The sequence below is a fragment of the Thamnophis sirtalis genome, unplaced genomic scaffold, assembly GCF_051295495.1.
Source record: "Thamnophis sirtalis isolate CommonGarterSnake01/CBP01778 unplaced genomic scaffold, rThaSir2_p1.2 scaffold_2, whole genome shotgun sequence".
In the NCBI taxonomy this organism is placed as follows: domain Eukaryota; kingdom Metazoa; phylum Chordata; class Lepidosauria; order Squamata; family Natricidae; genus Thamnophis; species Thamnophis sirtalis.
In genome coordinates, this window is record NW_028261382.1 from 95,138,280 (window position 1) to 95,210,368 (window position 72,089).

The window sequence follows — 72,089 nt, forward strand, 5'->3', positions numbered from 1 at the left end:
ATTCCTATTCCTATTCTACCCTATCCTACCCTACCCTACCCTATTCCTATTCTATTCTACCCTATCCTACCTTATTCCCATTCCCATTCCCATTCCCATTCCTATTCTACTCTACTCTACCCTACCCTACCCTACCCTACTCTATTCTATTCTACCCTATTCCTATTCCTATTCTATTCTACCCTATCCTACCTTATTCCTATTCCTATTCCTATTCTACCCTACCCTACCCTACCCTATTCTATTCTATCCTACCCTACCCTACCCTATTCCTATTCTACCCTATCCTACCTTATTCCTATTCCTATTCCCATTCCCATTCCCATTCTACCCTACCCTACTCTATTCTATTCTACCCCACCCTACCCTACTCTATTCCTATTCCTATTCTATTCTACCCTACCCTATTCCTATTCCACTCTACTCTACTCTACTCTACCCTACCCTACTCTACTCTAATGTAACCAACACGAGATAAACAATCTAGCCTTGAAATGGGATTAAATATGGTATAATTTAGTATTTTTAGTATTTTTTTAGTATTTTATTAGGATTTATAGGCCGCCATTTTCCCTGAGGGGGACTCAGGGCGGCTTACAATCATTAGGGAGGGGGTGCAATTCAAAATAAACAATATGTGAGCAAAATAAAATAATAAAAACACAACTTGCATTCAACATTCAACACTCGGGTGGCTTGCCAACATTAGGTGAACTACTTAGCTTTTGAAATAACTTGCCGAGTCTATTGGTGTCAACTCTTAATTCTTCATTCAATCTGTCAAAATATTCAAGGTGGTCCTATATTACCAAACATTGACTAAGACACTTTCCATAGCGTCTTGCTCGTCTCCTTATTTCTTTGAACTTATTTCAGATGTTTCTGCTTCTTCGTTATAGTGAAGGACCATAGTGAAGGACTCCTTCAACTTGGAATTGATTCCAGGAATAGCCAGGCAGTTCATCAAACCCAGGACAGGAAGACCAGAGTGTGTCATCACAACATTCATCTAGCCATGGATTGTTCCAACCAAAGAAGGAGGATTAACCGAAATAATCCATGCAAGTAATTGCCATGAATGTTGCTTTGCAGCTGACTTTCCCCCAGGAAAGTCCTCTTGGTATCTTGTCTTACCTCCTCTTTTGGGCGAGGCCAAGCACACCCCATTCCTTCAGCGCTTGCAATAATGTTTGTTGAGAAAAGAAAAGCAGAGCTTCTCAATGGGTTGGCTTGCTACACCCCCTTTCCCCTCCCCAGCCCAGAATGGCCCTATTTACAGTAGTGTCCAAAATTGTGGAAACCTTTTGGGAAAAGTATATTTTCTAAAACTAGCTATTAACTAACTATTTTTGAAGTAGTACCATAAGATTATATATCAATGGAAAGATAGTTTAATCAAGAATGTATTGCAATAACTTTTATGAAGGATTTGCTATTAGAATAGCAGTTATAAAAAAGAAAAGTCAAATGAGAAATGCAAAAATTACCACCATAGAAAAAATGAGAGATACAAAAATTATATCACCATGTCAGTTAATACTTAGTTGGGTAGCCTTTAGCATGAATTAAAACAATTACAATGTCTTCCCTTGGAGTGAACCAAGTCTTTTAGTTCTGCAGCTGTTATAATGTGAAACCAAGATGGAATGATTGCTTCTGTTAACTGGGTTTATTGCTGAAGTCGCTTCTGACTAACTAAGTTTCTTTAGTTGGCTCCATAGATTTTAAATTCGGTTAAAGTCTGGGCTATTCCCAGGCCATTCCAGCAGTGGAATATGATTATTTTGAAATTCCCCCCAAAAGTGGTGTTATTATCCCTCAAAGCTCAGAAATACACTTTCCCCAAAAGGTTTCCACAATTACTGTATAAAAGGTAAAGGTTCCCCTCGCACATATGTGCTAGCCGTTCCCGACTCTAGGGGCCGGTGCTCATCTCCGTTTGAAAGCTAAAGAGCCAGCGCCATCTGAAGACATCTCCGTGCTCATGTGGCCAGCATGACTAAATGCTAAAGGCGCATGGAACGCTGTTCCCTTCCCACCAAAGGTGGTTCCTATTTTTTTTACTTGTATTTTTACATGCTTTCCAACTGCTAGGTTGGCAGAAGCTGGGACAAGTAACAGGAGCTCATTCCATTACGCGGCGCTAGGGATTCGAACCGCCGAACTGCCGACCTTTCTGATAGACAAGTGCAGTGACTTAGCCACTGAGCCACCGCATCCCTAAAATGTAAATGTTCATAAATTCTGAAACGGGTATCATCCTCAATATTTTTCATGCATCCCTTTTTCTGTATTCTACGGTATACTGTAGAGTGATATATAGATGTAGATAGATAGATGGATATAGATTATAGAGATAGATAGATAGATAGATAGAGAGAGAGAGAGAGAGAGAGAGAGAGAGAGAGAGAGAGATAGATAAACAGACAGACAGACAGACAGACATACAGACAGACTGATTATAGATATAGATAGATATAGATATGGATAGATGGATATAGATTAGAGATATCAATATAGATATAGATAGATGATAGATAGATAGATAGATAGATAGATAGATAGATAGATAGATACATGCATACATACAGACTGATTATAGATATAGATAGATATAGATATGGATAGATGGATAGATATAGATTAGAGATATCAATATAGAGATAGATAGACAGACAGACAGATAGATAGATAGATAGATAGACAGACAGACAGACACATACATACATACATACATACATACATACATACATACATACAGACTGATTATAGATATAGATATGGATAGATGGATAGATATAGATTAGAGTTATCAATATAGAGATAGATAGACAGACAGACAGACAGATAGATACATACATACATATATACAGACTGATTATAGATATAGATAGATATAGATATAGATATGGATAGATGGATAGATATAGATTAGAGATATCAATATAGAGATAGATAGATAGACAGACAGACAGACAGACAGACAGACAGACACAGACCGATACATACATACATACATACATACATACATACATACATACATACTGATTATAGATATAGATATGGATAGATGGATAGATATAGATTAGAGATATCAATATAGAGATAGACAGATACATACATACATACATACATACATACATACATACATATTATAGATATAGGTAGATATAGATATGGATAGATGGATAGATATAGATTAGAGATATCAATATAGAGATAGATAGATAGACATACATACATACATACATATGTACATACATACATATGTACATACATACATACATACATGCATACTGATTATAGATATAGATAGATATAGATATGGATAGAGGGATAGATATAGATTAGAGATATCAATATAGAGATAGACAGATACATACATACATACATACATACCTACATATTATAGATATAGATAGATATAGATATGGATAGATGGATAGATATAGATTAGAGATATCAATATAGAGATAGATAGATAGACAGACAGACATACATACATATGTACATACATACATACATACATACATGCATACTGATTATAGATATAGATAGATATAGAGATGGATAGATGGATAGATATAGATTAGAGATACCAATATAGAGATAACTAGCTAGCTAGCTAGCTAGATATACACTGTCTACTGTATATATGACCAAAAAGTCTTCATATTTTGTCCGTTTTCATTAAGACCTATGCAATCCACTCCTTGGGAGCTGCATAACTCTTATGCTTAGGTGGGAAAACAAGTGTTGCAAATAAGAGCAGACTCGGAGGACGGGTGGGGAGACCAGGGGGAAGAAGAGGCCATAGATTATATTCATACATACATAGGGGAGGTAGCCCACACACTAACATCCCTTTTAATGAACTGATTTGCAGGTTGCAACTGGCCTGCTTTCCTTGACCTATGAGAGCTGGGTTGGTATTGGCGGTGGAGCTAGTCCCTTGGATCTGAGCTCTTCAACTCAGCTTCATTCTCAGCTTTGGAAGGAGCAGGAGGGCGGTAGGTTTCCCACAGCATGACAACGGAGAAGGGAAACGCTATTCATTGAGCGAGGCGGCTCTCGGCATGAGAGTTCAGGTCTGTGCTTGGCCCGAGCGCCAGCCTCCTTCCCGGCTGCGCTTCGTCAAGAGGCGACGTCTGAACTCAACCCCAGGACCCTGGATTTACTTTGCAAAGTTGGAAGGACCCACCTGGATCGGGTGTTCTCTGTTCTAGCGGGGCGAAGAAGCGGGAAGCTCCTCCGTCCAACTCTTTGGAGAGGCAGATTTTGCGCTGAGGAATGAGCCAACGCCGAAAGGAGAAAGGGAAGAGAATGGAGGCTGCCCAGGTCAGTAAAAATAAATGGTCATTCCATGGAGACCGACAGGTTTGAAATGGGATTGTGGTCAGCTTTAGATTTTTATGAATGTCCCGAGCGCTTTGCTGCTTTGATTCCCTGACTTGATTAAGAACGAGCTTTGTGTTCTGGACAAGTTGTTTTCCACTGCAGGTTTCCGTACTGTAAATCTAGGGGAAGGACACGTGATAGAAAAATGTTTCACTGACTTTCTTTAAACAACTGGAAATGAAAGGAGAGGGAGAGGGAGAGAGAAGGAGAAAGAGGGGAGAGAGAGAGAGAGAGAGAGAGAGAGAGAGAGGAGAAAGAGAGAGAGAAGGAGAGTAGAGGGGGGAGAGAAAGAGGAGAAGGAGAGAGAGAAGGAGAGTAGAGGGGGAGAGAAAGAGAGAGAGGAGAAAGAGAGAGAAGGAGAGTAGAGGGGGGAGAGAAAGAGAGAGAGGAGAACGAGAGAGAAGGAGAGTAGAGGGGGAGAGAAAGAGAGAGAGGAGAAAGAGAGAGAGAAGGAGAGTAGAGGGGGGAGAGAAAGAGAGAGAGGAGAAAGAGAGAGAGAAGGAGAGTAGAGGGGGGAGAGAAAGAGAGAGGAGAAAGAGAGAGAGAAGGAGAGTAGAGGGGGAGAGAAAGAGAGAGAGGAGAAAGAGAGAGAGAAGGAGAGTAGAGGGGGAGAGAGAGAGAGAGGAGAAAGAGAGAGAAGGAGAGTAGAGGGGGGAGAGAAAGAGAGAGAGAGGAGAAAGAGAGAGAGGGGGGGGAGAGAAGAACGAAGGGAGGGAGGGAGGTTGATTTAGAAGATTTATTTCAGTTGGCGGAGAAAAATTGTTAAGAAATGGATCCATTGATTCCCTCCCGGCACCGTGCAATTAATGCTCCTTCTTTAACCTTGATTGATCTAGTAAACTTCCGAAAAGTTGCTGAGAAACTTAATTTGCGCTGTGCCTGACCTGAATGCAGATGTTGGGGGGGAAGCTGCTATTCCTTTCCCGTGGCATATTGTCTCGCTAAGCAGAAAGTCGGTGCCAGTAATTCTTTTTCCCTATTAAAATGTTTGTGGTATCGCGCCAGAGAGTCGTTTTCATCTGCGTTCCAAGCCATGCCGTGAATTTCAAAGAGGCTGAAGTCATGGTGAGGGGTGGGAAGGAAAGATTACTTCTGGGGAAACGAAATCGCGCCTGAAAGAGACCCGTTAGGAATAGAAGGATAAACTTGATTTGTGGTCAAAGACCAGCTGGCAAGTTTACACATTTCCACGCAATCAGGCAGACAATTGAAAGGAAGTAAAGAGAGAATAACATTCTCAAAGCGTTAACCCCACACGAAATAATCTTAGAATAACTTCAACATGAGAAAGAGAGAGGAGAACCCCCTCGTAATCTCAAACAGTGAAGAGACCTGGCCTATTCTTGAGATTTCTGAAGGCCTTGTTTCTAAATGTCTATGGAGATTCTCCCTCATCCAGGTCATGGTTGTCCCAAAGCTTCCCCTTTTTCAAGAGGTAACTGGACTTCCTTGGTTCTTCTTTGAAGACTCTTCCCTCCTCATCCAAGAAGCTTCTTCAGCTCTGAAGGAAAACCAGAAAGTCCAGTTGCCTCTTGAAAAAAGCACCTTGGGGACCAGTTGGTCACAAGATTTGTGTTCTCTTTGTTTGGCCTGGCAAACAGGGACCCTTGAAGCTACGCAGAAAATATAGTCACATGTGTGTAATCCGTGGCACGACAAAACTGCGAAGCCCTTATCCGCGGAGACATAAGCGCGTCGCTAAAGCCGCGATGTTATCATCGCGCGTCATCACCGCCGCGACAACAGCGTGGCAACAGAAGGGCGCTTTAAAACGGCGCCGCAGCAGAAAGCCGATTTCCATTAACGTAAGGGTTAGGATTAGGTTTAGGGGGTTGTTTTAGGGTTTGTTTTAGGTTTAGGGTTAGGTTTAGAGTTAGGTTTAGGGTTAGGTTTAGGGTTAGGTTTAGGGTTAGGTTTAGAGTTAGGTTTAGGGTTAGGTTTAGGGTTAGGTTTAGGGTTAGGTTTAGAGTTAGGTTTAGGGTTAGGTTTAGAGTTAGGTTTAGGGTTAGGTTTGGGGTTAGATTTAGGGTTAGGTTTAGGGTTAGGTTTAGAGTTAGGTTTAGGGTTAGGTTTGGGGTTAGGTTTAGGGTTAGGTTTGGGGTTAGATTTAGGGTTAGGTTTAGGGTTAGGTTTAGAGTTAGGTTTAGGGTTAGGTTTGGGGTTAGATTTAGGGTTAGGTTTAGGGTTAGGTTTAGGGTTAGGGTTAGGGTTAGGTTTAGGGTACTGAGTGCTTGGGAATGCACGGATTTGCCCTCCATGATTATGTCATCGCGGTAGGGTCGTGTTTTTCCTTAGCGCTTTGAACGGCGTGAATTAGTCTTCGCGCTTATGTCTCCGTGGATAAGGGCTTCGCAGATTTGTGGTGGAACCGTGTAACCATCTCAGACTCAAATGGACACAAAGGTTTTTGCATGGGGATGCTTTTGTACCTCCCTTGGAGGACACAGCACAAAATCTGCCCTCCTCCCAAAAGGCTCTCCAGTACGCGCAAGAATTATGGTTCGAATTATGGTTGAAAGACCTTCCAGTTCATCCAGAGAGGCCACCACCAAAACAGGTAGAGTAGAGAAGTCTGTTTAGATATTTTTGTTGATCTGCATCCATCCAATACTTGTTTCCCCGGCTCCATTTTATTTCTCTCAAAGCCAAGTGAGATCAAATATTGAACGATGCGTAGACTTCAGTTCTCAGAATTTCTTAGCCTTAGATTTCTTAGATACATTTAACAGGGGATTGGATATATTCATGGAGAACGTGTCTAGCAAAAGTCTCTTGAGGTTAGAAGAAAGCCCCCAAATATAGTTGTAGCAAGACAACAAGAGTGTCAATCTGGAGCCCATCTTTTCTTTTGGATCTTCAGGGATGCCGGATTGTGAGCTGATATCTAGCCAAAACAACGTTCTTTTCTCTGGGAGTCAAGGACGTTCAGCCTGCAGCTGGATAGATGCGACTGGGGGATGTCTCCAGTAGGGAATGGTGGAGCGATTGGGTCCTGTGATGGACATGTGGGTCAGTGGTGGGTTTTAAAAATTGTTGGAACCTACTCTGTGGGTGTGGCCTCCTTTGTGGGAGTGGCTTGACACCCATGTGACCGGATGGGAGTGGCTTGCCGCCCATGTGACTGGATATGAAATTATGAATTAGTACTTAGGTCGGTCCAAGTAGCTATTCAGAAGTTAGTGGTTAGAAGCAATTATAAAGCAAGATATGGAATTAAAACCAGAAATATTTTGTTGGCTATTTGAAAGGGAGTATAATATATACTTAATTTTACACATGTTAGCAGCTGCTGGAATTGTGTTTGCACAACAGTGGAAAAACAGATATGTAAATGAATAAATATTACAATGTGCAGGAATAAATAAATTGACAATTAAAATCAAGAAGGCTTTGAATACTTTTTCACGTGGGATTGGTTTTAGCAATTGCCAACTAACGGAAACAGAAATTAGAAATCCAAAAGTGTGAAAGAAAACACCAATTATGTAAGGAAAGGTCCCTAAAATGTATAAGGAAATATTACTAGATCATTATTAATGCGTAGATAACTGCGGGGCATTACACACCCACTCACACCCACACCAGTGGTGGGTTTCAAAAATTTTTGGAACCTCTTCTGTAGGTGTGGCCTGCTTTCCGGGTCCACTGGTGGAATCTCTTCTAAACAGTTTGGTAGATTTGACGAACTGGTTCTACCGAATAGGTGCGAACTGGTAGGAACCCACCTCAGATGTGGGTGCAGGGGATGGAACTTTGACTTTCGTTTGGGGTGTGGGGGGGAATTAAAAGATTTCAGAGTTGGGTTTTCCCAGAGGTGCCAATATGACATCTTCAACACACTGGAACTTTGAGGAATTGCCTGCCGTGGAGTCTTCATTGGTTGGGGGTGTTACTTGGATCCCTGACAGAGAGAGGGATGATGTCTCCGCCTTCTACTTCCAGAGTGGCCTTTTCATTGGCCACCATGAGAAAATGCTGGAACAGGGTAGTCTTGAGGTGTCCAATGGCATACGGATAATATTTGCTTTATTTCATTGCTTTATTGAGAGGAAGAAGATGCGGTGAATACTTGTGTGGCTGCGAGACACAAAGAATCAAGACCATGCCTTAAGCTCCAGTTAAACTAAGTTATTGCTCATGCCTTTAGACAAGAATCTAGTCCAGTGTTTCTCAACCTTGGCAACTTGAAGATGTCCGGACTTCAACTCCCAGAATTGCCCAGCCAGCATTCGCTGGCTGGGGAATTCTGGGAGTTGAAGTCCGGACATCTTCAAGTTGCCAAGGTTGAGAAACACTGATCTAGTCAATTACTATATTTTTGGGGGGACTATAAGACGCTCTTTTTTGTCTCCCAAAAGGGGATGAAAATGTCTGTGTGTCTTATAGACCGAATATTTCTGAAGCTTCGTCCACCCACCACCATATTTGGGTCTCTGTACGTCCCGTTTTTGGGCCTTTTTACAACCTTTTTCAGGGCTTTTTTCGGCCCATTTTAAAGGCTTTTTTCGGCCTGTTTTTTCCAAAAACAGGAGAACGGCTACCAGTTCTCCAGAACTGGTCAGAACCTGCTGAATGCCACCTCTGATCCGCTCCCAAAATCAAATGTCCAGGAAGTCTATCTCTTATCCAGCCTTTTCTTTGAGGTTCTACTTATCTACCTGGAGAGCCTTGATTTTCTTTCGCTATAGAGATGTCCACCGTCACAGGAGTCCCGCCTAACATTCTCTTATCTGAAGTTGGAATAGCTCCCAACATTATTTTGCTATGCAAAATCGCACCACCAACATCTATCTTTTTAAAAAAAATATATTTTTATTCTTTTTAAACAAAACAACACATACAAAACAAAGCAAGAGAGGAAAGAAGAACAACTTTCCTCCATTTCATCAAGCACATCGTTTGGTTACAAGTTTTTGTGCATCAATTCTTAAACTTAGAACTAACATCACTGGTTTACATTAAACATAACTAAATGTTTCACTGTCATTGAGCATTATGTGTTCAGATTACCATTAATATTCTTTCATTTGTAACAATCATTTCCTTAAATTCATAATTATCTGTTCTGACCTCCCTCCTTCGCTCGTTCAAAGACGACAGGCAGACAGACTTAAAAGGAAATAACTTTATCAGTCCTTGGCTCAGACTGGCTGCGAGCCCAAAATAAACATAAATAAAGTCTCTGGCAAGAAGATAACAGAATGCAAAAACAAAGATCTCTTACGGCCAAACCAGGGGTACAGAAAGAAAGCAGATCACTTCTCCAAGTGTCTCCTTGAATCAGGGTTACAGAAAGCAAATCACTTATCCAAGTGCCTCTCACAAACAAACCACGACCGATGAACAATGAACCATGAACGAACGACGAACAATGAACGTTGACTTCTGCAACCAGGGCGTGGCACCATCAGTCCTTTTATCTCCAGAAGACCACACTAACGAGCCCCAGCTGCATTGTTATTCCCGCATCCCGACTCAACTCACAGCAAACTTCTGCTGAGTCACAACACTTATCTATCAAATAACAGTGAGTCTTTAAAGTATTATAGTGTCACCTATCTCTAAGGAGTAAAAGCGAAGATTGGAACAAAGAATTCCCATTGGTTTATAATACACATTCATATTTTCAATTGACCATAATGTCTTCAATCGTCCAGAATTCCAAGAATGGTTTCCCATTATTAATTATTAGTCCATACAGTGGTTAAGTATTTCAATTCATGTATATATCAATTATTCCTTACACCATCGTAAGGAATAATTGATATATACATGAATTGAAGAGCCGAGGTGCGCAGTGGTTAGGGTGCAGTACTGCAGGCCACTTCAGCTGACTGTTATCTGCAGTTCGGCGGTTCTAATCTCACCGGCTCAAGGTTGACTCAGCCTTCCATCCTTCCGAGGTGGGTGAAATGAGGACCCAGACTGTGGGGGCGATATGCTGACTCTGTAAACCGCTTAGAGAGGGCTGAAAGCCCTATGAAGCGGTATATAAGTCTAACTGCTATTGCTATTGCTATTGTTGATCTGTTTAATATACAAAGATCTTTCTAATATAAAATGGTCACTACATGCAATTATACCCAAGTATTCATATCATCCCACTCTTATACATTAAAAACATCATTGTCCTTTATATATCAAATAAGTAGTACTCTATATCGTAACAGAAAAAAAAAGACAAAAAAGGGGGGGAAAACTACTACAACATAAGTAAACAGTTTCATTCCCAGGTTTTTTTTTAATCTAACCATTAGTAAATACCAAGATCTATCTTTGTATCCCTCCGAGATTCCTCCTGCTTCAGCTGTCTTTGGGCATTTTCCCATCCATCCTGCTTGTAAAGGTTTACTTCCCTCCCGGTGTGACCTGAACCTCATGCTAATTTATTTCTGTCATGGTGCGATGGCTTGAAGGCAAGGGTGGCAGTGCAAAAGAAGAGGAGAGGTAATTAGTTCAAGATGTGTAGGGGGGGGGGCAAAACCCCCAGGAAGACCAACTAGACATTCCATCAGCCAACTCCCTCCTCTCTCCCCTCCTAAGTGTAGGATATATATATATATATATATTTAGCCAACGTTTTTTTTTTCTTTGCAGCTGAAGCTACAAAAAATGTCAGCCCAAAATGAGCTGGAATTAAAAATGATTTATTTTTATTTTTTTTTACAAAAAAATATAGCACCTGGGCTGCTCCAAAGTTTTCATTCAGCAAGACCTACAGCTGAGAAAAAATCTTGTACATAATGGATGGATTAGAGCAGTGTTTCTCAACCTTGGCAACTTGAAGATGTCTGGACTTCAACTCCCAGAATGGCTGGGGAATTCTGGGAGTTGAAGTCCAGACATCTTCAAGTTGCCAAGGTTGAGAAACACTGAAATAGAGGGTACAGGTAGCTCTCAACTTGCAACAGTTTGTTTTATGACCATTCAAAGCGACGAAAAACGTGACTTATGACCATTTTATTTCATAGCTGCGAAACAGACTAGGAGTGATTTATCTACAAAGCATACCGTTTCCCTCCAGAGGTTGTGAATGCTCCAACACTGGAAGTTTTAAGAAGAGATTGGACAACCGTTTTGTCCAGAATGGTGTAAGGTTTCCGGCCCGAGCAGGGGGTTGGACTAGAAGACCTCTAAAGTCCCTTCCAACTCTGCGATTCTGTTAATTTGCTCTCACAAAGTGGCCACATTTACAATGAAGGTTTAAAAATGGAATGCTTTCTCTGATACAGCTTGACTTCAATTCTTCATAGATGTCCATGTACTAATCAAAAGCATAATAATATCCGTTGCCTATCCCAGTGTGCCTTGATGGGTAAAAATGGAGGGGGGGTGGGTTGTTTGTGTTTGGCAAAAAGGGGGAAGTGGTTTGGCATGGCTTTATTCCCATTTTTTTTTTTAAAAAAAGTTGTTCCTATGTGTTTTGTTTTTTTTAAAATAAGAAACTTGCATTATGTATTCGAAAGAAACTCCATAAAGTATTATTAATATTACAGATTGGGGGGAATGACCCACACAGACTGCAACATATAATTTTTCATGGCAAATGTGATAAAATTCACAGTAAATTTCAAATTTCAGATTTTATTTATTTGTATGCCGCCCTTCTCCGGGAGGGACTCAGGGCGGCGAACAACTCAAAAGGGGAAAGGGGATACAAACACAATACATATAATTAAAATACACAAGAGTCATACGGCCATACAAGTCGAGAGGGGAGGGGAACTCATCAAGGTTTTAACGGCTTTCCGGAAAGCCTGGAGAGGGGTGAGGGTCCGAATCTCCGCGGGGAGTTCGTTCCAAAGGGCTGGAGCTGCAACAGAGAAGGCCCTCCCCCGGGTAGTAGCCAGATGGCATTGGCTGGTAGACGGAACCCGGAGGAGGCTGACCCTGTGTGATCTAACGGGTCTGTGGGAGGTAATTGGCAGAAGGTGGTCTCTCAAGAGGCCTAGACCTATCAGCTATACCAGGGGTTGGCAACCTTAAACACTCAACGATCCACAAAGGTCCTAACCGGAGGCTCCCTGTTCAATTCTGGAGCCAACCGGAAGTCCGGTTTCCCCACCATAGAGTCTCCTCCTAGCGCGTCATCCTTTTTCCTATTCCTGTCCTAACTGAAAGCCCTATCAATTGTGGAGCTGACTGGAACCCCATCCCCCCCTCTTGCCATAGAGGCTCTTCCCACTCTGCTTCCCCTCAAAAAAACTGGAAGTTCCTCTCAAAATTGTGGTGCCGACTGGCAATAGGGAGCTGCAGCAGAGGGATGAAAGAGCCACATGCGGCTCTAGAGCCACGAGTTGCTGACCTGTAAGCTATACCAAAAGGGAAAGGCTGGAACGCAGCGAATTCTTGTAATATTTAACTGATCTACTGGCAAAGTTCATACTTGAGGTCTCAGATCTTCCATGAAGAGAACAGAGCAGTCTCTTTCTTTCTCCTGGAATTCTAGCCACTTGTAAATTGGACACAAACCTAGTAAACAATTTACAAACATTTTTTTTTTATTTGCAGGTGAGATTTCAAATATATGCTACTGGCAAGCTACTTAAGGGTGGTGTCTCCATAAATGTTCTTCATTGCACTTAATTGTGACTCAGAATTATACACACAAAAAAAGAACACCTGTGTGTGTATATGTATGTATGTATGTATGTATGTAGGTAGATAGATATAGATATAGATATAGATATAGATATAGATATAGATATAGATATAGATATAGATATAGATTAGATTAGATTAGATTAGATTAGATATAGATGATATAGATATAGATTAGATTAGATTAGATATAGATGATATAGATATAGATTAGATTAGATTAGATTAGATTAGATTAGATATAGATGATATAGATATAGATATAGATATAGATATAGATATAGATATAGATATAGATATAGATATAGATTAGATTAGATATAGATGATATAGATATAGATATAGATATAGATTAGATTAGATATAGATGATATAGATATAGATTAGATTAGATTAGATTAGATATAGATGATATAGATATAGATATAGATATAGATATAGATATAGATATAGATATAGATATAAGATATAGATAGTCTTTATTTTTTCTTCAACTAGGATGCTGTATTGGAACAATGGTGTGGAATATTCTTTTCCCTACTTACTTGAAAGTAAGGCCCTCCTACTTTGCAATTCTACTTAAGATCGAACCCTCCAGGAAAGAAATCTCCTAAATTTTAAGAGCGTCCTAAATTCCTGTCCCATATTTTCAGCATCACCATCTTCGTTTTCACTCTTTAACGTTTCAGTCATTTTTCAAGTGCGGAATTTGGCGATTCTTTCTGAATCTTGGCAAGGAAACCACACTGTCCCTCTTACGCGCTTCCTCCCCCCCCCTTATTTTTTACCTTCAGTTTCCCAGAAGGTTTTCCTTCTGCTCCTTTTCAATTCTGGGTTTTATCATCGATTCTTATGCTAAGAAGGGTCAGGAGATGAGAAGTTTCTCACGTTATGCATTTAGTTCCTCATGAATAATGGGCCCATATCACCTCTATTGTCTGCTCCCAAGCAGAAGGCCGGGAGGAGAAATTTCAAAGTGCTGGTATGAACAAGAAGGATTTGGGGGAAATGTTAGTGGGTCCAGCCGAGGAGGTAAATAGAACTCGCAGCAGATGTAATTTCGGAGAAGGAAAGCGTGCCAGCTTCTGCCGAGGAGATTGCTGAGCAGCCGTAGAATGGAGCACAGTATTTTCTTCAAGGTTTTCTGAAATCTTTGGCAAAGGATTAAAAGTGTCCCAAGGGAGAATCTTTGGAGTCAAAAGAGGCTACAGGTTGTTATTCCCCCCTGTCATTTTTTCCCCCTTATTTTTCTTTCAAAGGAAATTCATTGAGTAAGATCACTTGGAGGCTTTTCCTGGAATTCTGATAACAGCGAGCAGCTCTACAAGGGGGACAATGACTTACACTGTTTCCCCGTCCTGGTACAGAGCCTGTGTACAGCTGTAGTAGATTGACTTGCCAAGTGTTGACTTTATTTTGGGTCAAACCGACCTTTTTCACTCATGTTTTCTCTCTCTCTCTCTCTCTGTCTCTGTCTCTGTGTGTTAATGAATGCAGAAAAAAAAACCTTATTGTCTCCACTTTTATGGTTTTGAGTTGGCTTGCTATATAAAGTCTTACTGGCAGTGATGTCATGCGGTCCCTTTAAGCAATTTGCGACTCCTAGTTGGTCAATTTTTCCCATTTCCGAGAAAAAGAGTCCAAATATAAATACTCCGATGCTGAATCTTTCTTTCTTTCTTTCTTTCTTTCTTTCTTTCTTTCTTTCTTTCTTTCTTTCTTTCTTTCTTTCTTTCTTTCTTTCTTTCTTTCTTTCTTTCCTTCCTTCCTTCCTTCCTTCCTTCCTTCCTTCCTTCCTACTTCTTTTCCTCTTTCTTTCTTTCTTTCTTTCTTTCTCTTCCTTCCTTTCTCTCTCTCTCTTTCTTTCCTTCCTTCCTTCCCTCCCTCCCTCTCTTTCTTTTCTTCCTTCCTCTCTTTTTCTTTCTTTTTTCTTTCCCTCCCTCCCTCTTTCCCTCTCTCTCTCTTTCCCTCCCTCTCTCCTTCCCTCCCTCCCTTCTTCCCTTCCTTCTGGAAAAAGAGAAAAAGAGTCCAAATATAAATACTCCGATGCTGAATCTTTCTTTCTTTCTTTCTTTCTTTCTTTCTTTCTTTCTTTCTTTCTTTCTTTCTTTCTTTCTTTCTTTCTTTCTTTCTTTCTTTCTTTCTTCCTTCCTTCCTTCCTTCCTTTCCTTCCTTCCTTCCTTCCTATTTCTTTTCCTCTTTCTTTCTTTCTCTTCCTTCCTTCCTTTCTCTCTCTCTTTCTTTCCTTCCTTCTCTCCCTCCCTCTCTTTCTTTTCTTCCTTCCTCTCTTTTTCTTTCTTTCTTTTTTCTTTCCCTCCCTCCCTCCTTCCCTCTCTCTCTCTCTTTCCCTCCCTCTCTCCTTCCCTCCCTCCCTTCTTCCCTTCCTTCTGGTAGTTGGGTATCTCATGGGAATACAATACAATACAATACAATACAATACAATACAATACAATACAATACAATACAATACAATGTGTACTTCAGTAGGTTTCTCCCGTATTCATTCACCTTCCTTGTAGGAAGTGATCTACTGCTCAACTTGTGAAATCAGACCTCTTTCAACCTCAAATCTTGCTGTATTAAGGATATCATGAATTTAAGATGCGACGTGTGTAAATGGTAGGAATAAGAAATCAACCCATTCATTGATTCATTCACTGATAAAAAGTTTTGTTTGTCTAGTCTAGGAACCGATATTCCATTCCTAAGATTTAAGTCAGGTGAAATGTCTGTGAAACTAAGAGGATAGCTATTGATGTCCCTCAGCCTGGAGAACCCCCAACTCTCCCGGGATCCCTGTGAACTTGTGGACTTGGACTGCTTCAGAATGAGCAGCGTCTTCCTCCTCTCCATCCCCAGGGCCACCAGATTGGAGAAGAAAATAGATTAGTCTCCCCCCCCAAGAACTTTGACATTTCTAATGAAAGATCTCGGCTTCTAGAGAGATAGAGACAATCTTAGCAATAGCAATAGCAGTTAGACTTATATACCGCTTCATAGGGCTTTCAGCCCTCTCTAAGCGGTTTACAGAATCAGCATATCGCCCCCACAATCTGGGTCCTCATTTCACCCACCTCGGAAGGATGGAAGGCTGAGTCAACCTTGAGCCGGTGAGATTTGAATCGCCGAACTGGAGATAGCAGTCAGCTGAAGTGGCAGTTTAAGTCCCACCAGCTCAAGGTTGACTCAGCCTTCCACCCTTCCGAGGTGGGTAAACTGAGGACCCAGATTGTTGGGGGCAAATATGCTGACTCTGTAAACCACTTAGGGAGGGTTGTAAAACACTGGGAAGTGGTATATAAGTCTAAGGGCTACTGCTAAGTGCTAAAGAAGGAAGGAAGGAGGGAAGGAAGGAAGGAAGGAAGGAGGGAGGGAGGGAGGAAGGGAGGGCCATGGTGATGCCATGGCTAGAATGCAGTATTGCACGCTCAAGGTTGATTCAGCCTTCCATCCATCCAAGGTGGATAAAATGAGGACCCAGATTGTTGGGAGCAAATAGGCTGACTCTGTAAACCACTTAAAGAGGGGTGTAAAAGCACTGTGAAGCGGTATATAAGTCTAAGCACGATTGCTATTGCAGGAAAACTCCTCACAGTTCGATCCTGACCAACTCAAGGTTGATTCAGCCTTCCATCCTTCCAAGGTGGATAAAATGAGGACCCAGATTGTTGGGGGCAAATAGGCTGACTCTGTATACCGCTTAGAGGGGGCTGTAAAAAGCACTGTGAAGCGGTATATAAGTCTAAGTGCTATTGCTATTGTCTGTTTTCTCTTCAAAGCAGTCCCTAGTTGCGGGCAGAGATGGCTTTAGGAGGGGGGGGGAGGGAGCCGCTTCAAAAGTCCCCTCCCCGTTTCCCAAAATGATAGGACTGATATCTGTGCTTATCTCTTTTCTGGTCCCATTTATCCACGGCAGAGCCTCGGCAAATTAATAGCTTCACAACTGCGAGGCTCTCTTCTTATTACACTCTTATCGATCCGATTGCAGGGCCTTTAATTGAAAGACACGCGAGAGGTGATGGATCGGGTGAAGCTAAGCCTTGCATTTTCATCCTGGGGGGCTCCTGCAGGAGGAGAGCCGCAGGACCCTGATTGAAATCCCCCTACCTCCGTTTTTTTTTAGTGTGCGTGTGTGTGCGGGGGGGGGGGGATTGCAAGGAATTATTTGTTCTTTGTCAGATCTTGTAACAGGCCTTCCAACAATGGGAGGTTTACAATAGGAGATCTTAGATGGCAATGGGTTCAAAATGCTGAGTGTGTGTGTGTGTGTGTGTGTGTGTGTGTGTGTGTGTGTGTACACACATGCTTTGGAATCCTGAAAAGAGCTTGGATAAAGTGTCCTTTTCTAAATTTGTTTCTAAATATTAAAATCGTTTTTTATTTTAAAATACTGGGTTTTAAGACCTGTCCTCTTTTCTTCCCTCACTCCCCATTGTTCCTTCCTTTCTCTTCCCTTCCTCATACTCTATTCTTCCTCCCTTCTTCCCTTCCTTCCTTCCTTCTTCCATTCCTCATACTCTATCCTTCCTTCCCTTCCTTCCTTCTTCCCTTCTTCCCTTCTTCTCCTTCCTTCCTTCTTCCCTTCCTTCTTTCTTTCCTTCCTTCCTTCCTTCTTTCCTTCCTCATACTCTGTCCTTCCTCCCTTCCTCCCTCCCTCCCTTCCTTCCTTCCTTTCTTCTTCCATTCCTTCCTCCTTTCCTTCCTTCCTTCTTTCATTCCTCATACTCTATCCTTCCTTCCCTTCCTTCCTTCTTCCCTCCTTCCCTTCTTCTCCTTGCTTCCTGGAACCTCTTTGTAGGAAGTTTGAAAAACAGGGTATCTGTTTTTAAGGAAAGCAGGATGATCTTGGGCAAATGCTTTAATTTTTCACTCTATTCCCCATGGCTGATGCTCGGTTAATTATTTAAGATATATTTAATCTCTTCTCTCCACCTTTAACCCCCACCACAGAAAAAAAAGAACTTAAGACATATATTTGAAATAACAAGGACTTATCTCTGGTTTTTTTTCCCCTGTCCGGCTGAGGAATTCCTCCTTTTTTTAAAAAAATCAAAAAACCATTCTTCCCAGCCACCTTTTTCCATCTGTATCAGATTGAGGTTTAAAATAGAATAATATTTTTTTTTTAAAAAAAGAATGCTTCGTATCCCAAAGCTGACGGCGAAAATGGTCTGATCCCATTATCGTGGCGAACCTGTTTATGGATGAAATAAGAACAAAAAGGAAGGAAGACAATCAAACCGAAACAATAGGATGTCGGAAGCAAAGTTACCAGACATGAGCCAGGTGTTAGAGCTTATTTGCATATTTCCCACCTTTTATAACACACACACACAAGCACAAGCACAAGCACACAGACACCTACTATGGCTGACTAATAGATAGTTGTAGCAATTGCTACAAGCTATCCTTTCCTTCCCAAGGTGTGCAGAGAGGCTATCTTGAGTCAAACGTTTAAGGAACATGCTCCCTCCCTTATTTACATGGTCAGAAAACCTCCCCCCCCCCTAAGAGGTGCACAATGTAGATCACAGCACATAAAACAGAAGGCGCGTTCTCACAGGCAAGCATGGACACACGGACACAGCATCACCCAGCCTATGTCCCCCCCACAACACACCCTAAACATTTCTAACGCCGCCAAAATCTTCCGAAATGTCCCCACGGATTCTTTTCATCGTTTCTTCCACTTGGGACGTCTCTATCCAGAATGTCTCGGGGGAAAAAAAATAATAATAATAGGAAAGGTGAGCGATCTGCCTTCTTTGGCTCTGAATTCATCCATTTCCCAATTTCCATCCTCACCCCCATCAACCCCCACCCCACCCCCCACCCCCGACCCTCCCGGTCATCTTGTACTCCTCATGCTGTTATCCATTCTTATGACGGTAGCAGCCTCTCTCGCTGTTGAATGAAACTGTCGCAGCGGGAGGGAAGGAAGGGGTTGGAGCATCATTGTCAACGCCATGGCTGTCTATTGTTTCCCCCTTCTTGCACGCTGTTGGTTCCCTGAACCTCATTTTTTACCGGTGACCCTGATCCAGGAGTAGAGGAGGAAGAAGAAATCAGCAAGAGGAGTCTTCTTTCTTCTTCTTCTTCTTCTTCTTCTTCTTCTTCTTCTTCTTCTTCTTCTTCTTCTTCTTCTTCTTCTTCTTCTTCTTCTTCTTCTTCTCCTTCTCCTTCTCCTTCTCCTTCTCCTTCTCCTTCTCATTCTCATTCTCATTCTCATTCTTCCTCTCTTCCTCTTCCTCCACTTCCTCCTCTTCCTCCTCTCTTCTTCCTCTTCTTCCTATATCTCCTCCTCCTCCTCCTCCTCTTCCTCCTCCTCTCCTTTCTTTCTTTCTTTCTTTCCTTCCTTCCTTCCTTCCTTCCTTCCTTCCTTCCTTCCCCTCCTTCACATCCTTATGATAAACTGCTCCGTCTTACCTCCTGCAAAATTCGGAGCTATAATGAGTGGGCGGTGGGCTGGATCCTTTGTTGCTTCTCAGTGTTTTTGTGACACACCGGCCATATGTCAAAATGCCGGGTTTTCTTTCCGGAGATTTGTGTGGAAGGGGCTGATTGGGAAGGCGAGGGAGATGGTTGGGATTCGCTTTTTCCATCGAGCAGTAAGAAATAATTGTAAGTTGCAACCTCCAAAGGTAGCTCGGACGGATCCGGTGGGATGATGAATGCATTTGTTTGGAATTTGGTGTTTCCAAGACTTACATTTTGGAGACCTATATAGCTTATCGTTTGGAAGGATCCCTATTGTCATCTACCTGTCCCCTTTCCCCGTCTGTCTTTTCTAGAACTAGACACCGGTGGTTTTTAAAGAGGCCGGAAACAGCGTAAAATTCATGTTTAGCTTGGATAGTGGCCAGGTAGAAAGCTGAGCTTTAGCATTTTTCAGCATGCGACTTTGCAACTGGCAAATGAAAAGGAATGTGTGTGCATGTCTCTCTTACATAAGATATTTGGATTGTTGGAAGTCCTACAAGTAAAATCCATTTTGTTAGATTTCCTTTGATGGCCTGAAAACATTGTTGCCTTCTTATGCCTGAGCTTCAGATTTCCACATCTTATTCAGAAGCGAGGATGTTTAAGAGACTATACAGTCTCCGGATCTGTCATATTTAAACTCCAATTCTTAGAAAATCCTGTGTAACCACCTCTTTAAAAGACACATTTTTTTTAAAAAAAATCTTCTATGTTATACGACTGGTGAGCTTCATTATTCTGATTTTAAAAATTCATATTGGTGGAAGCATAAGAAATGGAAAGAAAACCATCTCAGTTCTGCTTCCAACAAAGGCATTTAGATGGTTCTCACTATAGAATGAATAGTGAGTTGGAGTCCTAGTGGACAACCATTTAAATAGGAGCCAGCCGTGTGCAGCAGCTGCCAAAAAAAGCCAACACAGTTCTAGGCTGCATCAACAGAGGGAGAGAATCAAGATCAGGTGAAGGGTTAATACCACTTTATAAGGCCTTGGTAAGGCCACACTTGGAATACTGCAGCCAGTTTTGGTCACCACGATATATAAAAGATGTGGAGACTCTAGAAAGAGTGCAGAGAAGAGCAACAAAGATGATTGGGGGACTGGAGGCTGAAACATATGAAGAACGGTTGCTGGAACTGGGTATTTCTAGTTTAATGAAAAGAAGGACTAGGGGAGACATGACAGCAGTCTTCCGATATCTCAAGGGTTGCCACAAAGAATAGGGAGTCAAGCTCTTCTCCAAAGCATCTGAGGGTAGAACACGAAGCAATGGGTGGAAACTAATCAAGGAGAGAAGCAACTTAGAACTGAGGAGAAACTTCCTGACATGTTAGAACAATGAACCAATGGAACAACTTGCCTCCAGAAGTTGTGAATGCTCCAACACTGGAAGTCTTTAAGAAGATGTTGGATATCCATTTGTCTTAAGTGGTGTAGGGTTTCCTGCCTAAGCAGGGGGTTGGACTAGAAGACCTCCAAGGTCCCTTCCAACTCTGTTATTCTATAGAGTCTATAAATATATCTTAGATTCAAAATATAGGCTTTCCGAGTTCCTATTTTTAGCCGTTTTGCTCATTATACTGCCATCAAGGAAAGTATTTTGATCTCGGTAATTATGTGGAGAAACATTTCAAAATCACTCCAGCATGTTTACTCCTTACACCTTGAAATGTCTCAGTGATTATGAAGGTCTGCTATCATTTTCAACCTGTCTAATTTTAGTCGTTTAATGCTCCCCTTGCCTCAAACAGGGCTCAAACTTCCCCTGAGTAATTCCTGTCTGTTCCCAGCCATTTGGAATGGACCCCCTTGCTTGCCATGAGATGCTGGCATTTTATTTGATTGGAGTGGAAAGAAAACTGAGAACTTCGAAAGTAACGTATACAGCAATGATCATGTATATTCTGTTAAGCAACAAATTCTTATTGCACTGTCAAACTATCCAAAAAGGCAGTATTGACATTATTATTCTCATCTTCCCTATTAACTATCTCCTTATCTTCTTACGACTATAACTTTGTTGCTTATCACTACTGTTGTATGTACATTGAGATCTTAGGCACGGGAAACAAATTCCTTGTGTTCACATTTGGCCAATAAAGAATTCTATTCTATTCTATTCTATTCTATTCTATTCTATTCTATTATTCCATTCCATTCCATTCTATTCTTTCTCATTCTATTCTATTCTATTCTATTATTCCATTCCATTCTTTCTTATTCTATTCTATTCCTATTCCTATTCCTATTCCTATTCCTATTCCTATTCCTATTCCTATTCCTATTCCTATTCCTATTCCTATTCCTATTCCTATTCCTATTCCTATTCCTATTCTACTATTCCATTCCATTCCATTCTTTCTCATTCTATGCTTGCGCATGTGCAGGATGGAAAATGCCGGCCTATAAATTCAATAAATGGAAATGGAAATGGAAATGGAATTCTATTCTATTCCATTCCATTCTTTCTCATTCTATTCTGTTCTATTCTATTCATTTCAATATTTATTCTATTCTATTCTACTCTATTCTATGAATGGAAGAACAATGATAGAATAACAGAGTTGGAAGGGACCTTGGAAATCTTCTAATCCAACCCCTTGCGCAAGCAGGAAACCCTATACCATTCCAGACAAATTGTTGTCCAATCTCTTCTTAAAAACCTCCAGTGTTGGAGCACCCACAACTTCTGTTCCTCTGCCTCACTGCTGTCTAGCTCCGTAGGCAGCTGGTCACTGCCAAGACGGCTTCAGCCCCATCTCTACCTCTGATGCAGAGCCCTTGTCTGAGCCTCCCCCAGCCTCCAGGACTGGCCTATGCTCCCCCCCAACCTCCTCACTGTCTGACTCTGCTGCCAGCTCTGCTGGTGGGCCACAACACTTCCTTCCTTCCTTCCTTCCTTCCTTCCTTCCTTCCTTCCTTCCTTCCTTCCTTCCTTCCTTCCTTCCTTCCTTCCTTCCCCTGTCCCCTCTGCCTTGGAAGTGAGATAGTGCTATAATCCCTTTTGTAGATGGGATGGGTTCGATAGCTCCCTGACAAATGCTTCAACCAGGAAAAACATCTTGGCATGTTTTTCCTGAAAACTAGGCATGCAGCGGGGAAAGAAATCCATTCTTACATTTCGGATTCGCTTCAGCTGATCTGTGCATAAAAAGTGAATTGTTGCATAAGCTTCCAGGACGTTTGGAGAGATGACATGAGCTTTGAGTTACACACTTTTACACTAAAGCACTTTCTAAAAAAAATATATCAAAAACCCCGATTTTCTGTGTGTGTTTTTCCCTGCCTGGTTCATTTGTAATGGGGACACTATATGCGTCCAACTGTTGCACTGAAGTTCTGGAAACCATCCTTGCTTGACAGTTGTGCCCCTGGTCTTGCTGCTGTAACGGGGAGAGTCAGGTGACTTCCCTGTTTCCATGGATAAGCAGTTTGAAAGGATGGGTGTGTTTTGTTTGGTCGATCATAGCTAGGGAACAATTCTTTTGGGATATCAAAACAAGGGTGAGGTTTTTATGGGTTCTTAATCTAGGTCTGATTTTGCTGTTATTAAACCCTATGGGACTTTTTCTGTTGACTTGAGATTCAGTCAACAGGCAGATATGTTTGATTTCACCCCAAGAGTGTATATAGCTAGGAACACAGCCAGAGTTTTGCCTTGGACTAAATATTTTAAGTATATCTTTTTCCCCCCTCTTATTTTGGGGAAGAAAAATGTTTTGTTGTTAGCTGTGAAGTTGTGTCTGACCCATCGTGACCCCATGGACAACGTTTCTCCAGGCCTTCCTGTCCTCTCCCATCCTCTGGAGTCCATTGAAGCTCACGCCGACTGCTTCGGTGACTCTATCCAGCCACCTCCTCCTCTGTCATCCCCTTCTTGTTTTGCCCTCCATCGTTCCCAGCATGAGGCTCTTCTCCAGGGAGTCCTTCCTTCTCATTAGGTGGCCAAAGGATTTGAGTTTCCTCTTCAGGATCTGGCCTTCTAAAAAGCAGTCAGGGTTGATCTCCTCTAGGACTGACCGGTTGGATGGCCTTGCAGTCCAAGGGACTCGGAGGAGTCTTCTCCAGCACCAGAGTTCAAAGGCCTCCATTCTTTGGCTTCCTTCTCATTAGGTGACCAAAGAATTGGAGTTTCCTCTTCAGGATCTGGCCTTCTAAAGAGCAGTCAGGGTTGATCTCCTCTAGGACTGGCCGGTTGGATGGCCTTGCAGTCCAAGGGACTCGCAGGAGTCTTCTCCAGCACCAGAGTTCAGAGGCCTCCATTCTTTGGCGTTCAGCCTTTCGTATGGTCCAACTTTCGCAGCCATACATTGGGACTGAAAATGTAAAGAAAAGTGTAGGGGGACCTGATTAAAAACTCGTAAACAAGACTGTCAATTTGAGTGAATGCAAACAGTCCTTGACTTCATTTATTTAGTGACCGGCCACTCGAAGTTACAACGGTGCCGGAAAAAGTGACATGATCTTTTTTTCACACTCCTCCCCACGAGCATGTGATTAAAATTCAGTCACTTGGCAACTGACTCATATTTATGTTGGTAACAGTGTCATGCACTCACCTTTTGAATTCACTGTACATGTCACGGTTCCAAGGAACACCCCCAATGAAAGAAGACTCCGAGCCTTGATTTTCCTCAAAGTTCCATTTTATTCGAGATGTCATATTGGCACATCTGGGAAAACCCAAATCTGAAAGTTTCCAGGTTTTCCTCACCCAAATTAAAGTCCAGGTCCCTGCCCATCCCATGGCCCAATCAGGCACTGTCCAAAACTGGAGATGCTTCCCAGTCACACCATCACAGCTGCAGGGCAAGGTGTCCTTGACTCTCTGAGAAAGGAATGTTCTTTTGAGTATATATCTCCCATACGCCTCATAATCCCCCTCCCATATTCCCTCAGTAGAAAATGTGGCGGGCCTGAAAGCCCAAATTTAAAAGATGGCTTCCAAATCTAACAACATCACATGATCCAATCAGGCACCATCCCAGCTGGAGATGCCTCCCAGTCACACCCCTCCAGGTGAAGGGCCAAGATGTCCTTGACTCTCTGAGAAAGGAACGTTATTTAGACTGTATATGTCCCCTCCATATAATCCCCTCTCCCGTTTTCCCACAGCAGGAAAATGTGGCGGGCCTGAAGGCCCCAATGCAAAAGATGGCTTCCAGGCCTTGACACCACAACTGCCTGGGCAACCCAAATTTGGGCCCAGTTGTGGTTGCAACAGGGGTGGGTTTCGACCGGTTCGTACCGGTCCCTGCGATCCGGTTGGTTGCCGAACCCGGAAGTAAGTAACTTCCGGGAACGGCGAAGCCCCCCCCCCCCGCGCCCGCGCGCGCCCGCACACCCGCGCCCGCTCCTTACCCGGTTTTTACGAATTCTGCGCTTCTACGCATGCGCAGAACGCATACAGCGCCTGCGCGATCCTCCAGGAGCAGCTGGAGCATCGCGCAGACGCTAGTATGCATGCGTACAGTGCGTGCATGCACACGCGTGCCACGTGTGTGCGCGAGGACGCCGCATGCGTGCGCGAGGACGCCGCCGGCCTCGTTCCAACTGAACCGGTTGGAACGGGGCGAGACCCACCCCTGGGTTGCAAGTTGAGTCAGGTCTCCCTGTAATAACATCCTATTATTGACATGACTGAAGGGATATTAGAGTTCAGGAGGAGGGAGGTATACCATAGGTGGTATTCAGTCAGTTCAGACCAGTTCACCTGAACCGGTAGCGGAAATCGCGGGTGGTTTATCAAAGAGTGAATAAGAATAGTTGAATGAATAGGTGGCGCAGTGGTTAGGGTGGAGTACTGCAGCCACTTCAGCTGACTGCTAGTTCTGCAGTACGGCGGTTCAAATCTCACCGGCTCAGGGTTGACTCAGCCTTCCATCCTTCCGAGGTGGGTGAAATGAGGACCCAGACTGTGGGGACGATATGCTGACTCTGTAAACCGCTTAGAGAGGGCGGAAAGCCCTATGAAGCGGTATATAAGTCTAACTGCTATTGCTATTGCTATTGCTAAAGGCTGGGTCTTGCTCATCCATTCCACTTCATTCTCAACTCAAATCTATTTGCATGGGGGGAAATCAGTGGTGGGATTCAGCCGGTTCGCACCTATTTGGGAGAACCGGTTGTCAACTTTCTAAGCAGTTTGGAGAACCGGTTGTTGGAAGAAATCTCCTTTTGTTTTTTTCCCCACTTTGCAGGGCTAATCCTGTAAGGAAGGCAGGAAGGAAACATTCTGGTGTTGTTTCTAGCCTCATCTTTATTGCCCTCCTTACAGAAACTGCCTCTCCGGTTAACCCTTATTCCATTGTATCAGCTAAGACAAAGCACCCATTGATGTGAGTGACATTGAGTTGGCCACGCCCACACGGTTACATAACCAATAAGCCCCGCCTACCCATCTGGTCATTAGGACAGAGAACCGGTTGTTAAATTATTTGAATCCCACCACTGGGGGAAATAGACAAAAACTGGAGTGCTTGACACATTAGACCAGTGTTTCCCAACCTTGGCAACTTGAAGATGTCCGGACTTCAATTCCCAGAATTCCCCAGCCAGCATTCGCTGGCTGGGGAATTCTGGGAATTGAAGTCCGGACATCTTCAAGTTGCCAAAGGTTGGAAAACACTGCATTAGACAGCAAATAGCCAAGAAGGATGAGAATCTACCATGGAAAACGACAGCCCATAACCTTCTTGGAGACAATTGGGGAGAAAAATCTTGTGTTTGCCGTAGAATTCTATTTCCAGTTTGGGGGGGTGAAGGGAGGCAGTAGAATGTTGGTTTCCTTTTCAATAGCTCCATTGTGGTTTTGCAGGAAGAATGAGTGTTGAGTCAAATGAGAAAATTGCGGTTGAAGAAAGTGAGTCACGAATTCTTCGGTGACACAATTTGACTCACTTTCTTTCCCCGAAAGGACTGAGAAATGATGCGATGAGTCAAACAGGGAAGTGGTTCAGATTGCAACGGTGGAGACATTTAGATATCAATAGGCAACCTGTGACCCATTGGGTCATCATTTCAGAAAAATGCCCTTACTTAAAGCCATAAACAGAATGACCACGAGTGGGCACAAAAGCAGTAAGAACAGGAGTGACTTCTGACTTCCCACAGGCTTCCCCATTGACTTTCCTCAAAAAAAAGGAAAAGAAAGAAAGCAGACAGCAGAGAGATTTGTAGATTTGTAGATTTATTTATTTATAGGCCGCCCTTTTCCCTGAGGGGACTCAGGGCGGCTTACAATCAAAAAAGGAAGGGGAGTGTAGGACAATACCAAAAAGAAATGTGCACAAAGTAAATTAGACAATAAAACTCAACATTCACTCAGCATTCGGGAGGGGCGAAAATAAGATTATCCCCAGGCCTGACGGGCTAGCCAGTTCTTGAGGGCTGTGCGGAAGGCCTGGACGGTGGTGAGGGTACGAATCTCCACGGGGAGATTGTTCCATAGTGTCTGAGCCGCAACAGAGAAGGCTCTCCTCCGAGTAGTCGCCAGTCGGCACTGACTGGCGGATGGAATACGGAGGAGGCCAACTCTATGCGATCTGATGGGACGCTCAGGGTTGGAATTGACAATCATGTGACTGTGGCTGACCACAGTAGCGTGGTGGCAGCACAGAAAGGCCCACAGCTTTGCCAAATTTCAATACCCATGGGTTCTGACACATGCTTCAAGTAGACAATAGGCAATTCTGGAAGCCGAAGTCCACAGTTGAAGTTGCCACGGTTGAAAATCACTGGTCTACAGGATCCCCAAGGAGGCTTAGGAACGAATATGTCAGGCATAAAAGATCAGGTTCGTATGTGACGGTCCAATTAAACTGATTTATTAGTAATCATCCCTCTGAATAGGAGTCTTCTCAACTCATGGTGACCACCTGCTTGGATTCAGATAATGGTCAATGGAGTTGAAGGAGAGTCGGACTTAGTTCACTTGTGGCTATCTAGCCGAGGTGGCGCAGTGGGTAGAGTGCTGTACTGCAGGCCACTTCAGCTGTCTGTTATCTGCAGTTCAACGGTTCAAATCTCACCGGCTCAAGGTTGACTCAGCCTTCCATCCTTCCGAGGTGGGTGAAATGAGGACCCGGATTGTTGTTGGGGGCGATATGCTGACTCTGTAAACCTCTTAGAGAGGGCTGAAAGCCCTATGAAGCGGTATATAAGTCTAACTGCTATTGCTATTGCTATAAGTCGAACTGCTATTGCTATTGCTATTGCTATCTAGGGATTCTAGCAAAGGTGATATGCTTCCAGTTCGCATTGGTTCGGGCGAACCGATATCGGCGGTGGCGCGAGGCTCTGCCCACCCACCCTGACGTCACCAAGAACCTTTGCTCATGTGCTCCTGCTCCCAAACCCGTAGTGAAGAAAATAGAATACCATCTCTGGATTCTCGGCTGATCCCTCTTTTCACGGTTCTACCACAAAATCGCGGAGGACAAAATCGCGCTCGACGAAAGCGCGCATTTGACGTCATCACAGCGCGACGAAAACATCGTGCTGTGATCGAAAAATGTAAAAATAAAGCGAAAACCTTACCCTAACCCCCCCAAACCTAACCCTAACCCTAAACCTAACCCTTAACCTAACCCTAAATCTAACCCTAAACCTAACCGTTAACGTAATGCTAAACCTAACGCTAACCCTTAACCTAACGCTAAACGTAACCCTAACGCTCTAAACCTAACCCTAACCCTTAACCTAACCCTAACCCTAAACCTAAACCTAACCCTTACCTTTATGTGAATCGGCTTGCTTTAATTTTAATTTTATTTCAATTTTTAATTTTTTTCGTCGCGCTGTGATAACGTCACATGCACGCTTTCGTCGAGCGCGATTTTGTCCTCCGCGGTTTTGACGGGTCATGCTTTTCACCCCCACCTCTGGGTTCTGCCCCTTCTCCTCCTACAGCTTGCTATCTAAACCAATAAAGCAAACCAGGATTGAAAATTAAACTAGATGGAATGAGAATCTGACTTGATCTTATGCAGTCTCTTTGACTCCCCCTCCCTCCAAAATAAGTCTAGCTGAGTCCAAGAAGGTTTAACTCCCTGGACGTATCTCTGTTCCTGCAATTTCAATGCTTCGCTTTGGGAAAAACCTCCCCAGGCTGAAAGTAAAACACTGGTTTTCTTTGTTCAGCATTTCATCGTTTCTGTTCCGACCGAGGCTTCCCCAGAAGCACGAAGCCGAGTCCTCGTCCCAATAAAACCCTTTTGTTTCATTGACAGTGAATTCTTCTCCAGCAAAGTCTCTCCTCTCCCACAGTCTTTCAAAATAATTCATAATTACCAATCTTTATCAGGCTTGGAGAGTTGCCAGGCTGATACCTTTCGATGCCGCAATACTTGGCAAGGATGCAGGAATGAACTAAGTGTTTCCTGCAAACTCCACTCCCCTTTGGCTCCTCTTTTATGTCCGCTGGGAGGGGCCATTCACCCTCCAACTGCGGCCTTACTCCCAAGTTGACCCCTGTTCTTTAGCCGTTCCCTTCATCTGGCCACTCTGTGCATGCACACACTGGGAACAGGCTCCAGCTGTTCATCTGCCTCACTGAGGTCTGACTCTGAAGGCAGCTGATAACTGTCAGAGGGCCCTGGCCCCATTTCTGCCTCCAACACAGAGCCCTCATCAGAGCCTTCCCCAGACTCCAGGACTGGCCCATCTTCCTCCCCAACCTCCTCACTGTCCGAATCTTCTGCCAGCTCCACTGGCGGGCCACAACGATTACCTCTGAAAATTATTCCGAATCCTTTCACTAGGCTGTTAAAAGGGGAAGAGGAAAAATGGAGACCCCCCCTCCCACGGACCTGGATTCGTAATACGGAAGGAAATCGGACTTATTAGAAATCTTATTTACATGAGAGAGGTGCAGCGCCTCCTTAAATATCTCGTGGAGCTCCATTTTACAGCAACAGAATCCTGGGAAATGTGGGAATTGCTTGTGTTCGTTGGGTAGCTTCCTCGGCTTTACCTCCTTTGAGATTTATTAGTTGCAGAACAAGGGAGGTGGTTTTTAACTTCATTTGCACCGATTTGCTTCTTGGAGAGAAGCGGGGGGTGGGTGGGTGGGTTGTTTAACATTATTGATTCTTCTTGACTTATCTGTCTCCGTTGGTGCTGTTGACCCTGGCATGATGTTGCCGCAGCCGTTTCCCCCCCGCAATGCCCTTGCATTAAGTCCCATTTACATTCGCCTCTTCCCTCCAGAGAAATCTTTTGTTCTTCCAGAAATTGCTCGTCCATTGCCCTGGAGAATTGAGTGGCTGCTCCTTCTTGGTCCTGTGGTCTTCGTTATGACCTCTTCTCAGGACACTGATTGGTTCCCTGTCCCGCACAAGCTTGAAGTTGACAGAGGACGGACCTTTGGCCTCTCTCTCTGTCCCTTTTTGTTGTCTTGTGTTTTGCATCGCAGTGGTTAAAAAAAAAGAAAAAAGGACAGGCTGGGGAACAGGAGACCAGCCGCAGAGGGTGCCAAGGGACAGCCATGTTTCTCTTTTTTTCTGGCTCACGATGCTCAGGATTGGGCGAGGAGCCGCAATCGCCGCGCGGAAAGAAAGATGGCTTCCCCCACAAGGGCAATAGGCCAAGAGCCATGTTGTCAGAAAGGAACGATTAATCAAGCAAGGCCCTTTGTCTGTGGCTGGAGAGTAAGGAAAAAGAGGAGAGGTGCAAGAATATGGCAATAGGAAGCTTTTGCCTAACAAAGGGCAACGGATTTTGCAGGAATTCCTCGGCGAAATGTGACTTTGCAAACCTTTTGAAACAGACAAAATCTCAAGCTTGCTCTGCCTTGTGAAAAGGTCGAGTGAAAGTGGGTCCAATAAGAACACCAAGAACTTCCATCTTCCTTTTTGCCTAGGCAGACTTGCCCTGGGGCACAGTATTGCGCTTACAGGCTAATTCTGCCAATAGCCAGCAGTTCGATTCTCGCCAAGGTTGACTCAGCCTTCCATCCTTCCAAGATTGGTAAAATGAGGACCCAAATTGTTGGGGGCAAGAGGCTGACTCTGTAAACCGCTTAGAGAGGGCTGTGAAGCACTGTGAAGTGGTATATAAGTCGAAGTGCTATTGCTATTTCCTTCCTTCCTTCCTTCCTTCCTTCCTTCCTTCCTTCCTTCCTTCCTTCCTTCCTTCCTTCCTTCCTTCCTTCCTTCTTCCCTCCCTCCCTTTCTTCCTTTCACAGTGGTTAGAATGCAGTATTGCAGGCTAATTCTGCCAACCGCCAGCAGTTTGACTCTCAATGGCTAAAGGTTGACAGCCTTCCATCCTTCAGAGGTCCGTAAAATGAGGACCCAGATTGTTGGGGGCAAGAGGCCGACTCTATAAACAGCTTAGAGAGGCCAGTAAAGCACTGTGAAGTGATATATAAGTCTAAGTCCTATTGCTAAGTTTGAAAGTAGGTAGATAGGTAGGTGAGGGAGGGAGGGAGAGAGGAAGGGCCGTGGTGGCACAATGGTTAGGTAGGTAGGTAGATAGGCTAGGGAAGGGAGGGAGAAAGGAAGGAAAGGAGGGAGGGAGGGAAGGCCATGGTGGCACTGTGGTTAGAAAGCAGTATGGATACAGTATTGTAGGTTAACTCTGCTAACTGCCAACAATTCGATCATGACTGACTCAAGGTTGACTCAGCCTTCCATCCTTCCGAGGTGGGTAAAATGAGGTCCCAGATTGTTGGGGGCAAGAGGCTGACTTAGAGAGGGCTGTAAAGGCTTTGTGAAGCGGCATATAAATCTAAATGGTATTGCTTCTCTTCCTTCCTTCCTTCCTTCCTTCCTTCCTTCCTTCCTTCCTTCCTTCCTTCCTTCCTTCTTCTTAAAGGTTGATTGAGCCTTCCATCATTCCAAGGTCAGTAAAATGAGGACCCAGATTGATATGCCACTTCACAGTGTTTTGAAGCCCTCTCTAAGCGGTTTACAGAGTCAGCCTATTGCCGAGGTGGCACAGTGGTTAAATGCAGCACTGCAGGCTACTTCAGCTGACTGCAGTTCTGCAGTTCGGCTGTTCAAATCTCACCGGCTCAAGGTTGACTCAGCCTTCCATCCTTCCGAGGTGGGTAAAATGAGGACCCGGATTGTTCTTGGGGGCGATATGCTGACTCTGTAAACCGCTTAGAGAGGGCTGAAAGCCCTATGAAGCGGTATATAAGTCTAAGTATTGCTATTGCTATTGCCCCAATAGGCTGACTCTGTAAACTGCTTAGAGAGGGCTTCAAAACACTGTGAAGTGGTATATACTGTAAGTCTAAGTACTATTGTTATCACATGTCATTTCTCACTCTGTCTTTCTTCGTTTGGAATTTTAAGTTCCTGCCAACTGCTCCTCGCCATAAAAATAAAAATAAACCCTGCTAGCATTTCCTGTTTCATATAATGCAGGTCACTCTTATTGACTTAAAACGAGATGAAAAGAAATGGTGTGACTGAACATCGGCACCAACAGGGCAAAGCAAGAAAAGAGACGAAAAGTACAATCAGCTTCGTCTCTAGTGGAGTCAAAGGAAACTGGAAATTCAAATCTGAGCATGATGTCATGTGCCTACCCAGAGCAGAGCATCAAAATTAGTGAAAAAAATTGGTGTCTAGGTGTGCTACTGCCCTCTGCTGGGCAGAAAGGGTGTTGGGGGATGAAATGGAATTTTCATCGATGAACGAACGTGTTTGGACATTTTTGGAAAAGAAACCCAGAATTTTATTCTATTCAGTTTGGGACTAAAAAAAAAGACCAATGTCTCCAAACTTTATACATTTTCACCATTTAAAACATGCTTTTTAAAATCGCCACTTGCAATAGAGACACAAATCATTTTGCATTGAGAAAACCAAATCCATGTATGGATTCAGCAATATTTGGGTGGCGCTATTGAAGGTACGTGGTGACTCAGTGTTTAAAGCGCTGAGCTTGTCAATGAGAAAGGTTGGCAGTTTGGTGGTTCGAATCCCTAGCGCTGCGTAACGGAGTGAGCTCCCATTACTTGCCCCAGCTTCTGCCAATCTAGCAGTTCAAAAAGACGTAAAAATGCAAGGAGAAAAACAGGAACCACCTTTGGTGGGAAGGGAATGGTGTTCCGTGCGCCTTCGGCATTGAGTCATACCGGCCACATGACCACGGAGACGTCTTCAGATTACGCTGGCTCTTCGGCTTTGAAGCAGAGATGAGCATCCTGGCAGCCTGGTTTTCCACCAATAAATCAATAAACAGACACAATGACATCGACACAATCTACCAACCCCTTAGAACAAAAGAACAACATCAGCCAAAATTCCAAAGACAGCTGTTAGGATTCCAAGTAATACACCCATAGCAAACAATAGCAATAGCAATAGCAGTTAGACTTATATACCGCTTCATAGGGCTTTCAGCCCTCTCTAAGCGGTTTACAGAGTCAGCATATCACCCCCACGGTCTGGGTCCTCATTTCACCCACCTCGGAAGGATGGAAGGCTGAGTCAACCTTGAGCCGGTGAGATCAGAACCGCTGAACTGCAGATAACAGTCAGCTGAAGTGGCCTGCAGTACTGCACCCTAACCACTGCACCACCTCGGCTCATAACACTGAGACCGGTAGATTCCTCAAATAATAGTTTTATTGGATGTATCATATCGGCACAGGCTGGTGAAAACCGACTCTGAATGTTCCCACGGTTTTCACCTAATCAAAAGTAAGAGTTTTTTTCCCCTTTCCCCAAACAGTCACATGGTCCAATCAAGGTTCCATCCAGTTGCCTAGTGATATCGCTCCTCCTCTCTCCGACCATCTGGAGGAATGACCTTGGTTCCCAGGAGAAAGTATTTTGTTTTGGCTACAAAATCCCAGTTATTTCTATTCCTCCCCCACTATCCCTCAGCTCCAGTGTGGCAACACTGAAGCCTCAAAATGTCTTCGGTCAGGTCAGCTTCAGGGTTGACAGCAGCATTTAAAGACCAAAGATGCTGCAAACAAAATTATAACTCAACAGATCACAAGAAATCGGATCCTATCACATGCAGCAGATCAAATCAACCTGAAACCGGACCATGACATTATTAGAAGACATCTGAACAGCAACACCAGCACTAATTTACATTCATACAGGCGGTACTTAAAACCAAGGATTATGTCTCGGCAACTACAGCCAGCCACTCTCATAACCCGAAATCAGACCAGGATTCAGAAAGGTATTTAAAGGCCAGACAAGCACAATGCAAAGCAGACTGACAATGTCTTCTCGAATGGTGACAAAACATTTGCAATCAAATCTCCAAGCTTGGAACTCAAACCAACCACATAACCCCTCCCACCAGGCTAGTGTTTTTCAACCTGGATAACTTTAACATGTGTAGACTTCAACCTCCCAGAATTATTGTGCCCGCTTCTGTGTTCTGGCCCATTCAAAGTCCTCCTAAGGAATGTGAATTTTGTTGGCCACCATGAACAGTGAATCAACACAAGCGCTTTTCTTGTGCACCATTCCGAAATTGTGGCATGGCGGAGAAGTATGTTTTGAACACAAGTATGCTCCCCTTATTCCCATTATTCAGTTATGACTTTTTCCTTCTCTTTCACTCAATGGTTTAATTAGCTCTCATTTACTAAGCGGTGCATTAAAAAAAAAAAGATCGGAGAAACAAACACTCCAAGGGATAATTAGACCACACCGTTCTGATGCTGTCTCAACAACTTAAGATCCCTGCAACTATGGGGGGAAATCCCATTTGCCGTAACTTTAAGTGCCATTGGGTTATCTGTTTTAATCTCTAATCTATTCTAACATGGGTAGAATGGGATGGGAGGGGATGGAATAGAGATTGACAAGTGCTAGGCCAGTGTTTCTCAACCTTGGCAGCTTTAAGATGTCTGGACTCCAACTCCCAGAATTCCCCAGCCATCATTCATTCATTCATTCATTCATTCATTCATTCATTCATTCATTCATTCATTCATTCATTCATTCATTCATTCATTCATTCATTCATTCATTCATGCTGAAGTCCAGATGTCTTAAAGTTGCTAAGGTTGAGAAACTTCTTCCCATTCCTAAGACATCGGTATATCCCCTGTTGTTTAGCATCTTACATACTTTCCATTCGTTTTTCATTTGCAATTTCCTCTTTACGTTTATAATCCCTGTAACCTAATATTTACCTCTATTAATATTTATCATATATGAGAGGAAGAGTGGGAAAGGAGAGAAGATAGGAAGAGAGGGATAGGAGAGAGGGTAAGGGGGGAAGATGAGGAGGATAAGGAGGAGTGGAATGAAGAGAGAGGAGAAGGAGAAAGGAAGGCGAAGTAGAGTAGAAAAGGATGATGGAGGGAAGAAAGGAGGTAGGAGAGAGGTAGAAGAAAGAGGTGTATGGAGAGCAGAAGAGCTAATAATGGGTTTTTATCTTTCTGGCCGTTGTTGGCAAGAGGAACTGATGTAATTACTACTTAATACAATAGGATATTGGCTATGTAATAGTATACATGTGATTTATATGTTATGAAAATGGAAAATAAAAAGGTATATTTTTTAAAAAAAATATTTATCATATATTTTCCCCCACTCTTTTTAAAACATTTTTTTCCCTGCCGGTTTGGGTGAATAGGCAGGGGGAAAAATGCTTTTAAAAGTTTTTAAAAGCTGGCCACGCCCACCCAGTCACATGACCCCTCCACCAAGCCCCGCTCACAGAACCGGTGGCAAAAAAAATACATTTCACCATTGCTCCCCCCACCATCGATTCTGTCCACCCAGCATTTCTGCAGAGTTTGAAATGATTCTATCCTCCCGTCGCCCACAACATTCTGCCCTTCGGAGGAGGCCAGATAGAGCCATGATTGTTTTAGCATGGCACCACAGCTGGGTCCATGGCTTATTTTGGTTTTGGGAGTTATAAAAAGCAAATGTTTTGTCAATCTATCATCCTGAAGGAACCAGTCTGGAGACGTGTTAGCTCGGCTTATTTTTGTTTGGTTTCGTATTAAGAGCACACATTCATCAAGGCTCGGGCATCTCCGCCAGACTTATAAAGTCATTGTACCCCAGTTTATTTAGATATGTCTGGCCTGTTATTTTGGGAAGGGGAAGAAAAAAGCTGGCCCTCGCTTAGGAGAGGATGTTGATCCACGGAACGAGAGATGCAAGTTTGAAAAAATAAAATAAAACTTGGGGAAGCAAATAAGTGGACAGGAAGAAGAAGAAAAAACCCACAGGGGGGGCTGAGCAGGTAACTGTGGGCCTGCTCTAAATAGCAGCTGTTTGATTGAAGTCTGCGAGAAGCCAGAGGCATGCTGAGCTGACCAGATTTAAGATTAGACTAACATTAATCATATTTGAAGCCAGTCATGTGTTTTAAGCATGTTGAATGCATCTGTAAGAAGAAGGGAGGAGGAGGAGGAGGAGGAGGAAGAAGAAGAAGAAGAAGAAAAGGAAAATTTATAGAACTGGCTAAAAGCCTATGTACTGTATTTTTCAGAGTATAAGACACACCAAGGTTTTGAAGAAGCAAAAACCTTTTTTTTAAAGGAAAGTTTTTGCACTCTGCAAACCTCTCCAAAATGCCCCCTTTTTTGTGAAAATGGGCCCATTTTCCCTCCAAAAAGAGCATAATAGCCTTTAGGAGGCTTGAAGAATGCTCCCACGGGGTGGGGGCCACCAAAAATGAGCAAAAAACTGGCCATTTTTCGCAAAAATGGCTCTGTTTTTGTCAAATAAAGGGCATGCATAGCCCTTAGGAGGCTTGTAGAGTGCTCCTGGGGATGGGGCAAATTTGAGCAAAAAATGGCCCGTTTTTCACTCACTTCTGCCCTCCCCAGCCCCCGGGAGCACTCTACAAAACTCCTAAAGGCTATGCACGGCCGTTTTTGCGAAGGGGGCGGCGTTTCAGGAAGCGAAAAAGGCTGTATTCAGTGTATAAGATGCACCCAGATTTTCAGCCTCTTTTTTGGGGGGGGAAGGTGCATCTTATACTCTGAAAAATACGGCAATCCATCTTTTGCATTCCATGGAGTCCATTTGAACACATCCTAATACAGTGATGGCTAACCTTTTTTGCCATCGCGTGCCAAAAGCAGGGGGAAGGGGGACATTGTGCATGTGTGTGCCAACCCCCATAATTTTATGCACCCTCCCCCCTGTGCATGTGCATGCGACACCCTCCCCATGCGACTCCCGCTTTTGGCACGCGATGGCATGGTGCCCCGTTTTTTGCTCTTCCCAGGCTCCAGATCCTTTCTAGGCATTCTCCCCCCCCCCCAGGGGCCGTCCGGAGGCCAAAAACGGCCCATTTGCTGACTTCCGGATGGACCGGAAGGTCCATTTCTCTCTCTCTCCCAGGCTCCAGAGCCTTTCTAGCAGCCTAGGGAGGGTGAAAATGGTCTTCCCCACACCCCCGGAGGCCCTCCGGAGGCTGAAAACAGCCTGTTTCCTGACTTCTGGTGGGCCCAGAAGGCCTAAAAATCAGCTGAGCTCACGTGCCCGCCGATATGGATCCACGTGCCACCTGTGTCCACCCTGGCTTTGGGGTTGAATGGAGATCTGAACCTGGACTTTCCCATCCAGATGAAACATTTAATCTCTATCTTTACAGTAACTTTGTTTGAAGCTGAAAGATAATTTTTGTTGTTTCATAAGGCCACTCAACTCTATAATGACTCTGAGCTATAGATAAGGTCCCCATGTTTTAAGAAAGATGCTTTTCATGGAAGATTGGATATAATGAAGCTTCTAGAACAGGAGTCCAACATCTCCTGTCACTGCACTCTAAATCTTTATTAAACAGGTGTAGGAGATAGATTTAGAGGTTCTTCTTAGGTCAGGGGTCAGCAACTTGCAGCTCTGGAGCCGCATGTGGCTCTTTCATCCCTCTGCTGTGGCTCCTTGTTGCCGGTTGGAGCCACAATTTTGAGATGCACTTCCTGTTTGGGAGGTGGGGAGCACGGCGTGCTGGGAGGAGACCAGTGGTGAAATTCAATTTTTTTACTACCGGTTCTGTGGGTGTGGCTTGGTGGGCATGGCAGGGGAAGGATATTGCAAAATCCCCATTCCCTCCCCACTCTGGGGCCAGCCAGAAGTGGTATTTGCCAGTTTTCCGAACTAGTCAATTTTTCCGCTACTGGTTCTCCAGAACCTGTCAGAACCTGCTGAATTTCACCCCTGGATGAGATTCTATGGCAAGGGGTGTGTTTTTCGGTTGGCTGCACAATTGATAGGGCTTTCACTTAGGATAGGCAGAGGATAGGCTAGGAGGAGACTCTATGGTGGGGGGAACCAGACTTCCAGTTGGCAGAGGAAAAAAGACACTGCGCTAGGAGGAGACTCTATGGTGGGGGGAACCAGACTTCCAGTTCGCAGAGAAAAAAGGATACCGTGCTAGGAGGAGACTCTATGGTGAGGGGAACCAGACTTCCAGTTCGCAGACAAAAAAGGATACCGTGCTAGGAGGAGACTCTATGGTGGGGGGAACCAGACTTCTAATTGGCAGAGGAAAAAGAACACCGTGCTAGGAGGAGACTCTATGGTGGGGGGAACCAGACTTCCAATTGGCAGAGGAAAAAGAACACCGCGCTAGGAGGAGACTCTATGGTGGGGGGAACCAGACTTCCAGTTCGCAGAGGAAAAAGGACACCGTCCTAGGAGGAGACTCTATGGTGGGGGAATCAGACTTCCGGTCATCTCCTGAATTCAATGGGGGCCCTCCGTTAAGGACCTTTGGGGCCCTTTGACTGTTTAAGGTTGCCGACCCCTGTTTTAGTTTTACACATCAGGGAGTGGTGAGGGACCCAGAAGAGTTCCTAGGAGACCAGCAGTCACAAATGGCTCCTGCCAAATGACTCTCTAGGAGAGGGTGCTCTCCGTGCATTGTTGGCCTTCCTTCCTCCACAACCGGAATGGAATCAGCCAGGTGCTCCATCATGTCACAAGCTCCTTTTGATTCTTATCTCAAAGCCAGACAACCAGACAGCCAGTGGTGTGATGCTAATGTAGCCTCTGGCAGCCTTTGCCAAGTATTGATTAAGCATCCGATTTGCTTCCCTCGATAATAGGCCATCAGACTAAGCCAATAAGTGAGAAGAACACAGACCTGTCACAATCATTCGATGTGACAGTGGAACCAATGGAGAGAAGAAGGGCCGGGATTGGATGATAACGGAAGCGGCCGGGGGGGGGGGCATGAGAGCCGGGGAGGAAGGAAATCTGTCTTAGCAACAGCAGAAAATACCTTCTCTGTGTCCCCCCACAAACACCCCATTATCCTTCCCTTCCTGCGCCCTCAGCTCGGTGACACTGGAGATGCCTGAATAGCTTTCTCAATATTTTGAGCCAGAATGTGCCGTTTCCACCCAGTTAGGAAATTAATCATGAGCGATGAAGATGAGCTTAGCTGGTTTCCTCCCATCAACTTTTAGAACAAGGTTGAGCGTAAGAGGAGAAAGGATTCGCCGTTCGATCTTTAGATGGTAGAAATGGCTCCTCTCTTAATCCTTCCTTTGGGCCACTCTAATTGCGAGAGTCAGCCTTGGGCACAGTAATGGTGGAAGGATCAGGCTAGAAAACGGGAGACTGGGAGTTCTAGTCCTGCCTCAGGAATGACATCTTCTTGGGCCAGTCACTCTTTCTCAGCTCTAGAATGGAGGCAATGGCAAACAGATGGACAAACAGACAGACTCTTCTCACCGTTGTCCATAGGTAATCAAAATAGAGCTGAAAGGGACCTTGGAGGTCTTCTAACCTGACTCCCTACTCAAGCAGGAAACCCTAGACCATTCCAGACAGGTGGCCGTCCAGTATTTTCTTTAAAAACCTCCAGCGATGAAGCCCCTACAACTTCTGGAGGCAAGCTGTCCCACTGGTTAATGGTTCTTACTGTTAGGAAGTCTCTCCTTAGTTCCAGGTTGCTCCTCTCCTTGATGAGTTTCCATCCATTGCTTCTTGTTGACCTAGAACTAAGGAGGAATTTCTTGACAGTGAGAACAATTAATCAGTGGGACAACTTGCCTCCAGAAGTTGTAAATGCCCCAACACTGGACGTTTTAAAGAAGAGATTGGATAACCATTTGTCTGAAGTGGTGTAGGGTTTCCTACCTAAGCAGGGAGTTGGACTAGAAGACCTCCAAGGTCCCTTCCAACTCTCTTATTCTATATTCTATGCAGGGTGTATTCTATATTCTATGCCTTTTCCCTCCCCAAGCATTCTCTCCTTTTCATAATGCATATAGACTTAGGTTGTTCTGTGTTCTCGTATAATCTCCAATCCAAACACTGGTCACATGGATATTCGTTCCTTCAGACCAAGGAACTTTTATCCCAGGAGTGGTATTCTACCGGTTCGGACTGGATCATCTGAACCGGTAGCAGAAATTGTGGGTGGCCCCACCCACTCCACATCCCATTTAGGCCCTTTTTTCCACCAAAAGCACATGCTTTGTCTGTGCGCATGCACGGAGATGGTAGGGTTGTAAACTGGTAGGGAAGGTAAGTGAATCCCATCCCTGATTTACACGCACATCCAAAGCTTATGTATTTGTATGTATTAGCTTGTCAAACATGTGCAAGATAGCAGGGATTAATATAAGCATGGACATGAACGAACGAAATGAGTACAAATCAATGGGGACATTAGGACAGGGACAGTAGGCACAGTAGGATCTCTTAGGAATGGGGTGAGGTAGACAGTTTAAGGTTGAAGCTGTGGGGGGTTTGAGGATGTAACCACGGAGTTGGGTAGAGCATTCCAGGCGTTGACCACTCTGTTGCTGAAGTCGTAATTTTTGCAATTGAGTTTGGACTGGTTTACCTTGTGTTCTGACTCCCCTCGTCCCACACCAACACACTCTGAGCCAAAGATAAGTTACGGCATTTAATTAACAGACAGACAGGTCCTTGGCAGCAAACCGGCACAGACAAGCTTGGGCAGCAATCCAGCACAGATAAGCCGTGGCAGCAATCCAGCCTGCCAAGCTCACAATAATGTTCTCCAACATTAGTTCCTGCATTGACTTCTGCAAGAGGGGCTTGTACACAAGTAGTCCTTTTATAGTCTGGAGAGGAGCCTAATTACCACCAGCTGAGTGCAATTACCTCCTGTACTTGCACAACTGTTCCTGACGCCTATTAGCTTCTCGGTGCCGGGCATCCAGGAACAACTCATTGTCAGGGTCACACTCCCTTGTCTCCTCCCCACTGGTCCAAGGCTCAGGCGCCTCCTGGTGGTCAACCAGCCTCTCTGCGCCCTGCTCGGAGTTGGAACCCTGTCCAGGGTCCTCCACATCCTCCAAAGCCGACTCATAGGGCCCCTCGCTGTCGGAGTCTGGTGGCAGCTCCAACGGCTCCTGCTGGGCCACAACACCTTGAGTTTGTATTGATCGCTTGCCTGTGTATTGTTGAGGTAGGGTCTCTCTTCCAACTCAGACTACAGCAAGCTTAATGCATTGACCGTGGGGAATATCTTGAAAAAGAGCACCGTGAACATTTGCTTTCCTTTGTTGTAATTATTCTGAAGCTTCGATGATTACTGTTACGTGCTCAGTCCCAGATGAGAGTAGATTCCCAGGCGGAATTCCCTTGGAAGATTAACTAAAATTGGTGAAATGGCAACAAACGAGATGTGTTATTTTCCATTCAATCATGAGGCCATTTTTATACCCAGCGTGCCTGATAGAAAGTTCCTTTTCTGGAACGTATAAAACTATCAGGGTCTCCAGTAAAGTTAGTCTCCAATTACAACTTTTGGTGTAGTAGAGGAATATTTACTTCTTTTAGGGGGGCAGAATTCATAAAGGGTCTGTTGTTGTTGGTTGTGAAGTCGTGTCTGACCCATCGCGACCCCATGGACAACCTTCCTCCAGGGCTTCCTGTCCTCTACCCTCCTCTGGAGTCCATTTAAGCTCACGCCGACTGCTTCGGTGACTCCATCCAGCCACCTCCTTCTCTGTCATCCCCTTCTTCTTTTGCCCTCCATCGTTCCCAGCATGAGGCTCTTCTCCAGGGAGTCCTTCTTCCTTCTCCTTAGGTGGCCAAAGTCTTTGAGTTTCCTCTTCAGGATCCGGCCTTCTAAAGAGCAGTCAGGGTTGATCTCCTCTAGGACTGACCGGTTGGATGGCCTTGTAGTACAAGGGACTTAGGTGATAGATAGGCAGGCAGGCAGATAAACAGATAGGTAGGTAGGTAGATAGAAGTCCCCTTCTCCTTCTTCTTCTTCTTCTTCTTCTTCTTCTTCTTCTTCTTCTTCTTCTTCTTCTTCTTCTTCTTCTTCTTCTTCTTCTTCTTCTTCTTCTTCTTCCCTCCATTGTTCCCAGCATGAGGCTCTTCTCCAGGGAGTCCTTCCTTCTCCTTAGGTGGCCAAAGTCTTTGAGTTTCCTCTTTAGGATCTGGCCTTCTAAAGAGCAGTCAGGGTTGATCTCCTCTAGGACTGACCAGTTGGATGGCCTTGCAGTCCAAGGGACTCAATGCAAGAGTCTTCTTCTCCAGCACCAGAGTTCAAAGGCCTCCATTCTTTGGCTTCCTTCCTTCTCATTAGGTGGCCAAAGTCTTTGAGTTCCCTCTTCAGGATCTGGCCTTCTAAAGAGCAGTCAGGGTTGATCTCCTCTAGGACTGACCGGTTGGATGGCCTTGCAGTCCAAGGGACTCATGGGAGTCTTCTCCTGCACCAGAGTTCAAAGGCCTCCATTCTTTGGTGCTCAGCCTTTCTTAAGTCTTAGCCACTGAGTCACCTTTTCTATTTTGCAGACAATAAACCTGTTAATCCTTTACAGGCTGCATAATCCTTTACTGTTTGGCTGGAGATTATAACACACCTGTCCTTCTGTTCCATTGTTAGATGTTTCGCAACAGACCTGAGATGGAGTGATGCAACAAGATGTCCCTACTTTCCTTGGGCTCCAATCAAGACGTTAATTCCCTCCCAACTGGTTTCCAGCACGTGTAAGTAATCTAGAGATATCATTATATCAATAGCAGTTAGACTTATATACCGCTTCATAGGGCTTTCAGCCCTCTCTAAGCGGTTTACAGAGTCAGCATATCGCATACCCACAGTCTGGGTCCTCATTTCACCCACCTCGGAAGGATGGAAGGCTGAGTCAACCTTGAGCCGGTGAGATTAGAACCGCTGAACTGCAGATAGCAGTCAGCTGAAGTGGCCTGCAGTACTGCACCCTAACCACTGCGCCACCTCGGCTCTTGAAGGATTTGCCACAACTTGGCATAGATTTCTCATCCAACCGGGCATGGGTTGCTGCTGGCATTAATGTCAGTTCGGTTCACAGGCAATTTTGCGTGCGCTCACCACACGTGCATGCAGTTACCCATAAATAGATCTGTGCATGTACAGAACATTAAAAATGGGGGGGGGGAAACCATGCCACCCTGACCGGGGAACCAGTTTGGAAGCATGGCAGGCCTGGGTAGCTGCCAGTTCCGATGATACAGGCCAGCAAACCACTTCCGGTTCAGCCGAACTGGTCCGAACCGTTAAGAACCCACCTCTGCGTCCAACCATATGAAATCAGGTGCCAAAGTAAGGTTGACTTATCTTTCCATCCTTCTGAGGTGGGTAAATTGAGGACCCAGATTGTTGGGGGGGGGCAAGAGGCTGACAAGAGAGGACTGGAAAGTGGTATATAAGTCTAGGTGCTATTGCTGTTGCTATTTCTCCTTCCTTCCTTCCTTCCTTCCTTCCTTCCTTCCTTCCTTCCTTCCTTCCTTCCTTCCTACCTACCTACCTACCTACCTACCTACCTACCTACCTACCTACCTACCTGTTAGAATGCACATTGCAGGCAAACTCTGCCCACTGCCAGCAGTTCGATCCTGACTGGCTCAAGGTTGACTCAGCCTTCCATCTTTACAAGATGGGTAAAATGAGGACCCAGATTGTTCGGGGGCAAGAGGCTGTTAACCATTTAGAGGGGGCTATGAAGCACTATGCAGCGGTATAGAAGTCTAAGTGCTCGTCTATTGCTATTCATCTTGACATGAATGAGGTCCACTGAAGTGCTCTCTCTGAAGGATGCAAGGTGCAATACGTGGATCCAACTTGAAACAAAGTCATCCATCCCTTCACTTCACTGGAAATGAACTTCTGGTCACACACATCGTAGCTCATCTTCTCGGGCAAAGGATGTGGATGCTTTGTTCCGTTTTCTAGCCTCACAGTTTATGCACAACGCTTTGGGAAGTTGATTCAAAGTCATGCTTTGTAGACCTCTTTGTCAAGATTGGGCATCTAGAAAGCATCCAGTGGTGGGTTTCAAAAATTGTTGGAACCTACTCTGTGGGTGTGGCCTCCTTTGTGGGAGTGGCTTACTACCCATGTGACCGGATATGAAATTATGAATTAGTACTTAGGTCGGTCCAAGTAAATATTCAGAAACTCTGGCATTGAAGCATGCAAGTCTTAAAGCTGTCAAGTTACAAGATCCTTGCACCCCTAACCCTTTAGGAAAAAAAATTAGGGGTCTTCAAATCTGACAGCTTTAAGACTTGTGGACTTCAACTCCCAGAATTCCTCCTCCAGTCACGTTGGCTCAGGAACTCTGGCATTGAAGCATGCAAGTCTTAAAGCTGTCAAGTTACAAGATCCTTGCACCCCTAACCCTTTAGCAGTGGTGGGTTTCAAAAAACTTTGGAACCTCTTCTGTAGGTGTGGCCTGCTTTCCGGGTCCACTGGTGGAACCTCTTCTAACCGGTTCGGTAGATTTGACGAACCGGTTCTACCGAATAGGTGCGAACTGGTAGGAACCCACCTCTGAAAGCATCGCATAACTCCAGGGCCTCTTGTGCAGGTTGTCTTGAGTCAACAACAGCATACAGGAGTAGATTGGAAAATACAGAAGCAGATGGTTTTCACATACACACTTTTGTAGGTTAAAGCAGCAGTCACCAACTTGTGGTTCATGGACCACTGGTGATCCACGAGAAAATTTTGATGGTCCACAGAACAATTATTTGCATTTTTTATATTGCACTAAATCAGAGGTCCTCAAAATACGACTCCTGGGCTGGATACGTGCAATGAACGCTTGTGTTGCTGCAGAGAGTCTCCCCCTTCAGGGTTTTTTTTTTGTGTGGGTCAGAAATTCCAACATGGGGTCTGCTTCAGCCTCCTGGTGTGGGGCTTTGGGTGAAGGTTGGAGGGAAGCACCGCTGGTGGTGAAGAGCCGGAGGGCCTCGTTCCAGTGGGACTGCATCATGGCCTGGAGCTGGCTGACCATCTCAGCCCACTGCAGAAGCAGCTGAGCTAGGCAGCAGCAGCAGCCAGTATCACTGAAGTAGCCACAACTTTCCCAAATATTCCCTCGCACGTCTAAGATTTTGGATGCTTTCTGTAATTTAACCTATTTGAGGGACCTTGATTCAAAAACGGTTGCCCCATTGTATTTTGGCTCCAGGAGTCGTCTATCGAAACATTTGGAAGACATTAAGCTGGGGGGAATCGGTAATGAGTGTATATACAACCTCCATCCAGTAGATGGCAGTGTTCAATGTCCCTGTGGTTTAGCTCCTCTCCTCTCCCTTTTTTCCTTGCGGAAATTTCTAAAAAAAGTGCTATGTATGAATCTTTTTTTTATTGTGGGGCGGGAGAACAGGGACTACGTGAAAATAGCGCTTTCATAAGATAGACAAATGTCCAAATAGGTTTTGTTTCTATTTTCTAGGGAAAAAAATTGATTTAAAAAATAAAATAAAATAGAAGATAGTGTTGATGATGTGGGTGTCAAAGGTACAATCCTGGAGTGGGAATGAAATGCTCAATTGCAATCAACACGAGGAATCATCAAAGCAGGAACAAGCAAGGACCAAAACAAAGGGATTAATGGGTTTAGATCAGGCTTGTGTCAGCACTTTTCAAATTTGGCTTCTTTAGGACAGTGGGGAAATTCAATTTTTTTTACTACCGGTTCTGTGGGCGTGGTGCGGCGGGGGTGGGTGTGGCAGGGAAAGGATACTGCAAAATACCCATTCCCTCCATACTCCAGGAGAAGGATAATGCCACATCCCCATTCCCTCCCCACTCGAGGAGAAGGATACTGCAAAATCCCCATTCCCTCCTCACTCCAGGAGGATACTGTAAAATCCCCATTCTCTCCCCACTCGAGGAGAAGGATACTGCAAAATCCCCATTCCCTCCCCACTCCAGGGGAAGGATAGTGTAAAATCTCCATTCCCTCCCCACTCGAGGAGAAGGATGCTGCAACATCCCCATTCCCTCCCCACTGCAGGAGAAGGATACTGTAAATCCCCATTCCCTCCTCACTCCAGGGGAAGGATACTGCAAAATCCCCATTCCCTCCCCACTCCAGGGGAAGGATACTGCAAAATCTCCATTCCCTTCCCACTCCAGGGGAAGGATACTGCAAAATCTTCATTCCCTCCCCACTCCAGGGGAAGGATAGTGTAAAATCTCCATTTCCTCCCTACTCCAGGGAAGGATACTGTAATATCCCCATTCCCTCCCACTCCAGGGGAAGGGTACTGTAAGATCCTCATTCCCTCCCACTCCAGGGTAAGGATACTGCAAAATCCCCATTTTCTCCCACTCCAGAGGAAGGATACTGTAAAATCCCCATTCCCTCCCCACTCCAGGGGAAGGATACTGCAAAATCTCCATTCCCTTCCCACTCCAGGGGAAGGATACTGCAAAATCTTCATTCCCTCCCCACTCCAGGGGAAGGATACTGCAAAATCTCCATTCCCTCCCCACGCTGGGGCCAGCCAGAGGTGGCATCTGCTAGTTCTCCAAACTACTCAAAATTTCCACTCCCGGTTCTCCAGAACCGGTCAGAGCCTGCTGGATTTCACCCCTGCTTTAGGGTGTATGGACTTTAACTCCCAGAATTCCATCCTGGCTGGGGAATTCTGGGAGTTGAAGTCCACCTATTGGCCTAGACCAAGAGTAAAGATATCTACAACCATCTTGCGATCTAAGGAAGTGAGACATAGACACTGACTTTTGTAGGAAGTTAGCACCCATCCCTCCCTCTCCTAGAAGAATGAAATATTTTAGGAAATATTAAAAAGGCAGAATATTATATTTCCCTGTGTGAGAAAAGGAGAAACGTGTTTTAAAAACAAAGGAACTCCCTGAAGCTCCCTATCCCCCCACTTTGTCAATGGGCCATTAAGGCCTGAGCCAGCCTATGCTACATAACAAAGATCTACCCGCCCTTCAGGCAGAGCCATTTCATTGTCCTTCATTGCACCATCTACCAAGTTTCGACCAAACTTAGCACACAGACAATCTACAAAGTTGCTATGACCTCTGACAGCAACCAATCAGGGTACTCTTCCTGTGCCCCAGGAAGTTCAAAGTCCAGAGAGGGCATAAAACCCTCAGCATCTCTTCCCTTTTCACCCAGGAGCTCCAAGGCGTGTGATCCTGTCCACCATTAAACCATCTTTTCAAATAGCCTCCATGAATCCTTTTTCCCCACTTGGAACTGAACCCAGATGGACATTTTCTTCCAACACTTTCTTCCAAGCTTAAAGTTGATGTTCTACCAGGCTTCCTCTGAATTTGAAACATGGACTCCGTTACTCTCCTGAAATATTTCTCTCTGTATCTACTGCAGTGGTGGGTTTCAAAAATTGTTCAAACCTACTCTGTGGGTGTGGCCTCCTTTGTGGGAGTGGCTTGCCACCCATGTGACCGGATGGGAGTGGCTTGCCGCCCATGTGACCGGATATGAAGATGCCGACGACACTTGTCAGAACCACCTTAAATTACCTCACACACAGCACTGGCATGCATAAGAATAGGATGTAAACTTGTTTTTTAAAAGGCATCTTCGGTTTGCACTAAAACAACTTCAATACACGCAATGTTCTTGTCAGATCCTCTCCATTAGATAATAAGGAAAGAAGACCACGAGACTCCATGAGTAGAAATCAAGTGTACTTTTACTAAGTATAAATGATTAAAGGCATAGCGAAGCGAAGTCTGATTATTTAGGCGCGAAAGCAATTGATATATAGAATAGCCCATTCCCCACCCCTTGGCATCACAGTTACAGTCCAATCATAATTCTCTCAAGTGTCAGGTGTGAGATAACTTCAAAAGGCATCACGAAGTTCTGCTTGCACCACAAACGCAGTAGTCATCCTTACCTTTCACAGAGGCCCTGAGTTTTATAAATAGGAGCATGATAGTGTAGAATAATCATATCCAAGGACCAGTGGTGTGGCCTGCTTTCCGGGTCCACTGGTGGAACCTCTTGTAACCGGTTCAGTAGATTTGACGAACCGGTTCTACCGAATAGGTGCGAACTGGTAGGAACCCACCTCTGATCTACTGCCTAAAATACCCATTCTTTCACACCTGCACACACAGAAGAACATACAAGCAGTCCTAAGAGTGCTTGTAGGGTGTGTTTCAAGAGTCTTTGTTGTCAGATCAAGGCAAAGGATCCTTCCAGCGTCCTTTCTACATTTTTTTTTTAAAAAAATGGAACAAAAGAATAAGTGGGATCCTTGTCTCCAACCCATGGCAGATTTTTTCCCCCTTTCCCCTTCCCCGTCCCTCTCCCTTTCTCGCTTTCACAGAGAATGAGCTGCAGGTGTTTTACTACAACACAAAAGTTAACAAGGCTAGAGGTGTTGGCCAACAGCCAGGAGAAGAAAATTGCCCTAGAAGAGCAAGATGAGAAAATGACAAGAATTGTCCCATGCTGAGTTTTTGTACCTTTTTGTGACTTCCCCCCCAAACGAAATGCATCGGTCAGTAATCAAAGGTTTTACAAAGTCCTTTTGGCTTCTTGGCCTCTGAATCAAAATGCGAAGACCATCTGCCGGGATTTTATTGTCTTTTGAGAGCTATCAACCATATCCTGATCTCAGTTACGCCACTGTAAGCCCGTAACTTTGTCCCGGAGGAAAATCAAAAGGAGTTACTCTTTTTTGGGCCACGCATCAGGGCAACCGACTGATGAAAATCTAAATTTGTACCCCACCACCCATTTCCTGCGAGCATACGGTTCCCTCTCTCTCTCTCACCAGAGTAATATCGGTGGCCCGTTTCCCCCTTTTCAGCCATGTTGTCATGGTGATTTCCTTCCCTTCTCTGGAGCTGGTATGAAATCTCTGGATTATTGTCTCCACGTTTATCTGCCCACCTCAATCAAAGTCGGAGTTCAATGAGAGTGCAAGACACAAAGAGAAGGCGGCGTAGCTACTGATCTCGGCCCTCTGCTCCCATTCTCTGTGGAGGCCAAAGTCTTCCTTGCCAAGTCCATCCTCAGATGTCCCAATAAAAAAACACAACATGCTTTGTCTAGCACTTCCAATATTGACGACAAGGGAGTGGGGGGAAAGGGGTGGGCTGCCTCTCTTGATTGCTTTGAAAACAAGGCCGGCTTATTGGGTGTGTGTGTCTGTGAAACTGTGCATTATTGAACAATTAAAACAAGAGATTTTGCAAGAGAAGCAGGCAATCCGCTTTTGAGGATACCGAGGAAGGAAGGAAGGAAGTCGTTTTGAACAAACAAAGAGGGACTTCTGCACTCAGGTGACAGGTCCAACTGTAACAGAGTGGGAATTAAAATTAGGAGAAGCCTGCTCAGATAGGCCATGCTGGATTAAAGAGATATCCAGACAGAGAATCCAAGTAAAAATGAGTCTAGGGAAAGAAGTCATGGCTTTCCGCTCTGGATTGCTTAGAAGTATGGCAGTGTGGCTCAGCAGTGGCTCAGTGGCTAAAACACTGAGCTTGTCGATCAGAAAGGCCAGCAGTTCGGCGGTTCGAATCCCTAGCGCCGCGTAATGGAGTGAGCTCCCGTTACTTGTCCCAGCTTCTGCCAACCTAGCAGTTTGAAAGCACGTAAAAATGCAAGTAGAAAAATAGGAACTGCCTTTGGTGGGAATAGCAATAGCAATAGCAGTAGACTTATATACCGCTTCATAGGGCTTTCAGCCCTCTCTAAGCGGTTTACAGAGAGTCAGCATATTGCCCCCAACAATCTGGGTCCTCATTTTACCCACCTCGGAAGGATGGAAGGCTGAGTCAACCCTGAGCCGGTGAGATTTGAACCGCTGAACTGCTGATCTAGGGAAGGGAACAGTGTTCCGTGAACCTTGGCTGTTTAGTCATGTCGGCCACATGACCATGGAGACATCTTTGGACAGCACTAGATGTTCGGCTTTGAAACAGAGATGAGCACCGCTCCCTAGAATCGGGACCGACTAACATGAGTTGCTGCCGGCATTGGTGCCGGTTCGCTTCATGTGAGCTTTGCATGGGCTGCATGCACGTGTGCAGTTGACTATAAATTGTTCTGCGCATGTGCAGTACATGAAAAAAATACTAAAAAATACTAAAAAAACACTGGGGAACCAATTGGGGGCATGGCCAGCCTGGGTCGCTGCGATCCAGGCCAAAATACCACTACCGGTTCATGCGAACTGATGCGAACCGGTAGCAACCCATCTCTGGATTAGCGCATATGTGCGAGGGGAACCATAAAGCCATAAAGACAGTCTACTCAAGAGGAATCTGCTTCAGCACAAGTAAAAACCTGGCTGTTATTGTCTATTAAACGTTCATCCTTGGTTCCTTAAAATTTTGGTAGTCTCTAGCCACCAAGTCCAGCTGAAGGGCAAAATATCAATTTATTTGGTGATCCAAGAAGCATAGCTCAAAGGAAAAAACTGTAGTAGAGTAGTAAGCCCTTTCTTCTTAGACTGAAAGTCTTTGGTTCAACCTGAAGGATACTTTGATTGACCGACTGGTTTAAAAATATTTATATGGCCGTCCAACTTTTAGACAACTGTGGGCAGCTGGTGGCAGCAGAAAGATTCCTGGTTGAAACTCTGATGGTACAGCTTTGGGAAATTATTGAAGTCCAATAAATGGAGGAGGCTAGGTTTGGTAAGATAAGCGCAAGCTTAAGTCCCAAGCAAAGTGGAACATTGATTTAACTCAATGTAAGAACAGCAATAGGGAAGCAGTGGCTCAGTGGCTACGACACTGAGCTTGTTGATCAGAAAGGTCAGCAGTCTGGTGGTTCGAATCCCTAGCACTGCATAACAGAGGGAGCTCCCGTTACTTGTCCCAGCTTCTGCCAACCAACGAGTTCAAAAGCACGTAAAAATGCAAGTAAAATAGGAACCACCTTTGGTGGGAAGAGAACAGCGTTCTGTGCGCCTTCGCCATTGAGTCATGCCGGCCACATGACCACATCTTCGGACAGCGCTGGCTCTTCGGCTTTGAAACGGAGATGACAACCGCCTCCTAGAGTCAGGAACGAATAGCACATATGTGTGAGGGAAACCTTTACCTTTAGTCTAGTGAAAAGCAGAATCCGGGGTGATATGATAGCCACGTTCCAATAATTGAGGGGCTGCAATGTTTCATATGTTCATATGTTTCAGCCTCCAGCCCTTTAATCCTCTTAACTGCTGTACTACCATGTTTCCTTGAAAATAAGACAGGGTCTTATTTTCTTTTGACCCCCGAAATAAGCGCTTGGCCTTATTTTTGGGTAGGTCTTATTATTTTTGTGGTGTAGGAGGCAGCGATCGTGGTCACCTCATGGCTGCTGCCGTGTTGCGATATTTTCGGGGAGGGCTTATTTTAGCGCATGCGCTCCAAAGGCCGATTGGGCTTATTATCTGGGGGGATCTTATTTTGGGGGGAAACAGGGTAGTGATTGCAGGCTTTAACATCTGAAGGTTCAAAGTTGTGAAGGGGTGTTTTATTTTTGAGGGGTGGGAGGGGATTTTTTAATGTCATAATCCCGATGGCTTCTCAAAAGCCAGCGAAGTCCGCTTTCCCTTCTGTATGCGTGCCCCAGAGAAAGGGGCCTCACATTTCCTTCCGACAAGGGAATGTAAGCCGATCTTGGCCACAGAAATCTTTGCTCAGCAATTTCGGGCTTGTTTTCATTGGCCGGCCCTGAAAGCAGTTTGGGATGCTGTACCTTTGCCAAGGGAAAGGCTCCGTTGAGGTTGCTTAAAAGCCAATTCTGCAGGAGAGGAGGCGGGGCACGGGTGGAAGTGGGGACATCTAATTGGGCCTGAGGAAAGCCAGGCTCCGATATTGTTCAAATAGTTTGCAGGCTGAGGAAAGGGAGCGTTCAGGGATGGGCAGTTCCCTTTCCCAAAGGGCCATACGAGAAACTGGGATGGCCACGGAAAGTTGAACCGACCGGGTTGCGAAGGTGCAGAGCAGAGGTGGGTTCCTACCAGTTCGCACCTATTCGGTAGAACCGGTTCGTCAAATCTACCGAACTGGTTAGAAGAGGTTCCACCAGTGGACCCAGAAAGCAGGCCACACTTACAGAAGGCGTTCCAAAATTGTTTGAAACCCACCACTAAGTCCTTGGATATGATTATTCTACACTATCATGCTCATATTTATAAAACTCAGTGCCTCTGTGAAAGGTAAGGATGACTACTGCGTTTGTGGTGCAATCAGAACATTGCAGGTATTGAAGTTGTTTTAACACAAACCAAAGATGCCTTTTAAAAAACAAGTTTACATCCTATTCTTATGCACGCCAGTGCTGTGTGTGAGGTAATTTAAGGTGGTTCTGACAAGTGTCGGCGGCATCTTCATATCCGGTCACATGGGTGGCAAGCCACTCCCATCCGGTCACATGGGCGGCAAGCCACTCCCACAAAGGAGGCCACACCCACAGAGTAGGTTCGAACAATTTTTGAAACCCACCACTGGTGCAGAGAGAGACACATATGGGTGCAAACTGAAAAACAAGGTAGTTGCTGTCAGGCCTCGAAGCCATCTTTTGCATTGGATCTTCAGGCCTGCCACATTTATTGCTGTGGGAAACGGTGGTGTGTGTGTTTGTGTGCGATTATATGGAGTGGGGTAGATTGAGTCAAAATTGTCAGAGTTTGTTGCAGAAATCACATCCAGAAAGCATGCACAGATAACTTGATTCAGCAGGATTTATTAACTTCTTTATATACATACCCTTTTTCCCTGGATTATATGCCCAATTGGGCTTTTGAGCGCATGTGCTAAAATAAGCCCTCCCCTGAAAATAAGCCCTTCCCAAAAATATTTCAACGCAGCAGCAGCCATGAGGTGACCACGCTGGCCACCTCCTGCACCTCAAAAATAATAAGACCTCCCCAAAAATAAGGCCAAGTCATCGAAAGAAAATAAGACCCTGCTTATCGGGGAAACACGACAATAAAGCATGAGTAAATGTACAATAGGGCATGTGGTGGCTCAGTGGCTAAGACTCTGAGCTTGTCGATCAGATTCCCTAGTGCCGTGTAAAGGAGTGAGCTCCCGTGACTTATCCCGGCTTCTGCCCACCTAGCAGTTCGAAAGCACGTAGAAAATGCAAGTAGAAAAATAGGAACCACCTTTGGTGGGAAGGTAACAGTGTTCCGTGCGCCTTCGGCGTTGAGTCATGCCGGCCACATGACCACGGAGACGTCTTCGGACAGCGCTGGCTCTTCAGCTTTGAAACGGAGATGAGCACTGCCCCCTAGAGTCGGGAACGACTAGCATATATGTGCAAGGGGAACCTTTGCCTTTACCTTTAATCTCTTTATGCAAATCTATGGTGTGGCTTTTTGGGAAGTACTTCTTTACGCATATAAAACTGCCTAATATGTGAAAACAGCCCAAGTTTTAATCCCAGTAAGGGTATGTCTAGCTGATGAGACCTAAATAGCTTTAAATAGATCTATACTAGTCTCCCTTTATTTATTTATCAGCTAAAAATAATATACTGTATACCAGTGACGTGCGGTCAGCTTTAGGGCTGGTGAGGCACTTTTTAGACTTGTGGACGTCAACTCCCAGAATTCCACAGCCAGGCATGCTCAGTTCCGATTTAAAGCGACAGCATTTTTCCCCCTTGCAAAATAAGTTTTCCCATTTTTTTCTTCTCCCTCCCCCTCCTTCCTCCCTCTCTCCCTCCCCCCCTCTCTCAAACAGACACAGACACAGAGAGAAATTGGATCCCTCCCTCCCTCTCAAACAAACACAGAAGTTGGATATATTTTCCAAAGGCTTGAAAGCAGCTCCTTTGCCATACCCCCCTTCCCCTGCTGCCTTCCGATCAAACTTTTTGAATTCCTCCCCCCTCCCCACACATGCACCTTTTTCCAGCTGTTTCAGAGATGATTTCAACTCTGCTTCTGCCTGCCCTCCCCTCCCCTCATAAAAGGCCAGAGCTCTGTCAGACTGAGCTAGTTGCTCCCAGAGAACTCTAAAAAGCCTCTAAAAATGCCCTCTACAGGAGGCGAGAGAATACGTGCCTCATTTGCATACAGAATTCTTTGCATTTTAACCCTTGGTTATCTCTTAAAAGGCGAAAAATTCCTTATGCACAGGAGGCCCCTATTTCTCTGGCCTCCTCCTATGGTTAACACAAAGCACTGTTCCAAGTCACTGTGAATCTGGTAGCAACTACCTTGGCTTTAATTATTTTTAAAAAATTCTTTAAAATTCTTTCCTTTTCCTCATGGCTGGTGAGGCCACGCCTCCCCTGCCTCTAGTGACTGCACGTCCCTGCTGTATACATACATACATACATACATACATACATACATACATACATAGGTATGCATATGCAATAATATTACAATTATTTTGTTACCCTTTTTGGTGACTCAAGCCACCCTCCTAAGTTGTAGATTATTTATTTAAGATGTGCAACTGAAAATCATTTAAAAAGAAAGCCATCCAAAGTAAGTAATAATTTTGGCACAGATGAGAAATAAACTGCCCCACCCCCATTCTGCTGATTTTCCATTTAAAAAACGAAATTAAACCCTCTTTGTTGAATTGTAGCCCACCTTCCGTTATTAATGAATCAGCTTATCGATTAAACCTCAGTAAAGCCCGAACTGTAAAATTGTCATGAAATCCCAATAAGCTTTGGGGGAGTTTTGTGCCGTCAGATTTTCCTGGAGCGTTTAAAATAAGATTTATGCATATTTCTCCCCCACCCCTCGGTTCAGCGTAATGATCTCTTATCACTCCTTTGAGGCAATTAAAATAGGAACTTTGACATTTAAGATATTATTCTCCCCCTTCATTAAACAATTATAAATAATAGCAATAATTAGCAAATTTGTGCTATTCATTCTCCTGCGAAGTAAACCTTTCAGGTTAATAATCGGAGCTGTTAAGGCTCACCTTTTAATCAAAGGATTGACTGCTGCAAAGAAAACTGGTTTGCTTAGAGATGATGGATAATTACGAAAGTCTCGGCCAATCTAAACACCGATGGACAGATGAGAAGACTTAGCAGTTGGGCTAAAGCAGGGGTATCAAGCACAAAACCTGGGGGATGGATCTGGCCCACGGGTTACTCAGGTCTGCCCCGTGGAGCCTCCCTGGGAACAGCGAAGGACCAGCCTGCAGTGCTTCTGCCAGCAAAAACAGGATCCCGAGCTCCGTTTTTGGCTGCCGCAACCTCCTGCAACCCTCTGCTGGTGAAAATGGATTTTCACTGACAGAGGCTTGCAGGAGGCCGCAGCAGCCGAAAACAGAGCTCAGGAGCCCCTTTTTGCTGGCAGAATGCTCGGGCCACCACAGGCGCCCCGACAGAAATGACGTTGAGCTAGCCACGTCCATGCCCACCTCGGCCCCTGAAGGTTAAATACAACCCTGATGTGGCCCTCCATGAAATTAAGCTTGACACCCGTGGGTTAAAGGAAGATTTCCCCATAACGTGGTCTGTTTTTCTTCTGCCTATCTACAGGCAGAGATTTTTCCAAATTCAGTGTAATCTGCCATGGAAGAATGTGCATTTCTGAACTCCACGTTAGGCCGTTTCTCCGAGAAATTTGATCATTCCAGAGGGCCCTTCCAACCTGTCCAATTTAAGTGACTTCTAATTCATTTGATCTATTGATTTGGGCCGGACGGGTTTTCTCCCCCTTCCAGGCCCCACGGGGTTAAATAATAACAATTAATTGGATTGTCCATGTGGTACTGAATGGCTTTTACTTCCCTGAAAATGCAGCATGTTTCTCAGCCGTTGGGGTAAAGCTGCGCTGTAGGATTTTTTTTAAAAAATGGTTTTTTATTCAGCATTTTCCAAACATTAAAAATCACAATTACACTTTTACAGCTTGCCGTTATCGGTATTTCTTTCTTTTTGCTAATTTTGAGTTTTCCATTTTACAACTTGTTGTCTTAGACATATTCCTCTTTGTTTCCACTTTCTCGTTTTTACAATATATACGTCTATATACAATATTTCCATCTCTGTTGTTTTCTAAGTATATACCGTCTCCTTTTACTGTGTTTTCTATGCATTCCTTATGCACTGATTTTACCTCTCTTTTCAAGCCAGTTATGCCACCTATTCCATATCTTGTAGGACTCTGCTTCCTCTCTATCTCTTAGTTCCATTGTTGGCCTGGAAGTTTTTAATACACCTAGTCCTTGATTTACTACAGTTCTTTAGTGACTGTTTGAAGTTACAATGGCATTGGAAAAAAAAGGACTTATGACCAGAGGTGGGTTTCACATAATTTTTCCACTGGTGTGCCGAAACTGTGGAGTGCATGCGCACAGCTTAGAAAACGTGGCTAAATAGGATGGCATAGCTATAGGGCGAGTGGCCGGCCACCCCCAACTCACCACTACCAGTTCGCCTGAGCTGGTCCAAACCGGCCAGGGGTAGGTCCCAGCTGTTGCTACTGCTAGTTTACTCAGGAATTCCCAGCACTTGGCATGTGTGCACACTTGATGCATGCTACGCACACATGTGCATTACTAAAAAACAAGATGATGGCACCTACAGCACCGCCGAAAGAACCGGTTCGGGGGCGTGGCAGGCCAACTTACTACCTACTCCGCCGAACCGGTACGAACCGGTAGGAGCCCAACTCTGAAACTGGCTGAACACCACCACTGCTTATAACCATGGCAGCACCCCAAGATCACATGAACTGATTCCAAACACTTAACATTTATGACGGTTGCAGTGTCCTGGGGTAATGTGATCCCCTTTTGCGACCTTCTGACAAGCCACGTCAACCTGGGGAAGCCAGGTTCACTTAACAACAGTGGCCAGAAAGGTTGTAAAACGGGGCAAAAGTATCTTAACTAATGTCTCACTTAGCAACAGGCATGTCGGGTTTCACTGTGGTTGTAAATTGAGGAGGGCCTGTAATAGAAAGGCTTCCCCATGTGGTACTGTATCCTGTTAAGCATCCCTTGAAAAAAATTAGAATTAACTTAGTTGCACTTTAATTTTGCAAACTGCTCTTTGACTTGGCTTCTTAAATATCAAGCATTTATTTGAGTCCCTCCTCCTTAAAATGCAGTAGTTCTAAAAAAAACAACACTTTTGGATGGTATCCCTGTTAGGCCCTACACATGACCAGGCAGAAATCAGCTTCTTTCAGAACTTAATCTTCTTTTCAGCGGTGAAAAGGAACACCGAACTGTTGTGTTTGGAAGTAACCTGAGATCGCTTCTCATTCGGCTCAATCCTAGATGCACAGCACCAAGAAAGAGTTGAAATTATTTTTTGTTTCCCCCCCAGCTAGAAATTGGGCATGGCTAGTCTAGTCGAGTGAAGAACGGAACGCAGTGGCTCAGTGCCTAAGATGCTGAGCTGATGCCACCCAGCTCCAAATCTCTCTTGATTGTAGCCTAAAATTGCATCTGTCCTCTTGTTAGCCACATCGCGCTGCTGATTTATATTTATATTTAGTTTTTCATCAACTTCTATTCCCAAAGCCTTTTCTATTTTTGATCGCTGCCTTCTTGGCAGAAGAACGTTGCCCTGTTAATTTTTAAAATTCATGCTGTTATTTTCAACTTGTTTCTTTATTAGTTTACTAAGCAGGGCCTCCATTGTTTCATCAAAATAATAATAATTTAAAAAATATAGGTTGAGTTTTACTACGCCATTGATTCTCTCGGTAGCAATTCAACTGGTTTCTAGCAATATTATCTTTTTTTTTTAACAAAGTTTTTTTTGTTACATATTTACAATTCTTTTGTAAACAGAATGTTGTCCGGTTTCCCCCCTTTAACATTTACACATATAAATAATTCATTTTACATTATATTTCCATTTCCCATTTTAGCCGTATTATTTTCTTCCCATATTTTCCAACTTTTTTTTAAAAAAAGTTAAACATAAAGCATGTCGTTTTTATTCCCTTTAGAAATAAACCAAATTTATCATTTCATTTCCATCTATTTTCTATGAGTAACATATATCTTCAAGGTCAGTATTGTATATAATCAACATTTTACTTAATAATTTGCGCAGTTAATATTATTAGTGTAGTTCAATCACATCTTAATTAGCTATACACCATTACCATGATTAACATATATCATTTTATTTTACTAATCCCCTTTTCTTATTTCTTCCCCCACCTCTTTTTCTTCTTTTTATATGTATTATTTCTTTTCTTCTGGATCTTTTTTCTCACTTTTCGATAGTATTTTTTTGGGATAACCCTCCCCAGGATTTTTCGCTTCCTACTATTTCTCTCTTTATTTTTGGCTAATTTCTTTTTGGGATACCACTTTCCTTTTTTCCTCGCTACACCTCTGTAAATCTCAATCGTATTGTCTAACTGGCAATATTATCTTAAAGCAGTCTGGAATTCGAGATCTCCTCCATCCATATCATTTTGACCTTTTGACCATTAGCAATCAGGGAGAGGATGGTGATTCAATAGATTTTGCACTTGGACATTTAAAAGCTTTTGATCAAATCCCTCCTCAAAGTTGTGAGTAAACTTGGCAAGGGATGAAAGAGCAGATTTAGCACTGGCTTTGTAATTAAAGAACAGGAGGTGAAGAATCTTTTTCAGCACAGGAATGCAAAAAATAAATACAATCGGTGAGATTCTATATTAGGAGGCTGGATGTTGTTTTTTTAATTTTTTTATTATCATAATTAATAAGCCAAAGTGAGAAAAAACAGCCACAAAATGATCAGGTTTTCTCCAGACATCAAACAATTGAGGATGGTTCGAATAGAAAGGATTGGAAGGACTCCCGTAATGAACTCATCTAGTTAGCTAAAGGTCAGTTAAATGGAATTAGTGATTCAGTGGAAGTGTGAAGTGATTCACCCACCAATAAACAAACAGATAGATAGATGGAGCCGTGGCTTCAGATACACGTCAAATGGGCAGCTGTTGATCATAAAAACGATCTTGGGGTCATGTTGGATGGCAAAATGAAGAACAGAGCCAATGTGTGACTCTCATATCACATGCTATGGTTCCTGAGAGAAATGATAAAAATTACCACTATGGTAATCTCTTTATGCAAATCTATGGTGTGGCTTTTGGGGAAGTCTTTACACAATGCATGAACTGCGGAAATCACTGTCGTAAAATGGGTTGGTTTGCACTTCTTTAACAAACAAGGGACACGGTGGCTCAGTGGCTAAGACGCCGAGGTTGTCGATCAGAACGGTCGGCAGTTTGGCGGTTCGAATCCCTAGCGCTGCAAAACGGAGTGAGCTCCCGTGACTTGTCCCAGCTTCTGCCAACCTAGCAGTTCGAAAGCACGTATAAAATGCAAGTAGAAAAATAGGAACCACCTTTGGTGGGAAGGGAACAGCGTTCCGTGCGCATTCAGTATTGAGTCATGCCGGCCACATGACCATGGAGACATCTTCGGACAGCGCTGGCTCTTCGGCTTTGAAACGGAGATGAGCACCACCCCCTAGAGTCGGGAACGACTACCACATATGTGCAAGGGGAACCTTTACCTTTACCTTTAATCTCTTTATGCAAATCTATGATGTGACTTTTGGGGAAGTTCTTCTTTATGCAATGCATAAACTGCTGAATTCTCATACAGCTTCTTCATAACGAAAGTAGCAAGTAGGTTCAATCCTCCACCTTTTTCCATTCTCTTTCCTACTCCTACCACTAGGTGGCAATGAAATGGCACTGACCTGCATACTTTGTGGCCTTCAAACCAGGGGTAGGTTTCTGCCAGCATTACCGCCAGTTCGGGGCGCGCACGATTTGCACATGCGTGTTTGATACGCGCTCCACGCACGTGCACAGTGGCCTGCAAATAGGTCTGCGCGTGCGCAGAACATTGAAAAATATTTTTAAAAGGTGTCACAGTGACCAGGGAACCAGCTCGGGGGTGTGGGGAGCATGTCTTCCCTATAAGTTCGGCGACCCACTCACCATTTCCACTACCGGTGCGAACCTGTAGAACTCACCTCTGCTTCAAAACTCAGCACCTTTGTGCTGAAAGTTGGGGGTGGGTGGGTGGAATGCAGATTAGTTGAGACCCTAATAGCTTCCTCCTGCCCACCTGCTTTTCTTCAGTGTCTAATTTGACCGTTTCAGATGATACACAGGTACCTGTTTTTAAGGCACTGCCATTTCCCCACTCCCCAATTCAAACAGATCTGTCACCTCAAGGCTGGATTATTGCAACGCGCTCTACACGGGGCTACCCTTGAAAAGCGTTCGGAGACTGCAGTTAGTCCAGAACGCGGCCGCGCGAGCGATATTGGGTGCACCGAGGTACACCCACATTACACCTGTCCTCCGCGAGCTGCACTGGCTACCAATTGGTCTCCGGACGCAATTCAAGGTATTGGTTATTACCTTTAAAGCCCTACATGGCTTAGGGCCAGTGTACCTGCGAGACCGCCTACTGCCACATACCTCCCAGCGGCCGGTAAGATCCCACAGATTGGGCCTCCTTCAGATGCCGTCAGCCGGACAGTGTCAGCTGGCGGGCCCCCGGAGGAGAGCCTTCTCTGTGGCTGCTCCGACTCTTTGGAATCAGCTACCCCCAGAGATCCGGACCTTACCCACTCTCATGGCCTTCAGGAAAGCTGTTAAAAGCTGGCTGTTCCGGCAGGCCTGGGGCTGTTGACCTCATTGTTGAGGTCCAGCCCCGATTAGAATGAATGTATGTGGTGTTGTGATTTTAAACTTTTTTTTGTAAGCCTCCCGGAGTCCTTCGGGATTGGGCGGCATATAAATTTTACAAACAAACAAACAAACAAACAAACAAACAGAGAAAATTTAAAGAATGTTAGTTAGCATGCATTGGGCGGTAAAGGTCTGCTTAGAGTTTGGAAGATATGAAGATGTCCGTAGCAAATGATGATGATGATTCATAATATGAAAAACGTCTGGTCAAAAATTCCAAAGCATACAGGAAGTTATTAAAGGGATCAGAATGTTGGGGAAGAAGTTATTTTAAAGAAAAAAAAGAAGGGGAGAAAATCCTTTCTCCCAGGAACTATTTAAGAAATGTCCAAGGAATCTAAAACACATTGGATAGTTTGTTTGATGTGCAGGCTACTTTTAAACGCTCATGTTGGTCTTTCCCCTTCCTTTGTTGCGAAGCCGAAAGAAACTTGAACCCAAAAAGGAAGTCTGTAAAAAAAAAACAATAAAGCCCTGGTTGAGATAACTTTTATATAGTTTACTCGTTCTTTTCGGAGAGTTGGTTGCGTTGTGGTGGGACTGTGAACATTCACATTGAACGGGAAGCTGAATTGGAAGTACACGTTATTCTCTGCTATTTAAAAGAAGATACAACAGCACTGGGCCTTTTCAGAGCAAGCATTTATTTTAAAAAGCTTCTTCATTTTGTTAAGCTGTCTAGACCAGTGTTTCTCAACCTTGGCAACTTGAAGATGTCTGGATTTCAACTCCCAGAATTCCCCAGCCAGCATTCGCTGGCTGGGGAATTCTGGGAGTTGAAGTCCAGACATCTTCAAGTTGCCAAGGTTGAGAAACACTGGTCTAGAACAATAATGAAGCAGTCTTTAAAAAAAATTAAGTCTAATAATTTGAAAACACTACAGGCATTTATAGTTGTTGACTTACCTCCTTGCATCAAACAGCAAACAGCCTGATTAGCCCAAGAAAAAAATATCTACCTCTGCCTCCAAGCAATTTGTCTAGCGGAGCAAAAACAGCAAGTTTCACTTTCAGTGAAACTTGAACCCAAAAAGGAAGTCTGTAAAACAACAATAAAGCCCTGGTTGAGATAAGTTTTAAAGAGTTTACTCGTTTTTCCCCGAGAGTTGGTTGCGTTGCGGTGGGACTGTGAATATCCCCATTGAATGGGAAGCTGAACAGGCTACAATAGTGGAGATAGCATTGTTATTATGGGAATAATGGCAATCAAAAGAAGTGGACATTTAGGAATCCTTGCAGATTTCCGTAAGCTTTCAGGCTCTTTTGCAAGCTTTTCTCCATTAAAAGCAAACAAGTAGAATTTCTTTTAACTTGATTTTGATCCCAGGTGAGACGTAGCTCTGTAGTTGGCTGAGCAACAGTCCAGAAATGGTTTTGCTGTTGTCTTCTAATGAAATGTTCTTTCAACCACCTTAACAAACCTAAGCCCTAAAATTGTTCGGAGTTCACCCATCCAAACATGAACCCAACCTAAACATCAGTGGTGGGTTTCAAAAATTGTTGGAACCTACTCTGTGGGTGTGGCCTCCTTTGTGGGAGTGGCTTGCCACCCATGTGACCGGATATGAAATTATGAATTAGTACTTAGGTCGGTCCAAGTAAATATTCAGAAACTCTGGCATTGAAGCATGCAAGTCTTAAAGCTGACAAGTTACAAGACCCTTGCACCCCTAATCCTTTAGAAAAAAAACTAGGGGTCTTCAAACCTGACAGCTTTAAGACTTGTGGACTTCAACTCCCAGAATTCCTCCTCCAGTGACGTTGGCTCAGGAACTCTGGCATTGAAGCATGCAAGTCTTAAAGCTGACAAGTTACAAGACCCTTGCACCCCTAACCCTTTAGAAAAAAAACTAGGGGTCTTCAAACCTGACAGCTTTAAGACTTGTGGACTTCAACTCCCAGAATTCCTCCTCCAGTCACGTTGGCTCAGGAACTCTGGCATTGAAGTGTGCAAGTCTTAAAGCTGACAAGTTACAAGACCCTTGCACCCCTAACCCTTTAGAAAAAAAAACTAGGGGTCTTCAAACCTGACAGCTTTAAGACTTGTGGACTTCAACTCCCAGAATTCCTCCTCCAGTCACGTTGGCTCAGGAACTCTGGCGTTGAAGCATGCAAGTCTTAAAGCTGTCAAGTTACAAGATCCTTGCACCCCTAACCCTTTAGCAGTGGTGGGTTTCAAAAAATTTTGGAACCTCTTCTGTAGGTGTGGCCTGCTTTCCGGGTCCACTAGTCCAGTAGATTTGACGAACCGGTTCTACCGAATAGGTGCGAACCTGGTAGGAACCCACCTCTGCTAAACATGCTTAGCTTTTCAGCCAAGAGCTTTGCGGAATTAGAAGGATGCAAATCAACGGGGAGGGGAGGGGGGCATGGTATTTGCGTGGGGAAGTATTCAGTACAGGAGTGATTATTAAAAGGGAGTTGTTCTCACCATCTACTCCGCATGTTGCAGATGGAGGATTTGCTGCCAAGGCCAACTGTCCCGGCATTCCAGCCTGATGATGCTTTTTGGAGATGTCTCCCACATGACACCTGTGGGGTGTACGAATTGGACTATGGGTTGGGGTTGCCAAGGGGAGGGGGTTGGGTCACGTATTGATATCTATGATTACGCACGCTTTTGCTTCAGATCTTGCTTTGCTTAGCTGCTTAGAGCCAAGGTGGCGCAGTGGTTAAATGCAGCACTGCAGGCTACTTCAGCTGACTGCAGTTCTGCAGTTCGGCTGTTCAAATCTCACCGGCTCAGGGTTGACTCAGCCTTCCATCCTTCCGAGGTGGGTGAAATGAGGACCCGGATTGTTGTTGGGGGCAATATATGCTGACTCTGTAAACCGCTTAGAGAGGGCTGAAAGCCCTATGAAGCGGTATATAAGTCTAACTGCTATTGCTATATTGCTATTGCTATCTACTCATGACCAGTAAAAGTACTCTTAATTCTGCAAAACGGAGTTGAGGGGATTCTTTCTTGGTTACTGAGGGAGGCCGCCTTGACATGCAGTTTCCTAGAAGCCTAGCAAGGCTTAGAGAAAGACGAAGAAGCCTGACCATTTGTTTTCAAAGAGTATCTGTTTTGAAATTTGCCAGGGCGGGTGAGATCCCTTCCATGCTATCACCATGCAAAACAGGCCTCTTGGACTTCAAAGGTTGCTTATCTCAGTTTGGCCCAACTGAAGGGTTATCCAACTACAGTTCTCCCCCCCACACACACACAAGTCAAAATGCAGGAACTGCAGGCCTAGATCAAGAAGTAAGGAGTGTCCTTGGAAAAAAAAAACTATAACAGGTGTAAATGGGAGGAAACCACAGTGGGAAAAACTGTGATCTTGCATTCCGATTTAGTTCTCCCTGCATCGTACAACATCATCGGCCATAAAGGTGTATTAATTGACATGCCTGCTTGAAGTTGTTTCACCGGGGGCAGCATGCAAAGGTTGGAATTGGAATTGGAATTGGAATTGATTTTATTTGTAGGCCGCCCTTTTCCCTGAGGGGACTCAGGGCGGCTCACAGAAACCAGGGAGAGGGGAATACAATACAATACAGTACTAAGACGACAACACATAATAAAATAATACGCAACATGCATACAACATTCGGGCGGGGTAATGGTCCTTATCCCCAGGCCTGACGGGCGAGCCAGTTCTTCAAGGCTGTGCGGAAGGCCTGGACGGTGGTGAGGGTACGGATCTCTACGGGGAGTTCGTTCCAAAGGGTCGGGGCCGCTACTGAGAAGGCCCTCCTCCTTGTGGTTGCCAGCCGACATTGGCTGGCCGATGGGATGCGGAGGAGGCCCAACCTATGAGATCTTATAGGCCGTAGGGAGGTAATTGGCAGAAGGCGGTCTCTCAAGTATCCAGATCCACTGCCATGTAGGGCTTTATGGGTGGTCAATAGCACCTTGAAGCGCATCCGGAGATCGACAGGTAGCCAGCGCAGCTCGCGGAGGATAGGTGTAATGCGGGTGAATCGGGGTGCACCCGCGATCACTCGCGCGGCTGCGTTCTGTACTAGCTGAAGTCGCCGGATGTTCCTCAAGGGCAGCCCCATGTAGAGCACATTGCAGTATTCCAGCCTAGAGATCACGAGGGCCCGAGTGACTGTTGTGAGAGCCTCCCGGTTCAGGTAGGGTCGCAACTGGCGCACCAGGCGTACCTGGGCGAATGCCCCCCTGGTCACAGCTGCTATATGATGGTCGAATGACAGCTGTGGATCCAGGAGGACTCCCAAGTTGCGAACCCTCTCTGAGGGGTGTAGAATTTGACCCCCCAGCCTGAGTGTTGGATTAATGGCCGAATTTTTGGGAGGAAAACACAACAGCCACTCGGTCTTTTCTGGGTTGAGCACAAGCTTGTTAATCCTCATCCAGTCCATGACGGCTTCGAGTCCCCGGTCCATTACGTCAACCGCTTCATTGATTTGGCACGGGGCGGACAGATACAATTGAGTATCGTCCGCATATTGATGGTATCTAATCCCGTGCCTACGGATGATCTCTCCCAGCGGTTTCATGTAAATGTTAAATAGTAGGGGGGATAAGACCGAACCCTGCGGCACCCCATATTTTAGGGGCCTTGGGGACGATCTCTGCCCTCCTACTAACACCGACTGCGACCTGTCCGAGAGGTAGGAGGAGAACCACCGTAACACGGTGCCTCCCACTCCCACCTCCCGCAGTCTTCGCAGAAGGATACCATGGTCGATGGTATCGAAAGCCGCTGAGAGGTCAAGGAGGACCAGGATGGAGGGATGTCCTTCATCTCTGGCTCTCCAGAGATCATCCATCAATGCGACCAAGGCGGTTTCAGTGCTGTAACCGGGTCTGAAGCCTGACTGGAAGGGGTCTAGATAGTCTGCTTCCTCCAAGGACCGTTGGAGCTGGAAGGCCACCACCTTCTCAACAACCTTCCCCAGAAAGGGGAGGTTGGAGACCGGGCGGTAGTTATTAAGGACAGCTGGATCAAGGGATGACTTCTTCAGGAGGGGTCTCACCACCGCCGCCTTCAGTGCGGCGGGGAAGTTCCCCTCCCGAAGGGAGGCGGTTACTACCGCCTGGATCCAGCCTCGTGTCACCTCACTGCAGTTAGAAACCAGCCATGAGGGACACGGATCCAAAGCACAGGTGGAGGAACTCACAGCTCTCATGGCCTTGTCCACATCCCCGGGGGTAACCTCCTGAAACTCAACCCAGAGCTGTTGAACTTGGTCCCTCTGAGTCTCGGCTGGAACTGCAGGTGTGGAGTCCAAGTCCGTCCGAAACCGAGCAATTTTGTCCGCTAAGAATTGGGCATATTCTTCAGCTCTGCCCTGCAAGGGTTCCCCCGCCTCCCTTTTGTTCAACAGGGAGCGGGTTATCCTAAACAGGGCGGCTGGACGGGACTCAGCGGACGCAACCAGGGAGGCTATATGTGATCTTTTAGCTGCCCTAAGTGCCCTAGTATATTCCCTGGTGCAGGTGGTTACCATTGCTCGGTTCGATGCGGACTTATCGGACCTCCAACGGTGCTCTAGGCATCTCCTCCGGCGCTTCATCTCCCGGAGCTCCTCGGTGAACCAAGGTGGTCTCCGGGATCCGCTGCCTCGGAGGGGCCGCAGTGGCGCAATCCGGTCGAGGGCCTCTGACGCTGCCGAGTGCCACGCAGCAGCCAGAGTCTCTACCGGACTGTGGGTGAGAGTATCAGGAATAACCCCAAGCTCTGTCTGGAACCTTACTGGCTCCATAAGACGCCTGGGGCGGAACCACCTGGTCGGTTCCTCCTCCCTACAGTGGGGGTTTGGCCTCCGGAAGTCGAGCCTCAGTAGGCAATGGTCTGACCACGACAGGGGTACGATGTCACTCCCCCTCAGACCAAGATCACACATCCACTGCTCCGAGAGAAATACAAGGTCAAGCATGTGTCCCGCCGAATGGGTTGGGCCTCGAATTACTTGAGTCAAGCCCATGGCTGTCATGGAAGCCATGAACTCCTGCGCCCCATCAGAGTTTTCACCGAGCGTCGGCAGATTAAAGTCCCCCAGGACCATCAGCCTAGGGAACTCAACTGCCAGCTCGGCTACTGACTCGAGGAGCGAGGGGAGGGCTGCTGCAACGCTGTTGGGAGGCAGGTACGTTAGCAGCAAACCCACTTGACCCTTGAGGTCCAACTTTAACAGCAAAGACTCACACCCGACAATCTCCGGAGCAGGGACCCTACGAGGAACTAACGACTCCCGGATAACAGCGGCCACACCCCCACCCCTTCCCTGGGCTCTCGGCTGATGCAGCACCTGAAATCCTTCTGGGCACAGTTCTACAAGGGGGACTCCTCCCTCTGGGCCCAGCCAGGTCTCAGTAATACATGCCAGGTCTGCCCTCTCGTCTAAAATTAAGTCCCGGACGAGAGGTGCTTTATGTACAACAGACCTGGCATTTAGCGACAACAGCCTGAGACCAGGGTCCTGATTACTTACACCATCTGGTCTTGGAGTGGGACTCCTAGGGCCGGAAGGAGGGATCTCTGTGATGTAGCGAACCCTCCTTCCCCGGTAATGGCCTGCCCTAGAGTCCCCGCCGTATCTGCCCCTCCCTGTCACGACCGCAATACCCCGACCCTCTCCCGTGTCTTTAGCCCCCTCAGCCACCCCCATAGCCCCCGCAACTCCCGGCAGGTCCTCCGAATCAAGCACACTCATTTATACACTCAAGCAGTCCCCACGTGATAATTAAAACACATAAAATACAAGAGTCATAGGGTAATAAAAAGTGGGATCATCCAATTCACACATTCAATCCCATGCACTCAGCATACCATTTAAAAGTTTGCGCAGCGTCCGTAGATCTTATAAAAGAGTATATATAGAAGGGGGAGTAGCCTTCGTCCCCTCTTATGTATTTGGGAAGGTCCCAAAAAGTCCAGGCGATTAGAAGAAATTGTTAAAGCTGTTAAAGTCCGATTTATCAATAGTGTCAGTAAAGGCAAAGTCTGGGCAGTTAAGATGGTTTCCCTTGGACGATAAAAGATAATATTAACCAGCTGGATGCAGTTAGTTCGTATGTGCAGAGGCCCGGCAGATGTAATTATGGCTATAATTGTAAGTGGAGTGTGTAGGTGGTAATTAAGAAGGCGGTAGAGGTGGAAAAAATGATGAAACCAGCCTAGAACTAGAGGAAGCGCCAGTAATGGCCACTGGAGGGGGCCAGAGGACCACATATGCTGCCTTTCCGGGGTAATGGTGTCCAATACAAGATGGTCTGGTAGACGGTTTTGCCTGACGTGGCACTCCTGAGGCAGCAACAGCAGCAGATGGTACCCAACACAATAAAAAGTTTGTTGTTGCAGACCTGGGATCACAATCCAGGAAGGTAGATGGTAAATAAAACGTTGCAAGGCCCAGTGAAAGCAGCAGTAGAACCCAAAGGAGATGTCGTACCAAGGGGAGAAAGAGCAGTCAACAGGGCCGCAATACAAAACAGTAGAATTGTGGTGGGGATAAAGACCAAGTCCTCCAGACCGAGCAGGCACTTCCATGCAGCTCCTTACCCTTTGATCAGGGCACGGATCAAGCTCCCCAGGGTAGCGGGGCAGCCTCTTGGGACAGCGGGGCCAAAGCCACCGCCGCTCATGCAACGCCGCCACCACCGCCACCCAGCTGTTCAAGAGGGAGCCGTCAATAGGGCCGTAATGCCAGGCACCAGGATTACGGTGAGGGTAGAAAAATAAACCTCCAAACCAAACAGGCACTTCAAAGTCCGGATCCAGCCTCCCAAGGCAGCGGGGCAGCCTCCTGAGGCAGCGGGGCCGAAGCCGCCGCCGCTCGCGCAACGCCGCCACCGCCGCCGCCCAGCTGATCGGAAGAAAAGTCACCGAGGGAGGTAACGCCGTCCCGGGGCCACCCGAAGGTAGCCCCCTCCTTAGAAAGTTACCTTCCCTGGAAGCCTGACAGCTGATCGTTTGCGAGGACCCCTCTGTTGTCATATTCGGGGTCCTCGTCGCCTGGAATTTTCCGCTGTTTCTTTTCGGTAGCCGGAGCGTTAGAGCTCGGCGGCCATTCCCGTTCTCGCGCATGCGCCTTAAGGTTGACAATAAATCATCACCATCGTTCTAGCCCAGTGTTTCTCAACCTTGACGACTTGAAGTCCTGTGGACTTCAACTCCCAGAATTCCCCCCACTGCTGCTACCACCGGTTCACCCAATCGAACCAGAAGCCACCCACCTCTGGCGTGCCCACATGTCCATGTTTGGGCATGCGCATGCACGCACACACACAGTTTGGGCACTCGGTGTCTAAAAGGTTCGCCATCACTGCCCTGCATCATTTCTGACAGATGGCAGTCCAGTCTCTTCTTGAAAGCCTCCAGTAGGGAAGGAAGGAGGAAAGGAAGGAGAGAAGGAGAGAAGAAAGGAGGGAAGGAAGGAGGGAAGGAAGGAGGGAAGGAGAGAAGGAGAGAAGAAAGGAGGGAAGGAAGGAGGGAAGGAAGGAGGGAAGGAAGGAGGGAAGGAGAGAAGGAGAGAAGAAAGGAGGGAAGGGGGAAGGAGAGAGGGAAGGAAGGAGGGAAGGAAGGAGAGAAGAAAGGGAAGGATGGAGGGAAGGAAGGAAGAAGAAGTAGGATTGTTGTAAGATAAGATGGGTTTATGGGAGGGTAAGGAAGCAATTTCAAGTATATTGTCAACTGTAGGGGAGAAAAATTGTTACAAATACATATTATTAATAACAGTTATGAGATCATATAATTGTGAATGTATATATGAGAAATAAAAATTTTAAAAATTAAAAAAAAAGAAAGAAAGCCTCCAGTGATGAAGCTCCCACAACTTCCAAAGGCAACTTCTGTTCCATGGATTGATTGTTCTCACTGTCAGGAAATTCCCTCTTATTTCTAGGTTGAGTCTCTCCTTGGTCAGTTTCCATCCATTATTCCTTATCTGGCCTTCGGGTGCTTTGGAGAATAGCTTGACCCCCTGGAAGCCTGCTATCCTGTCTCCCCTGGTCCTTCTCTTCACTGGACTAGCCATGCAACAGTTTCTACAACTGTTCTTCCTATGAAATTACCTTCGGAAGTTGTGGGAGCTTCATCACTGGAGGCTCTCAAGAAGAGATTGGATTGCCATTTATCAGGAGTGGTGTAAGGTCTTCTGCTTGAGCAGAGGGAGGGGGAGGGTTGGGCTAGATGACCTATAAGGTCCCTTCCAACTTTGTGAATCTGTTAAATGTCTGCAAGAAAATGAACGAGCTCAGAGGGCATCAAAAACCCTTCACACTCTTCCTTTATATTTTTGCTGGGTTTTTCAACCACCCTACCATTGCAGTTCAGAATGCGGCTTGATCCGGCGCGCCATGCAGACCTCTGTCGAGGGGTCCTCGGGCTGGACCCACAACACTTGAGCTGTTGTGTTTTTTTCCAGGGTGAAGTGGAGGATTTAGGTTGAGCCAATCAAATTTTTCTCCCCCTCGGTCGTTTTCCTAGCAACTTGAAAACACTCCCCCCCCCACCCCTGTATTTGTGCAGATGATGGATTAACTGCCATTATTTGCCGAGAAGATTATAAGGAGGAGAGGAAATGTCACGGGCACAGATAAATAGGCATGTCAATATTTGGGGCCAAGGCTGGAAGAAAGGAGGAAAGTGATTCTGAATGACCTTAGATCAAATGAAAGTTGTCTCCCCCTTCTTCTTCTTCTTCATCTTTCTCTTCTTTTTTTTTTTTTGCAAGTTACCAATGCAGCTGTTGAGGGTCTGAATGCTGGAGAGGGCAACGTGGTTGCTAAGACATCCAAAGTTGGTAGATTCGGTGTTCCGTTTTTTTAATTCAATAAGGTTATCTGCACTTAAAGCCCCCTTTTAAGCTCTCACCAGTAAAGGAATTCCTGGGTCAGCGACAAGGCTCAAATACTCGACTGTTTGCAAATAGAGAAATGCACACAGCACGGGATATTTCAATACAATGCCTTTTCCCTCTTGAACCCACGGCGTTGACCTTATCCTACGAGGCACTGCTTCTTAAGCGGGGCATTTCGTTCTTTGTTTCTTCTCCTTAAAGCAGCTCAGAACATTTTCTTCTTGTAAGATGGGGAAACATTGAGCAATATATCTTTGCCCTCCAGCGGTGATCCTTAACTTGCCATTCGGCCCTAAAATCCAACCACATCAAATTCAGTTTTCTGAATCATATCCTAGAATTGAATGATATTGTGACCACTTTTGTGGCTCAAGCTGTTCTTTCATGATGTGTCTACTATGACCTTTGAAAGCATATTTTAGAACAATGGTGATTAACCTTTTCAGCATCGAGTGCCAAAAAGGAAGTGCAAGCATGCTTGTGCTCATCTGAGTCGCAACCCGAAAGAGGAGCTGCCCCGGGGGCATGAACACAGAGTTGGTTCTATTTAGCTAGTTCTGACAGTTTCGGGAGCACCAGTAGTGGAAATTTTGAGTAGTTCGGAGAACTGGCAAATAGGCTGGCCACGCCCCTGCTGCCTCCCAGCTGATCTTCTTTTGTTGCCCTGAACAGGAGAACGGAGCTGGAAAGCAGGTTAGTGGGGTGGGGAGGGAATGGGGATTTTGCAGTATCCTTCCCATGCCACGCCCACAAAGCCACACCACTCCCATAAAGCCACGCCCACAGAACCAGTAGTAGCAAATTTTGAATCCCACCACTGATGCACACACCGGAAAATGAACTTCTGATTTCCAGCACACATATGGGCGCTGGCCAGCTAGTCTTCCAGTTGCTGGTGCACATGCACTTGTAACAATCAGCTGGCTGGCGTGGATGCACATGCTGGAAAACAGAAGACCAGCTCTTCCAGTTTCCAGCACTGCTGCACACATAAAGGCCATCTGATCTTTGTCTGCACATGCGTGCCAGAAACCCGGAAGTGGAACAGGTGAAGCCATGTGTGCCAGGTGACATGGCTCCACATGTCACTTCGGGCACACGTGCCATAGGTGTGCCATCACGGTTTTAGAATAGGAGCCGTAATTCTAACCACACTTCCGGTTCTAAAGATTGGGCCAACTAAATCTGTCTTACTTAATGGTATCCCACTTTTTTGAAGTTGAATTTGGCTCAGGATTCCCCATCAACCAATTTTCCACCAAGGCTGTGATAATCTAACATTGCACCTACTTTTTCTTTCCTTCCAGATGAGTGGGAACCTAGGGGAGCTCTCTTTCTTATGAGTATGAAAATATAGAGCCAGCGCTGTCCGAAGACGTCTCTGTGGTCATGTGGCTGGCATGACTCAGTGCCGAAGGCACACGGAACGCTGTTACCTTCCCACCAAAGGTGTTTCCTATTTTTCTACTTGCATTTTTTACATGCTTTCGAGCTGCTAGGTTGGCAGAAGCTGGGACAAGTAACGGGAGCTCACTCCATTACATGGCACTAGGGATTCGAACCACCAAATTGCCAACCTTTCGATCGACAAGCTCAGCATCTTAGCCCCTGAGCCACTATGTCCCTTAGATCCCCATATCAGGTATCAAACAGAGTTAGTTAGTGAGTGAGTGAGTGAGTGAGTGAGTGAGTGAGTGAGTTAGTTAGTTAGTTAGTTAGTTAGTTTACTTTATTGTCATTGCACCTCATACAATGAAATTAAATGCCGTCTTCAGTGTACATTATAACTATAAAAATAAAAACACAAATACACATCCTCCACATGCTATATAATTGAAATTGTAAAGCCGATATTGCATTAATATTGCACTATACCATAGAATTCAATATAGTTACTGCCTTGGGATAGAAGCTCTTTTTCAGCCTGTCTGTCCTTGTTTTTATTACCCTGTACCGT

At 45.2% G+C, this 72,089-nt stretch overlaps 1 long non-coding RNA gene across 2 annotated transcripts; it reads left to right on the forward strand.

The window, feature by feature from the left end:
* The first annotated feature begins 3,980 nt into the window (after window positions 1-3,980).
* On the forward strand, window positions 3,981-48,705 carry LOC148049002 (uncharacterized). 2 transcript variants are annotated; one of them, XR_015695576.1, is made up of 3 exons: window positions 3,981-4,338; window positions 42,261-42,364; window positions 47,984-48,705. It is a non-coding gene; the product is annotated as an uncharacterized LOC148049002 (long non-coding RNA). The 2 variants fall into 2 exon arrangements; XR_015695575.1 differs by lacking the exon at window positions 3,981-4,338 and adding an exon at window positions 38,651-39,130.
* Window positions 48,706-72,089: the final 23,384 nt, after the last annotated feature.